General features: G+C 36.2%; 3 protein-coding genes and 2 long non-coding RNA genes across 11 annotated transcripts; 2 read left to right on the top strand and 3 right to left on the bottom strand.

Moving 5' to 3' along the window:
* Positions 1-2364: 2364 nt before the first annotated feature.
* Positions 2365-7388, bottom strand: LOC114388996 (probable serine/threonine-protein kinase PIX13). The gene is made up of 6 exons (XM_028349558.1): positions 7111-7388; positions 6650-7017; positions 4295-4430; positions 4061-4203; positions 3525-3648; positions 2365-2979 (listed from the first exon to the last, which is right to left on the bottom strand). The coding sequence occupies exons 1-6, from the start codon at positions 7181-7183 to the stop codon at positions 2603-2605; spliced, it is 1221 nt and encodes a 406-aa protein (XP_028205359.1). The 5' UTR covers positions 7184-7388; the 3' UTR covers positions 2365-2602.
* A 7379-nt stretch (positions 7389-14767) lies between these two features.
* Positions 14768-25458, bottom strand: LOC114390178. Of its 6 annotated transcripts, none has more exons than XR_003661833.1 (14): positions 25075-25458; positions 23673-23792; positions 22646-22874; positions 22487-22534; positions 20773-21998; positions 20490-20527; positions 20253-20388; positions 17271-17434; positions 16473-17193; positions 16306-16396; positions 15748-16206; positions 15556-15676; positions 15383-15454; positions 14768-15063 (listed from the first exon to the last, which is right to left on the bottom strand). It is a non-coding gene; the product is annotated as an uncharacterized LOC114390178 (long non-coding RNA). The 6 variants fall into 6 exon arrangements; XR_003661836.1 differs by having other exon boundaries at positions 15556-16206; positions 16473-16600; positions 16752-17193; XR_003661835.1 differs by having other exon boundaries at positions 15556-16206; positions 16473-16836; positions 16926-17193.
* A 12093-nt stretch (positions 25459-37551) lies between these two features.
* LOC114390720 lies at positions 37552-37768 on the top strand. Its single transcript, XR_003661999.1, has 2 exons — positions 37552-37584; positions 37732-37768. It is a non-coding gene; the product is annotated as an uncharacterized LOC114390720 (long non-coding RNA).
* Positions 37769-43026: 5258 nt separating this feature from the next.
* LOC114390685 (heterogeneous nuclear ribonucleoprotein F-like) lies at positions 43027-45220 on the bottom strand. Of its 2 annotated transcripts, none has more exons than XM_028351514.1 (2): positions 44947-45220; positions 43027-44133 (listed from the first exon to the last, which is right to left on the bottom strand). In XM_028351514.1, the coding sequence occupies exons 1-2, from the start codon at positions 45042-45044 to the stop codon at positions 43356-43358; spliced, it is 876 nt and encodes a 291-aa protein (XP_028207315.1). In that variant the 5' UTR covers positions 45045-45220; the 3' UTR covers positions 43027-43355. The 2 variants fall into 2 exon arrangements, with proteins under 2 accessions (XP_028207315.1, XP_028207316.1); XM_028351515.1 differs by having other exon boundaries at positions 43027-44044; positions 44947-45083.
* Positions 45221-53135: 7915 nt separating this feature from the next.
* On the top strand, positions 53136-54955 carry LOC114389898. Its single transcript, XM_028350608.1, has 3 exons — positions 53136-54096; positions 54178-54386; positions 54470-54955. The coding sequence occupies exons 1-3, from the start codon at positions 53136-53138 to the stop codon at positions 54953-54955; spliced, it is 1656 nt and encodes a 551-aa protein (XP_028206409.1).
* Positions 54956-72089: the final 17134 nt, after the last annotated feature.

Below are 72089 nucleotides of genomic sequence, written 5' to 3'. Positions count from 1 at the left end.
TGAGATGGTAAAGCTCTTAGAGAGCTTGCCTTGACCAAAAGTGGTCATCAATGTCCATGTAGCCTCTGGTCTCAACTCTCTCGCCTACAAAGTCGAGGAGTGGATCGGCGTGAGGGTGGATAGTGTTGGGTGAGACTTCGAGTCTCTGGAAGGTTTTCCAGTACAGGATATCAACGGAACTGCCTTGGTCGATGAGGACTCTAGACACTATGAAGTTCAGAATGATGATGGAGACAACCACATGGTTGTCTTGGTTGACGAGGTTGATGCCCTTGAAGTCCCTGTCCGTAAAGGTGATAAGAGGGAGACTTCACTATAAGGGTGCATCAACAAAGCTAATGTGGATGTCATAAATGGCGTGTAAATGTCATTTTCAAAAATGGCTAGACTATCCTCCATAGGAAAAACTCTCAGCGATGGTGTTGATTACACCTCTTATGTGTTGGGCGGGTTCCTGTTCTGGTGGAGGTTGTCGCCCACGCCACTGTTGTTGGTGTCTTTGTCTGCCTCGATCTTCTGCTCTTCTTCTGTTTGCTTCATGGTTCCTATGCTACTCTTTTGGATGTCCTCTGAGTCTTGGTCCTACTTGGTGGTTGTCTAGTCTTTTAACAAACTGAGTTAAGTACCCAACTTGTATAATTTCTTTTATCTTGTCCTTTAGGGCCCAACAGTGTTCGATATTATGACCAATACCACGGTGATATCTGTAGTATTTGGTTGCATCTAACCCCAACCTGGGAGGTTTCGTCTGGGGTAGCCAGATGGGTACCTTCAGGTTCAATGCTTCCTTGAGAATCGTAGTATGATTAGTCATTAAGGGTGTGTAATGCTTGTATTTGGGGCCTTTAGTGTGTGCTTTGCGCTTGTCGCATTTCTGTCTAGCTTGCCAGACTTCATTTTGGAATCTGGTCATTTCTTCTATTTGTATGTAGCTCTTGGCTCATTCGCGCAGTTCGTCCATTCTACCAGGTGGTTTTTTGCACAAATTGTCTACGAACTTGTCAGGGCGTAAGATGAGGAGTATGGAATGCAACGATATCTCGGGATTGAGATTTCGAATTTGGACAGTTGTGAGCCCAAATCCGTCCATGAATTTTCTGAGGGACTCGTTGTCTACTTGTCGCAGATTGGCCAAGGCGGTCGAGCTCATGCGATGAGACTTGCTAGTGGCATACTGTGCACAGAATTGTTCGATGAGGGTGTGGAAGTTGTCTATGGGCCTAGGTGGAAGTCCACCATAGCAGGTCAGTGCTACCCCCTTGAAGGAGGTAGGGAAGACACGACATAGAATCGCATTGTCATTGGTGTAGAGGTTTACTTATGTCAGGAAAACGTCCAGATGCTCGTCTGGATCTGTTGTCCCATCGTACCACTTGAGGTTGAGTGGTTTCCACCCCCAAGGGTATGTCTCCCTCCATAATGCAATTGATAAATAGATGTCGACGCACAGTTTGCACTCGACGAAGCATGTGCGTCGAGGGTGTGATTTCCCTTGAGTCCGTTTAGCCAAGGTGTGGGCGGATTGCTCGTCGTCGTGGGGGTGTCTGACACAAGCCTTTAGGTAGTCATGGTTAGCCTTTAGCTTTGTCAACTCTTTCTCGTGGTGTCGCTCCATCTCTGCGATGTGGTTTTGGAGTTGTTGTACAATGTTTGTGTCGGTCATAGCCGCCAGAGGAGGATGGGAGTATGTGAGGGGGGTCTCACGTCTGAGACCAGACCAAGTGCTAACCATGGATGAATGTGAGAGGATTGACGAGAGGCCACGGGGAATGTTTTACTGCGGCCCCACGGTGGGCGCCAAATGTTCTTACTAAAATCTGAAATCGTGACATGTCAAGATGGATGTGGTTGAGTGGGGTCCTGAACTTCAGATGTCATCTTGGAGAGGTGCCTTTAACAGGAGGAGAGATCTGCAAAACAAAGGACTCTGACGCTCAAGTAAGAATATGTGTGAGAAAAGCAAAGCAAGTATATGCTGAAGTAAGCTCGTATGAGCGAGAAAGAGAAGGGAGCACAGGCTTGTTGTTGTGTGCTGAGTGTGTGAGCAAGTCATGTATAGGAGTTCGATGGAACCTATATTTATATTAGTTGAGCGAGGATATTGGTCCTTGTTTGTAGGGGTTGTTATACCCTTGTAGATAATTTTCAGCTTGTAGATAATAACCGGAAGCTTATAGATAATGTTAGAGATAAACATTTGCTTATAGATAAAAGATAGAAGATAATTGTACCTTATAGATAATGTGTGATATTATAGATGATTAATTACCTGCCAATGGATAAGATATTCAAATACATTTGAATATTAGTTAGGTTAATCAACTTTCCATTGATGAAAGAAAAAGTCTTGATAAAAAAGTGACATATTGGCATCAAAATTATGTTACTTTATTGCACTTACAAAATATTTTCCCATTTTATAAAAATGTGAATAATTCACAAAAAAATCATACATGTAAAAGCCCAGTAAAATTCTCCCCTTCCAAGCAACACAAGAAAAAAGAAAGAAAGAAATCACATCTATTAGGTGAGTGATCCAACATTCAATGGACCATATGGCTATTCTCACTCTCTAGTGGTCTTCTTTTGTATACAAATTTACTTATACTCTCACAACTCTCTGCCGAGGAGATTGATAAGAATTGCGGGTTTTGGATTCCTTGGATTTTTCATGGATAGCTTCAATGGCTTCCATTCCCTCAAGCACTTCTTTCATGGAAGGACGTTGTTTGGGGTCATGTTCTAGACATTTTACAGTAAGTTGTGCTGCTTGAAACGCTGCCTTGGGTGAATATTGACCCACTATCTTAGCATCCATTATTGTTTTCAACTTTTTCTTGGAAGAGAGAAGAGGCTTGGTCCATTCAACTAGGTTCTGCTGCCCTGTTGGCCGTTTTGTGTCCAGTGCCCGCATGCCTGTCAGTATTTCAAGTAGCACTACGCCAAATCCGTAGACATCACTCTTCACATACAAGTGGCCTGTTGAAATATAAATACAATTCAAAGTCATGTTAATTTGTGGTTGAAATATTGATACAAGTGACCTGTTGAAATATTCCTTATTTTTAGTCTACCTTCCCCTACTTCATCTTCCACAAACCATGGATTGCTTTAGAATATTACATTAAGGTCAATTTGGTTTAAGGAAGCTTTGCCTTTGTCTGTTTTCATTTCTTGTTTTTACTTATAGTTACAAAAATGCTAATATGCTGACTTATTTTTAGTTTATTTCTTATTCTTATAAATAGTGAAAACAGCACAATTCCTTCTTTTCACGTACAAATCTTTGAAATCAAGAAGTCAAGGAGCATTTTAGTAATTAGATATGAAAATAGGAAATATAAACAAAAAATGAAATTCTCAAACCAGATAAACCATTCATTTTGTCCTAGATTTTGCTTCCATTTCCTACTTATATTGCATGGCATGTAATTCTTGGGTCATATTATGCCTCGTGAGTCATTAATAGTCAAAACATACATTTCAAGTTGCTTTAATTGTCAATTATGTCAAGATATAGTTACCTGTTGCTATGTATTCTGGAGCAGCATAACCATACGTACCCATGACCCTGGTAGTTACATGTGATTGTCCCCCAGAAGGCCCCAATTTCGCCAAGCCAAAATCTGAGATTTTTGCATTGAAATTCTGTAGGACACAAAACAATCGGTTATCTAAATGATCTGAGGAATTTAACAATAAATAAATATCAATTCTCTTACTTTAAAATTATAATTATGCAGTATGCACACATAACATCATGTAATATTCTTCAACTACATCCAGTATTCGGGTCTATAATATATATTGACAGCACTAAAAAAACAAGAGAAAATGAGAACGAAGATACTGCATTTTTCAGTTGATATTCTCTTAACAGATTAAGTTAACCTTTTCCGCATGAGGTTGGTAGTAAAACAACAATGGTGTCCAAATTTGTAAGCTGTCTGTTCATCCCTATTTGATACTACATTTCCTTTAGCTTCCATCTCTAAGAGAAAAAGGGAAAAGGTAGACTAACAAACAACATAAGAAAATCAACTACGAAAAAATAACTGACCAAATCGAGAAGTATATTTGAGGCCTTGAAGTCTCGGTATATGACTTGCTTTTCGGAGGCGTGCAAGAAAGCTAATCCCCGAGCTGCACCAATAGCTATTTTAAGCCGGGTGTTCCAAGAAAGTGGTTCTATGTTAGGATTTCCTGCTCAGAAAAATGACAGAGAATGAATTAAACTCAAATTCATGAGGATGAGTTTTCTTATATTCATTTTAATGGTCTTCAATTTACATACTTCTGAAAAGATGATTCTCCAAGCTTCCCTTTGGCAAGAATTCATACACAAGAAGAAGCTCATCATCGTCCCAACAATAACCCAACAACTTGACCAGGTTGGGGTGAGAAAGCCTTCCTAAAAAGTTCACTTCTGACTGCATTTTCCAATCAACAGAAAAACATGTTAGATAATTAAATAGCTAGACTGAATTTAACTTGGAAGGTACTATATTGTGTTGATAGTAAAACTGTAAAATTAAATGCAATACGCCGACTGAAATCACATGATAGAATGGCAAACATTTTGATTTAGTATGTCCTTTAGAATAGAACGAGTTCATCTAATTTTACATTGTCATGAAAAGCTTGTATTAAGTATTTCAATAATTCATCTTCGTTCCGAACTAGGCTCAAGTTCCAATCCATATAACGGATTACCTCAACTGAAAAGTTGGATCAACCTAGATTAATAATCAAGAGTAAGATTTTCAAGATGAAATCATGACAAGAGAATATTGCCCTTGAGAGGCCTTACTCCATATCAAGGAATCCAACTCGTGTTAGGCTCTTGTAAATACAACTAGCATCATTGTATGAGCGGCACATTTATTACACATCATCACTCTGGTTGAATATTTAATAACTTGATCATCAAATTTGCTAAGAGTTCACCATCACTAGAAGACTTCGGACAAATCATCTTAGTCCATTTTGGATACCTCAACAACAGTCCACAGATTCATTAGCATTGTCCAATTAATACCAAAAACAATCTTTAACAAAAATCCCAATTCACATCTCAAAGCAAACATACTATTATTAACTAGTTTTCATAAGAAATTGTTAGGCTGGATCACCACGTGTACAAGAACTTAAAAAGTAGTTCCCTTTGCGAAATGGTAATGTGATGGCATCATACTTTTCAAACATGATGTACGGAACATGAATAATTTAGTTTCCCCTTATGTGAAGGAAAAAGTCAAGGGAAAAATAGCTAGCACAAACAGCCAAAACGATCCAATTTAAAAAGTGAAAGGTAAACGCCCATTTTGAGTAGTACTATATCATACCATGAGTCAAGCATTCAATGGTGCGGAATTTAAGGCACCGTATTTTAATAACCCATCTTCACTTGTGGATATCCAATGAATGGAAGAAAAACAGGTCATGTAAGTGGGCCCCACAACAAAATTTCCAACCACATTCTTGCAGACTCGATTATTTAATACTATAGTTCCTGTGGAATTTCAAACCCCCCAGCATCAACCACAGGTGTGACTCCACATTGCAGAATCAAATCAAGATCACCATCACCACCACCACCATATTAACACTCTAATTCTAAACTATCTTCAAAACTAACTCTTCAGTCAACAACAAAAAAGACACAGACCAGCAGATAATGATGTAAGGACATAGCATTGCTAACTGTACAATATTGAACAGCATTAATTACTACAAAAACTTGAATTGGAAATTCTTATTAATTTTTCTCAATTCTTCTTCAACCACTAACAAAATAGAAAAATAAAGTACTGCCAATTAATTAACTAGGCGATTAGAAAAACAGAAAGAAAGACCCACAGATAATTATGTAAAAGATCATAGCATCACTAACAGTGCAATATTTATTAATAAATAATGATAACCCAGTTAATTATTAACTAGATAAACTTCAATTGAAAAAAAAATTAAAAAGTACTATCAATTACAAGAAAAAATAAGACTTTAATTAGAATATATCCATAAACTTTCATGAACTTTTTCACTTTTAATCAATTAAAACTTATAACTTTTGAGATATACTTATTATAATTAAAAAACAATAAATTTATTATATATATGTAATAATTTGTAGCGAAATGACTGACTGTGTAATTTTTACAAGATTGATGTACATATTATTTATTCATTTTCTATTAATTTAAATGTAAAAATTAGTGCGTTCAGAATTAAAGTAAGAAAAGTAAATGAAAGAAACTTAGGAAAGTTTGGTTCAGTGGCTAAAAATTTGAGTAATTTCCCGTGCGACAGATTCACACCTCTTACAACTAACACACTCCTTTGTTCTTGGGGACGAAAGCAATTTGTTTAGGTGTACATCTGTCTCAGGTTTCATTTCTAATACATTTGTTGGACGGCTCGAACACATAGAATACATCCAACACACATGTAACATAATTAAATTTTGCTGGATGTGATGAAAATATTCAAACTATTGGAAATCTTGTATTTTACGTACCCATACAATTGAGTCCTCGGATTTCTAAAGTAGAGTAAAGTGCTTCAAATTTTTGGTTAAGAGATAGTAGTATGTTCAATCTTTACTCTTGAAAAAAAAAGTCAATGAAAGAGATGAAAATAAAGTTATTACCTGCCACTCTTGGAAGCCTTGCGTGCTTTCGGGGTTCAACTTTTTGATGGCAACGACCATTCCGGAGCCAGCTTTGGCCGGGGAGAGGGTCTTCTCATCCAACCATCCCTTGTAAACTCTTCCGAACCCGCCTTCACCGAGCAATGTATCGGACTTGAAACTCTTGGTGGCAGATTTCAGGTCTCCGAAGCTGAACACCTTCAGGTTCGGCCTTTCTAGAATCTGGCCATCGGGAGAAGGAAGAGGAAGAGGAAGAGAGCCTTGGCTGCTGTTGATGCTCCCACTCGCGATCTCCGAGAATTGGCTCTTCCCGGCGCTGCTCGTGGTGGCGGAGAATCCCACGTTCTTGGTGTCAGTGCTCGCTGAGCCTGAAAAAAATCGAACCAAACCGAACCGAAGTGGTTATAAAAGAAAAAGGAGAATCAGCAGGAACATGTGACGTGTGCTTGGGGAAGACTTGCCTGAGTACTGCTGAGGGCGGTTGAGGGAAGAGGAGTGAGGTGTGGATGAAGAGGAGGAGAAGCAGAGACCCATGTAAGGAAGCTCTTCTGTTTGGCGTGGTTGCCACTTGCTTGACCAAGGAAATTTGTGAGAGAGAAAAGATGGGTTGGTGTTTGAGGGGATTGGTTTTGTGTTGTATTGGTGGGTTGAATAGTTAGAAACTAAAGAGAGAAGACAAATGAATAATGAGATATTATGTTTTATGTTAGAGAGAGAGAGAGAAGTGTCTTTGTCAATTTCGTTGTGTTCTTGATCGGGGCTATGATTTTCTGTGCTCAACTTCAACCACATGGCGTAATTGAGTATTTTTCTTTTTGGCTATTTACTTGTATTTCTATTGAAACTTCAATGTTATGGCATTCAAAAGATCTGGTTTGGTATTTTTAATTTGAGATTGGTCATTCTTAATTATTATTTTATAAGAAAGTTATTCTTATATCATATACAAGGTCAGCCTAAGCATAAGGTAGTTAAAATCCTTGCTTTAAGTTATTGAAAAAAATTATTTAATATTGTTATATTTATATAACCTTTTATTAAGTATAGTGGTAACTAAATTATTTTTTCCTTAGTAAATGGGGTCTGAATACTCTGCCTGAGGAAAATTTATTTTTAATTTTTGTAAGGCCTTTAATTAATTTATTAGTTTTATTAATTTTAAAAAGACCTTACCTCAGAGTTTGTTTTACGTCTAAGAATATACTGAGTCGACTCTAACAATACATTTTCGTATGTGAGAATATAAATGTGATCATATAATCATATATGAATCATCAATATTAAAAGTGAGGCTAAAGGGCATCTTTTATTTTTTTATATTTTAGTGTTTTTTAATTTTAATACATTAAATTTTAAAAAAATTATTTCATTTTTTAATTTTCATTAGAAATATTATTGTTTTATTAATTTTTAAGTTTTAAAATAATTAATTTAAAATAATAACAACTAAAAATCATCATTGAGTCTTTTAAAAACAAATTACTTAATTCATCACTCAAATAAATGCAATCTAATCCAACATCACAAATATGTTTCTTACATAATTTACTTTTAAAAGACACATTAACAATTTTTAATCGACACTATTTAAATTAATTATTTTAAAATTTAAAATTTAACAAGACACTAATATTTTTAAAAAATAAAAAATAAACAAAATAAAATTTTAAAAAACATAAAAGATAAATAAAAAAATACTACTTTGAAAAATTATGTGCATTTATTTATAGTTATCATTTCTTACTGCAAAAAGTGTTTGATAGATGAAAAATTATATATATATATATATATATATATATATATATATATATATATATATATATATATATATATATATATATATATATCATTTACCCATGCTTGTCATTCTGCCGCCATTACAACGGTGAGGAAGTTTCACACTGATGAGTTCACATCACAAGTCAACAACCGCGTAAGGAGAGTTGGCCTAAACTCACCTTCGACCACCTTCCTCATTCCATGCAATGAATGAACAAAACCAATACATTAGTGTGGTCATCAATTCTACTATTTTGTGCAACAAAATTATCATTAACTAGAATGTATAATGTATAAGATAAATGTTTTTCTTTTATTTAATTAAAATTTATAATAAATAAATATTGTTAACATGTGAATTAACTTGTATTATGATTCAATATTATTTTTAATTTAGCGATAATTTTTAAAAAAAATATTGAATTTCAATTTAGAAATAAAAGATGAAAATTGAAAAGAGTGTAGTAAATTAGTAATGATAAGTAATTAAAGAAATTAAGTATGCAAATAAAGATGCAAGGAGGGTTTTTAGAACGGTTGAGAGAAAAGATTTTGAACTAGTTATTAAATCAAACTAAATTTGAATATATAATTAAGAACTATATTTTTTAAAATATATATATATATATCAAATTTAAAATCTAAAACTAAATACTCAATCTATAAGATTGGAATAATTTCTAAAAATTTTATCATTGAAGAACAACTCTTAAAAATATTCTCATTTAAAAATAGTCACTAAAAATGCTTTCATTCAAGATGAGGTTAAATTATTAGTATACGATTAAGAGTTAAATTAATTTGACCTTTTAAAAAGATAAAATTCGTGTTCATTTTTTTAATAGAGGTTAATTTTTATAGATTATTAACGTAAATTAGTAAACTACAATGTTAATCAATCAAAAAGTATGGTAGCATTACTTTATGATAGTTTTATTATAAAAGTCAATAAATTTAATATATAAGATGATTTGTCATTAAATAATATTATAAATTTCTTAATATTATAAGTAAATATATTTACGACCCATTTTCTTATTAGTAAATATTACTTGTTGGTTTGTTAATTTTTTTAGTCAAGAATTTAAATTCACAACCTATTTTTTTTAGTATGTTAACCTAATAGCTCTACTTATTGCTCTTTCTAATAAATGAAGAATTAATGTGCTATGCATGTGTATATTAAAGTGGTCAAAATTGAGATTCACGCAAAAAAAAATATTAAAATTTTATTCCCTAAGACATGTATTATGAATTTAAAATTTAAAAAAATATAAAATTAAGTATTTAACATTTCTTTTGGTTCTCCATAAATATTCTCTTTTCAAGGTATTGAGGTAGCCCTATTCAAAATATGCTTCAACATTAAATATGAACACTTTTTAAACCAGAATTTGAACCTTGTGTAAGATATTGGCCCCTTCCACAAAGCCCAACTCTAGTTGATTAAGTATTTAATGTTTTAAAATGTTAAGAATGTACTAAATACTTTTAAGTAAATATAGTAATTTAATGAAAAATAATAAATAATTATTAATATAAGATTTTTTTATCTAAATCAAAGATGACCAATTTTTCTCAATCCATTAAATCAAAAATTAATTTTATTCGAGATGTGTGTTTACTATTGATCTAAGGAAATTTTGTATATAGGACAAAATAAAACATAAATTTTTTTACTGAATAGATTATTTCATGTATCTAAAAACAACGAAACCTTAGGCCGTTACTTCCATACTTTTTCATTTTTCTCGTTTTTAGTTTTGTTTGGATTAGTGATCAAATTCAATAGATTCAAGTGTCCATGGCTTTGTTTTGCATTATATATATATACTCTGTTTGGAGTACGGGATTGCTGTTAAAGTGACTAAAATAGCTAGCCACCGCACGTTAATTCCGATGGCAACATGAGTGGGAAAGGTGACATGGACAGAGTCCTTCACATGCTCACAAGTGCATGCTTATTTGTAAGTATATATAAAGATGCAATGCAAAGAGAGAGGCCCCTAAATAAAGCCATTATCTTGCAATCAAAATAATCTTTTCTTTCTTTTGTGGAGACATAAAAAAAAGAAAAAAAAAAAAGAGAGCCTGCTTTTGCAAAGATAATAACGTTAACTACAACAATTGTGGACTACCAAAGGTCATAAACTTGAAATTTGAACCACTCATGATTCACCCATCATAATTGATATTTTTTTCATAAGTCTACCATCTTCTTCCGAAACAATTTTGTTTGAGACACTCAAACATTAAATATAAACACTCCTTTCAACAAGAATTCAAATCTTTATTTTCTACATTGTAAGAAATTAATCTCTTCACTAGACTCAATTCCCGTTAATACCAAATTATAATTGATAAGTGAATTATTATAGTACGTATAGTTAATACTTTAACATATACTAGTCTCTAACCCGTGTATATGCACGGATCACTTGGTTAATAAAATTGCAATCACAGGAGTATAATTGAATATTAAATAGATATATAATTATAATGTTGATGAAATAGAGTGTCCGTGCTATAAATATTATCTGACAGGATGCTGTTTATATCATGAGACTGTAAGTGAAAAAAATAATATTTGTCAGGGTGTTGTTTGTATATTTTTACTGTAAGTGATATAAATACTATCTGTTAAGATGTAACATAAAGATAATTTGCATGAAGACTTGATTATCTTGAAAATATTTTAGAGTTGATTTAAATTATATAAAAGAAACATGGGAAATAAATAAAAAATATTTTGTTTTTCTAGAAAGAAATTATTTTAGATGTATTTAATTGTGAAGAGGGAGTAAATTTTAAAAATAATTTTGTAAAAATGTTTAGTGAGCATATGAAAATAATATTTAGATTATAAAAGATAATTTAGACTCATAAAAAACTATGTTTTAGTCTTTATTCAAAAAAAAGTTTCAGTGTATACAAATAATTTGTTGTGATGTTAAATAATTTTGTTATCTCTAAATAATAGTATTTAATTCTGATCCAAAATAAAATCTAATTTAATTCAGCAAAAAAAATTCAAATTTGTAGTTATGTGTTACAGGTGGTGGCAGCTGTATTAAGCTATGTGGGTTTTTTTGGATAAAGTCGAAAACGGACTGCACACAGACGTGGGTAAAAAAAATATGATAGAAACAGTAGTGTGTATGAGAACGAAATCAGAGACAAACCTGACACATGTTTTTAGTATTTCAGTGCCAAGGAAACCGAAAAAGGTAAAGATACAACGAATGGCAACAGCATACAAATAGGTTTAATCCTGCGGCTACACTTTTGATCAAAACAGTTTTACTAATTGCAACCATTTATTTGAAACAGAAATTTGAACCATCATATTATTATGGAATAATATAATAATCTAACTTAAATGTTCATTTGATTTCATTATTTAATCTAATTTAGAAGTCAATATTGACCTATCTCTATTTTCGTTTAAATACCAACAATATTGACCTATCGCTTGAACGTAGTTCGCAAAATCAATATAAAAATCAAACGACAAACAAAGCGCTGAGAAAATTTAACGGAACGTAAATATTTGTAATATTGAAGCGAGCAAATTGTCTGGTGGTGGTGGCAGGAAACATAAAATATTAAACTTAAAAAAAAAAGATGAATATGAAAAAACTTAATCATCAGAGTCGGGGTCGGTGTTGCTGTTGTTCCATTCGATGGCTTTCCTTATCAGCAGCTCCCATGCATGGTCATGAAAACGGTAGTAAAAGACTACCTCATCTCCGGCTTTTAAATTTTTTTCATGAATCAGGTTGAACCATGGTTGTGTAATGGCAGGGACGTCATGGTGGATGGTGAGTGGCCATTTGGTGGATTTTGAAAGTCCATGGTGGATGGTAATACTTTTTTTGGAGCCATACACAAATTTGGAAGCCGATGCAGGAAGTGTCTGTATCATCAAAAGAAAGAATGGTTAAATAAAATGATGAGGAAACCACAAAGTATGATAGACTGAAAAAAGTGTAGTATAACGCACTAAAGGTAGGTTCTGCTGTAGCATATCATCTGTGATATCAACAGTAAAGGTGTATCTCCTTCTATAAATGATGGGTTTTAGGTTAGAGTGGTGGTGTGCAGGTCCGTCAATATGAACTGTGAAAGTCGTGTTTTTATCACCTGCGACCAAACGTAGAATCACGCTTTCGTGGAGGTTGTGTGCCCGTCTAAAATCATTCAAGCCATCAGCAAAAAAGCATTTAGTACCAAGCGTTCTTACCCTAATGAAATGTATCTCGCCATCGTAGTGGAATAAAACGTATTTGGGGCAGTTGCGCAGCCATTGCCTATGATAGGTAAAAGGAACTTGGAGAAGGTTCTACAGGCAAAGAAAGTAAGGCGAGGCAGTTGAAAAAAAATGGAAATGCAGTTAAGTAGAAAACATTTTTTTATGTGAAATGTTACCTTTTGAACTCTGAAAGGTGCGGTGAATCTTATGCTGTCCATTGTATCGCGTGGGAACTATACGAATAATGTGAAAATGTTAAGTAACCAAAGGAATAGAGGAAACAGATATAAGAAAGATGAAAGTGAGAAGAAGAAGAAATAAATTATAATAGTGGAGCGTGATGCAGAAGTGGCCATAAGAATGCAAAGAAGATGAATAGGGAGTCTACTTTAATTTGGCAGGATGCGAAGAGGATGAATAAGAAGTGCAGTATAGGTATATATATCTGTATAGAAGTGTTTTAAGTGTTATATCAATATAATGACTGATTTAATTAACAAATTAAATGGTGACTCTTGGATGCAAAGAAGATGAATAGGGAGTTTAATTTGGTTTGCCAGAATGTGAAGAAGATGAAGAGATGTGTACTATACGTAGATATATCTCTATAGAAGTGTTGTAAGTGGCGGTGGTGTTATATTGATATAATGATTGATTTAGATAAGAAATTAAATTAAATGGTGACTCTTTGTTGTGGAACGATGCAAAAAAGAGTTGTGAAGAGTCACAACCCTATACAGCGCTGACGTCTCTTGATAATGATTACATCTGATGTAGTATAGGGAGATACAACTGCAGTAATTGTCTTAGTGCATTTATTACGATAGTGCCTTAGTGGTGTAAGTTTTATGTGGGATGAGAAAGCGGTTTTTGGAAGTTCAGAAGACAATCTGATAGCAGAGCAAGCGGCGATATGAAGCATGCAGGAGGTGTGTAGGTATCGGGAAAAGTAAGGGTTAAGCAGCAGTTGTGCAGTGTATTTATTAGCGATAGGGATTGGTTGGTGTAATTATAATTTGGCAGTGAATATAAGTTGAATTTATTTGTAGAGTAAGTGGATGTTCAAAAGTTTATGGTATAGGACTGAAAGCATGAATACAAACTGTGGATGGCTGGTCGAGCACCCCAAGGACTTCGAAAACATTTCCATTAAATTAAATCATATGATATCTCATATCATTCATATTCATCATATCATATCATCTTATTAAATATTAAAGGATTGAATATGGATTTATTTGTAGACTAAGTGGAAGTGTAAAAACCAATTGTACAGGAGTTTAAGCTCGAATACAAAAATGTGCAGGGGTGGCCCAGGTACCTTGAAAACATTTTCGTTAAATCACATTAAATAAAAAATGATTTCAATTTAATTAACCATAATATGGAATTGTATGTGTATTTCGTAAATTATTGTATGATTTGTAGTTATATAAATAAATTACCATGAAATAACAATTTGATATTGATCATGTAATATAAATTTTCAGATAACATTTGCAGCATTTAATAAATTTGTTGAAGTTGGATTGAATTCCCCGAAGTCAGTATAGGAATTTTGGAATGCAACAACATGCATGATATATGTGTCATATGTTAAACTGAACAAAAGGAGTAAAAGAGAATATAATGTAGAATTAAATAAATTAGTTTATAGTCATAGCATAAGAAACTATGAATGAAAACTGCCTCCTTATAAGTTTGAATGACCATGCAGATTCAGAAGGAGACATATTTATTCTGGATATGTATGTCCTATTTCCTGAATTAGGCCCAGTAATTACTTCAGCCTCAATCACATTAGATCCGAGTTTGGTGATAATGAGCCTAGTTCCATTGCACAGGCCATCAGTCTGGCAAGATTTCGTAATAGCATGATTGGAGTTCCAACCTTAAGTTTTAATTTATGATTAGGTATACCTGATTTTTGCAATGAATATAGGAATTCAGGTGGCAATAATGCAAAAACAGGATTGAGCAATTCATCTGATTTATCAATACTATCTGCGCTGCAATACTCTTTTTCGTGATTGGGTATAAGTGATAGGACATAATCAAAAAGCATGAATTTAGAACGTCTAAAAGCATGAATCCAAAAAACCCGATTTTCAAATATACAAATGCAGTGATAACAAAAACTACATAATTGTCTGTTCAATATGCCAATATTTTAATAGCAGCGTGAAAACACAACAATAAGAATCTGGAATCATCTAAATTAGCTCCTATGAGAATGTCTTGTTAATTTGTTAGACGATAGCTGGGCTGGCGAAATTTGAGAGCCCCCTAAGTCATCATCGGCTTCATCAGATGACATCCGCTATTTGGGTGTTAAAGGAAACCCCTCAACAGGATCATGGTCAACTGTGGCAGACAGAAATTGCTGCATAAAACATAAACTGGTAAATAAAAAACAGATAAGATATCAATGTTCATGACAGCAACATTAACTCACACATTCAGCATGCGTAGCATCATTGCAATCAACATTGGAAGCATCTATTTTGGAACATGCTTGCACCATATATAAGTTGATGATAGTCAAACTCATGAATCATATCATCATGACAACAACGACTAAAATAGATATCAGAAAAGAACACCTCACTATCAGGCAGCATCTCCAGAACAACATTGATCAAATCCAGGTCTTTTGAGTATTTAAGTACAACTACATTTTTGAATCTTGATTGAATCCTGACCTTAAAAGCAAGCACATGACCCAACAGTTTGTCGAGTGCTTGAGGGGAAGCATTCAAATCAAGATCACCATCCTGCTAGAAACAACACATATTCACCAGCTGCCAGTTACAACTCGAAGAACAAAATATAATACATAAAATGAGAAGCAACATATCATAAAGCATGAACATACTTCAATCTTGACCCTATTCACACCATAAGCTGTTTGGCCAATCAATTCAGCACATTCACGGTCCTAGAGCAAAAATTTGCCACTCTCATTGTTTTGTGTAACCATGACCTCAACTCTATACCTACCAATTTAGATGCCAGTAACAAACAAAACACTGAATAAAACATGTTAATGGACTAAAACTCCAATTACCTTAGAACAGGCTGATCATTATCCTTGCCACATCCACATGTGAATGGTCCTATTTGGATGTCAGTTTTCCTATGACATTGAGCACAGGCTGGATAACACCATGAATGGTTATCCATGACTATTTTGCTAATAGTCCCCACGGTAACACAAACAGCGTACTTTTAAAAAACCATAACAATCAAATTGCCAACAATAAAATGTCATCGTTAGACACATTAGCTATAATATATCAATGCGAACAAATCTAGCCAAATTCGACTTCCAACTGCAATGAATATAAAATAAACACAAATAACAGGTCCACCTCAGAAATGGCATTGATTTCTAAAATAGTTTTGGCTTCATCCTTTGAAAGAAATGAATCCTTTGATGATAGCTGACTCCCCCCCTGAAACTTGTGAGCTTGCTTGATCGCCAGGTAGCAAAACTCGACTCACCTCAACGCCTTAATCTAAAAGCCTAAGCCAATCGAATAAATATAATAAAACAACAGAAAACAGTCAAGACGATTGTCACACAAATTTAACAACTACATAGCAAAGATGATAAACAAAATACCTCTCTTTAAATTCCTGAATTTCTAATATAGGATCATTAATCAATAGTTTTGACGCCTTGAAGGAATTGCTCACTAAAGCTGGATAACTTCCTGTAAATGCCAACAACAGCAACAACAAAACTCAGCTATTGAGTATCCAAATCAACAAATAAAATATCATACTTACCCTGTGCATCTTTTATTCTGGCATTCGTCAATATAATAACCATCGGCCCATCATCCCCACGTTCATTCAAATAGGATAGGAACTGAGCACAATAATTCTCTCAAAGTGTGCAAGACAAAATTTCACCACTACAGCAAAGAAACAACATTACATCCATCACCTCATAAGGATAAGATAGACATAAGCACCATGCAAAATGAAAAATACAATTCTCGACAATATAAACTCTAAATAACCAAATATACACAGAAGATAGCAAAAACTGTGATTAACCATAACCTCAAATCCTTCATTCTAAAAACAACCCTGGTATTTTTCGATGAAACATGTTGAAAGACCACCTGATCAACGACCCCAATAATATCTTAAACCACCACAAATGAAAATAAGTCATCGGAAAAACCCCAAAGAAGTTATGATCAAAATGAAAGCACAAATTGTGACTATACTCACCAACCAGCAGGCCAGACACAAAATTGCCAGCAACAACATTTGCAAATTCAACAAATCTAAATTCCTTAAAAGGCAGTTCATGCAAATCAGCTTCTCTAACAACCGTCACTCCAATAAAAAATAACTTGTACTCATGTTCGCACACTCTAAATTGACCATCATTCTTAACAACTTTGAAATTATGCATAACATAAGTGCAATTCTCTTTCAAATCAGCTTTCCAAGACTTGAGGTGGTCCGATTTACAAATAGCATGAATTTGATCACCCTGAAACATGCAAACTATATAATCAATAAATGACATCAACAACAATCCAATAATCAAATAAAGAGCACAAAATATACCTCAGAATCAACAAAAACCATTTCCGCTTGCTCAGACTTGTTAGGAGTCCCAACGAACCAAAGATCGGTGATCCTAACAGCAAGCTTAAGCGTTTCTTTTGATCCATCAATAGACCTAATCTTGTCAGGAATCCTCGCCATAAAATTACATAGACCTGCCAATTCTAAATAAAAAATGTACTAAATCAAAAACCATGCAAATGTTATGTAAAGAATGATTGTCAATTTAGAATATAAAATAATGCTAACAAAAAATAGAACAGCAACACAGACTCAAATGACACATGCAATAACATTTCAATCAATGACAAAATACCATAAAAATTATGATACTATTCGTTGAACTACTAAGCCAATACATGCAACAACCTGAATAAAAAAAAACCAAATCAGCAAATAGCAGAGAAGTAGAAACAAAAATTATATCTCTGAACAAATAATATTGCAACCATCAACAAACAAATAGAAAGGTCGAAAACAAACAGAACAAAGTTCAGCTTTTGGAAAACAGAATACCAACTCATCCTTAAACCACACATGCAATAAGATTTCCATCAATGCCAACATACCACAAAAAGTATTACATTATCAATCAATCCAACAAACAATAACAGACAAATGGAAGCCAACAAAAAAAAAAACTAAGAGTTTGTAAATAATGAAAAATAGAACAGAACACGTGCCAGAGCAACATAAACATGCAGAAACCAAAATCACCAAACAACAAAAACCTGACAAAATCACACATGCAGAACACATAAACAATAATATGGTTAATAAAAAAACACACATGCACAACAGACGAACAATAATATGATTAACGAAAAACCATGTAAATACAATCCAACCATCGAAGCCAATGATAAGAGACAAAAAACAAAAAAGGAAACTCAGCAAAAAAGCAAAAAAACAGAACCAAACAATTATAGCTCTAAAGGAATAATACGATCAATCCAAAACCATGTACATGCAATCCAAAGAACAACTGACAAATGCAGGCCAACGAAAAGAAAAGCAAGAATTTGTGAATAATAAAGAATAGAACAGAACACGTGTTTGAAGAACATAAACATGCACTCGAACCTTCAACCACAGAAGAACGGAAATCACGAACTGGAAACCACGGCCTCACGCCAAAATCCTAAACAATAGAACAACTAAAAAACAAATGAAAAAAGTTAAACAAATGCAATGAGCAGCTTGCAACTTGCTAGTGAAAGAAGTAAAAAACGCTACAAAGAAGCCACGTACACCACCAACCACCAAAACTGTAAACGGCAATCTAATCACTCAACAACACACCAAGTTACGTGGCTTAAAACCATAATCATAAAACCATAAAATAACACATGGCAGCAAGGTGGCAGAAAACCAACCCAACCTAGAAGAGCATAAATGACCAAAAAACAAAAAACTTGGACAGGTGTCAAGCTCTCAGCCATGGGCATTTTGATCAAAAAACCAAAATTTTGAACAGCTGTCAACCTCTCAGAATGGGTATTTCAATATTTTCAATTTCCTTCTCTTTTATATATAAATATAGATTACAATACCAAGTATTTCCTAATAATAGTAACCACTTTGTCCTTCGGAGATGACCCAAATGACTCCAAAAAGCATCATCCACTGAGGACCCGCTTAAACAGGAACCTTTCCACCGCACAACACTTTTATAATATATGAAAAAGAGATTATACAAAAAATAACATATATACTCCTATCATTCCAACTGTATAGATAGATTAGCATTCTCATAGGATACGCAGTACAAACACTTCAAACCAAAAGAAGCAACGATGTTCATACATGAGAGACAATTTTAGCAAAAGTTTATGCAAGGGAACTTTGTAGCATTGTTCCACAGCTAGATAATTGTCAACTTGTGGAAGAGTATTTTGTCTTCTCTATTTTTATGTTTGAGAAACAAATTCAAAAAGAGGGGAAACCAAGGCAGTACTTGACTAAAATTTGACCGCAGTAGTGAGAAATTAATTTTATTTGTCAAAGCTAGAGTGGAGTTACACATCAATTGAAGCACTCACATTACTAAATCTTCAACTATGAAATTATTATGAATGGTAGGCCTTTTTGACTCTAATGGACACAAGGAAGCAATTGGATTATTGAATATATATATATATATATATATATATATATATATATATATATATATATATATAAGAGAGAGAGAGAGAAAAAAAAACTCTTTTTTTAGATGTCCCGTAGGAGAGAGAGAAATTCTTGATCCCATAAGTCCGTCACTATACTGGAACTCTCTAATAAAGAGAGAGGAACCGGATCCATATGAGAGGACTCAATGAAACGGAAAATTGTAAGAATTGAATTTTTATAGAAGTGGTGATGATGTAAAAAAAAGTATACGTTTAAATAATTAGAAACTATTTTAAATATGATTTTAAAAGTAATTATTTTAAAAATTAATAACTTTTAATCATTTCATAATTTATGATTAAATTATAATATAAAATAATCTTCACACTAATTATTAATCTAATTAAATTCAAAGTTTTATAATTATATATTTATTTGCACATTGCACTATTGAAAAAAGGTTTTTTTCCGATGATTTTTTTTTTTTACATTTAAAGATAATTTCGTTTCTTAAAAATTATCTTAAAATGTTGTTTTTTAAATATGATTCTTAGTAACTATCTTAAAATATAACTCTTCTAAGACAATTTTTAATTAAGAACTGTCTTAGAAAGATTTAATTAATATCACCACCTTTTTGTTTAAAAACATCAATAGATCATATTTTCTGTTTCGTATGAATATTATAGACAATATGCCACTTTTTCAACGTAAGTCCCTCATTTGTTGTAATAGTGTTGATAAAATTCAAACAAGGATCAATATGAAATATTAATAAATTAATATGAAAAATTGTATTAAGAGAACAAGATCCTACTTTTTATATTACAGCTATAGAAGTGCACATAGGACTTATACATTTACACGTACCTTCCTTTGCCTAGCTTTTGATAAAGCTATTTCAAGCTGCTCCTCAAGAATTAGCAACTCTTTTATGCTCAGTGGTCCAATATGCAATCAAATTGCATAGACAATATAATCCTTATCTCCATTACTGGATTACCTCCTAGCATATTTTGTGATTGAAAAACATGTATGTCAATTTCTGTGTGAAATTGTGAATGAGAACAATAATATAGAAAGTGTATAATTTATAACATTTGTGACCTTTGAAGAGAATCACACTTTTCATTAAGCTTTGACACCTGCAATACACATGATAATAAAAATCCACCAAATTTTGATGTATATAAGGTCAACTTAGAAGGAAAAACATGAAATTCAAATAACCGGAAAAGTTTGGGTGGTAAGGGAAAGGGAACAAAGGAAAAACAAGAGCATCAAAATTCTAAATAGGCATTTATGAACATACTAATGACATTGTTCTAAATCTAAATTATAGAAAGTTGTCAGATAAAAGATAAATGCATTTATGAGCATTGCATTCTACCTGCATAGACCATTAAGTCTAGTAAGCATGGTTTCTCCTCCTAGAAACATAACTCTGACTTGAAAACCTGGAAACATGTACTAAATATCAGAATTGATGAATTCAGGAATACTCATAACAAATTGTCAGTAAGAGTGGCCTCTTTAGAAACAAAAAAGAATAAAGAAACTAGGAATGTAAGGTAACTTGATTATGGAAAATGGCATTTTAGAAAACACTTCAAAATAAGCAAGAAATGAGAGTAAATTAAACATATTGAAATTGAACTAATCTTAGCATTTATTGTCTATATGGGACCCTTATCTACAAGTTTAACATAAATTAGGAGAATAAGTTAAACCTCATTAGTGTCACACCTCACACATCACAAGCATAACGGTATCACAAAAAGAAGTTACTAATTTTACAATATCACCTTATTTAGAATAACTACAGGTGCAAGTTTCTTAGATGCCAGTAGCACTTCGACATCAATTCTGCTTGGTGCTTCACTCCCATTAGTAATACACAGAGTTTATGACAAAACACAGGAAATGCACAACAACTTCTAAACGAGGTCAATTACATATTGAAATATATTAGCTCCATGAATCATGAAACACTCAATGATAACAACAGCTTTAGAGAAAGAGTTAATTTAGAAATCTGGCAGTCGGTTGAAAACCTTCATAGAATTTACAGATCCTCAAAGGTACTCAACAAAAGTCAACACCAGGTAGATAATCGCTTTCAATGGAAAATTCCTGGGTAAGGATGCATATTATAGGTACTACTACCACGCAAATTGCCACCCCCCAGAGGGGCTTGTGGGTTCCTAATTATCAAAATCTGAACATAATGCCTATGTAAGCACTGTCAACAAAAGAACTTCTCCACCTTACAACCCAAAACGTGCAATGTAAGGTGCAGTAGAGAAAATAAGTGACATTATTTACAGTATTTACACCTATGTAGTATATAGTTGAAGAGCCCAACATAAGTGAGATAAAGAAAATAAATGACATTATTTACAATAAGTTTTCGGTCTTCCTGATTATGGACACTTACATCATGGAAGGCTAGCAAATTGAGCTAGACATTTGTACCACTCATAAGAGATACTTGTCGTTCTGATGTGTTACCTCCAAAAATGACAGACACTTTTCGAGTTCCTTCATGGCGAGAAAATGACTTGTTATGTGGCAAGGATTTTGACCTGCTTGGAAGCTAACCTGATATACCACTAACTGAAGCAAGATTTAGAAATCGCAAGCAAGCATGGTGAATAATGCTTCTAAGGATGTTTGTATGAGAAAAACCAACCTGAATAACATATATAGCATTTTTCAAGTAGTGAATGATAAGAATTATCCATGCATAAATAAGAAAAACAAAAATAATCAACTTTTATCATGTGGAAGTGATTTAACTGGTTGGTGTCATGTTTGTAGAACATCATGCTTTCAACATATAAGATAGCTTTACAGAACAACGACACTTGGCAGTCATCATCTAATAAGAACGTGATAGTCAACAACTCAACATCACTTGTTAACGGTCAACGTCCAATTGTGACCTGGGTGATCAATATTGCACGATTTTACAAAATAGGAGGACCCAATTCGTGAATTAAATTACTAGGGGACCAAATTCGAAACTGAAGATAAATTGGAGGACCAAAAATACAATTTTGCCTAAGATAAAAAGGTCAATTTAAAAGAAAATAAGAAATTACCTTAGAAGCTTGCTGAAATAGAAAACCAATTTGTTCCATACTACTTATCTGAAACAAGCAATGACTTTAACATTCAGCACACTAGTGAACAAGCAACATTAGTAGTAAAACTACTAAAGATATCATATGTATTATTTCCAAGGAAGAAAGTCATCTCACCAAGTTAGTGTCAGTGAATATTATGACACCAGATTCAGTCCTTCCAAACTCACTTTTTGATGATGACAACAATTTGGAACTTGAATTTGGCAAAAGCCATCCATCAATTCGTTCAAAATCTTGCGCGCAAAGCCATTGAAATAACATAGATTGGAAGGTACTTCCTGTGGTAATTAAATATTGTGTCATTTTCTTTCACATCATTTGCACCACGGAATTGAAGCTCCACCTGTTCATCAAAATTAATCTATCACTACTGAGTATGAAATATTTATTGGGCAAAAGGAAATCGCAATTGTCAGGTACAAATTGTTTGAGTAATTTCACATTCACATTGGCAACCACAGAATTTGTAAATACAACCAATCCCAACTATTGTCACTGAATTTTATGTCATGAATCATGTCTAATTTATGGCCTTGAATTGCATCCAATAATACATCATATGTGCACAGTTAAAAATTCCTTTCATTTTATGTTTTTGAAATAGGAATTTAGTAGGGTCTAGTTTGATTCACCGGAATGAGAAGGACAAGACTGGAAAAGTCATTATCTTTTGCATGTGTTATTCAGTCTAGAAAAGAATGACTAGGTAACAGATACATGAAATTAGATAAGAATAGGAAAAAATATTGTTACTCAGAAAAATTACAATTCAGTAAGCATGGTGGTTGTGGCGGAAGTGGAGGCAGGGTTGAGACATAGTATATTTTATCATTTTAGAAAAGACAATATATAAAAGAAATTAATCCAATTTGAATGGAATGGCCATTCCATTCAATTTTAGAGGGAATATAGAATTTCACATTCCCTAACAAATGATTCAAGAGTTTTTCAAACACGGATTTAGTCCATTCTTGATCCCTTTTTCATTCTCAGTTTCTCATTCCATTGAATCAAACAGCAACTAATACTTTCTTTTGTCTCATTATAGATACTCGGTCTCCTCCAAATTGATGTAAACAAGTAGATTTTAGCATTGCAGTGAATAAACAAGAAATGTTAAAGGAGAAAAGGTAAAACATACCTCAGTTAAAAGTAGTACAACAAGAAAACTATTTGAATCAAATCCAACATCAAGGACAATGGTTGCAAGCTCACTCCCTCCTTCAAGAAATATTTCTATTAGCAGTTTATTGTCGATTCCCTATCACATAAGAAAAAATGATCAATACCAAAAGTTAACATACTCCATTCCAAAACTATTGATGATTAAGAATAATACACACAACTAGTCAAAATGGAGAACTATTTATGGAGAAGTTTATTGAAACAGGACCTTAATATACTTCTAGTCAAAATGTATTCCTTCTTAGTTTCCTCCATAATCATTCTCCTTGATTTTTCGATATATTCACATTATATACAATAATAAATGCGTCTGCATCTAAAATGAAAGTAGTCACATTGTAAAAGTTTTTGGTCCCATTCAAGTGACAAATATATTGAAAATACCTCATACATAATTTCATTGGCTTTTACAAGAGAATCATTCACACCATATGCAACTCTAACTCCAATGCTTGACCTTCCTCTTGTTGGTTTTACTTGAAGCATCAAATTTTATAACATCATTAAGCATAAAAAACTCCCTCACAATGAATTAACATCGAAAGTCTAATGACTAAACTAAATCAAGTTCCTTACAACAATTTTCCCTAAGTCAGGGTCCTGCTGGTGCTTTTTAAACCATTATGATACTTCTGATTTTTTTGTTTCATACCCCTAATTGACATCATATTACAATATAGTGCATAAATAAGAACATCTAGATGTATAGATTTTAATGACATAAAACACTTCAAAAAAAATTGGGATGACATCTAACACAAAAATATAGATGAACATTAAGAATGCAACATCCACTTATCTAACATTAGCCCATACAAACTTTTGTAACGCATAATTAGACACCATTACAAGGTGAATCAATAGCCTGCCTAGAACAATTTATAATACATGAACTAATGAATTGGGTACTGTTATGAATTCATGCTTCCTGAGCTCTAATGATGCTTTATGTTGACAATTATTTTAAGGAAAAAAACCAGTGCCAAGGGGACAGTCAAAGTCAAACCTAAGTAACAAAAGATTACTAGAGAAGGAAAAGGTGATAATCTTGTTGTATGTAAAGTAAACTGAGGAAGTCTCAATTTTTAAAGTCTCCAGAAAGTTTTTCCCACAAACTTTATCATATACCATAATTAGCACCAAGATTTTGCATCCCAACTGGTATTAAGTTTTAATAATCTAAATCCTAAATAAGGCTTTCAAATCATTTAATTCTTAGTGTATGATGGTCATTAAAAGTATAGAATTAGAACTTAATCTAACTATGTTTGGCAAGAAAATGTAAACCAATCTTAGATCTCAAATGTGTGCCTGCATTCCAATTATGTTAAAGAGAACACAATACATATGTCATGTACCTTGTCAAATGCTTGGCAAGACTCCTTTGATCCTGTGCCAACAAATGGAACATTATACTTTTCCAGCAATTCCTATTAATATTTATCACAGAGAAATACAATTCATAAATACACAAGTTCATTATATCCAAGAAGGATTCCTTGTATATATACTGGACCTGAATGTCAGCATCTTCACCAAATTGACCGTGTATAATTAGAAATACTATTTCCACTGTTGTAGCTAGATGCTTTGCTAAATCAGACAAAGTCTAGAAACTTTGGGCAAGGCTGCAAATTCAACAAGTTATAATCACTACTAGAAAAAGTGTATTTTACGACAACTCTTGGAGGCATTCTAAGATGATTTTAAACCGTTTTAGAAGTCAACGTTGTAAAAAGTTATAATTTCTAAGATTTTCAAAAGTTTTCTACGACGATTCCTAAAAATCGTCTTAGAATGATATAATTTCTAAGACAATTTTATCTCGAAACTGCCTTAAAATATCTTTTTTAAAAGAAATTAAAAAAGATTGAGAATTTTAAGATAGTTATCATTTAAAAAAATTAAAAAAATTGATAATTCTAAGATGATTTTTCCAATAATCGTCTTAGAAAGTTTCAAAGATAATTTTTCAAAAACCCGTTTTACAAATGTATTTTTTATAAAAAAAAATAAAATTATGAAAATATTATTATTAAAAAATTATATAAATAAAGTTATTGAAGCGACTAAGTGGGCATTAAGATGCCAAATTGACAAATGAAAGATGAACTCCATAATATTATTATAAACGACTTCAGAATTTTAAATGGCATGCATTTTAATCTACCAAACATCGTGCAAGAAAAACATGTAGACTAATTATATATCGTATTCAGTATATGATGATAAAAGTATTTGACATTTTAATGTGTGAAGATACTGAAAATTGATGAGGAAATAATATAAAAACATTTGAATAGCATCTAAAGGCAGCACAGTTTTTGAGAATTTGTAACTAACAGAGATCATATTTGATTTTACACTTGTATCATGGATTTTTAACCTAGTCCCGGTGGTATTTCACCTCCCAAAGAATTAGAACTCAAATTCCTGTAAAATTATAGAGAAGTTACTAACAATGGAAAACAATATGAACATGAGCAGCATTAATCTAGGAAAACACACATTGAATGCAACAAAAGATGTATACAAAATTGTTGCCTAAGTTCAAACAAAGAGCAAAACTTAATTATTAAAAAAGAATGTGGATATAAGACTGATTCCCGCACTAGAATTTGTAAGGAAATCCAATGCCAATATCAAGGACAAACAACACATTTGAAAATAGCCTAAGTAACATTGAAATCCCTGCACTTGCAGAGGCCATAGTCTTCATTGATGAGGTAGAAAGCAAAACAGGTGCCGCTTACACTAGAACATGATACTATCTAGATGGTTTAACATATCATAACATAAATGTTGTATAGCCAGTAGCCACCAAAATGACATAATAAGCAGGAAAGAAAATAATACAAGACACACGGTGCGCAACAGTTTTTACCCAATGCAAGGAGGAGCAGTGCTTTTGTCATGACACCTTCCACTACCTTACCTAGTGTATAAATAGCAAAAATAATATCAGCAAATTTTTTGAGGAAAAAAAACTATTTAATAAGAAATCCCCACTACCATGTAGGCATGAGAACACATAAATTGACAATATAAATAATAGGGCTAAATTTTGTGCAGTAAGTTTTTCCACACTATATTGTGAAATATAGCCTGCAAAAACACAAAAATAACAAGAAATATCAAAAGCATACAGAAATAACAAGAAATATTACAACGCAGGTTAGTGGTCACCACTCGCCCACTCACCACCCTTCTCCTTCACCTACTAATTGTTATATGATTATTTTTTAATTACATACATTTTTTAAAATTGTACTATTATAAATTATAAAAGCATATACTAGTATTAATTATCTACGGATTCCGCTTCAAATGTATACTGAAGTAATGTTACCACAAGATACTTTATACAATAAAAATAAATGTATAAAAAGCTAATTGCACTTTGTTATGCATTTATGGTAGGCGAATATATAAGAAATTGAAAAGTAAAATAAAAAAGATCATGGTCCAAATTAGAAAATAGAAATATAGGTGGAATATCATTAATTTAAAAATAGAAAATATTTTTTAATCAATTTTTTATAATCCAATTTTTTATAATCAATTTAAAAAATGTATTAGAAAAGAGAAAAATATTTGTAATATCATTAAGTAGTAACTAAGTAGTAATATCATTAATTCAAAAAATAGAAAATATTTTTTTAATCAATTTTTTATAATCCAATTACGTCTTAACGATTATGAATTCCACGTACATTTGTTAAATGTACATGGTTTTTTAATCTAGAAGATACAAATACTTTGAAGCTAGCAACCATACCTTGTAACGATGATAAGCATCAATGGTCACATCTACATTGCTTTTGTCCTGTATCTTTTATGCATATCATCAATTCAAGATGGTACATACATATTAGCCAAACAATATATAAAAGATAACAAGTCAAGCATTCCCTTTGACCCTTTCCCATCTTTTTCACTGCTCCCTTATACATATATATCTTGGAAAGAAAATATATATAGCTGGATATTTATGGGTGAAGGTATCCCATATACTTGGTCCCCTAGCACCCTCATTTGCTGCACCTTCAAACTATATATGCATATGTTTCACAATTAATTAAGCACAACACGTAATTAATCAAGATCATGCATGTCTAATAAGTAAAATGGGTACATATACACTATTAATTAATTACCATTATAAGGTCTCGTGAGACTGAATTTAGAATTGGTGCATGTGTTGAACTCGATGTACTAAAGCGCTTTTTATGCATTGGAAATACTTTTTAAGTTTTAAGGAGCAAATTATTAAGTTCACCTATTTTCGCTTACAATGAAGCCAGAAATGCTAACATAACCAGAACTAAATAGAAAGAATTACCTTGGCATGTGAACATGAAAATGATTCTGCCCCTCAGCCCCACGATAAAAGTGGAAGTAAGGAAGTACTTTAACATTCAGCCTTTTACACATTGGCTTATTCTCATCAAAATTTACTTAGAGGAAAAAAATTTCATGGTGTTCTTCAGCTGTTCTGCATAGCTGCCAAATCCACATCAAGAATCAGAATATCTGTGATATAATTTCAGCAGCATGCAAACAAAATTGTAAAATAATTTTACAAATATGGCCTAACTTAAATTTTACAAATAGGCATGTCATATATGTATCAGTATTGGTTTTGCGTATGACACCAATATCTTTGACATTTTGGGAATACCTAAGCTTCATAGCTGCCAAGTGCTAAGAATTTTTCACACAAATGTATAGGTAAGAAAAGAACTAGTGCAAAATCAATCACTTTAAATGGGAACATTAAAATTGCCTGCTTACTCACAGGATAAAGGGTGTGTTTCTCCCTCTGGTTAATAGGATGCCGTTCTCTCTCTTCACGCTTTAGTTCTGCTTCATATACTGCACTCTTTGCCCTGCAGAAATATATGAGAAGTACTAATATATATAGAGGAGAACGTACTTGAGTGAGGGGGTTGAAACCATGTTTTTTTTGTAGGACAAGGAGATGAATTAATCTCAAGTTTGTGAAACTTAGTTTTTCTTAAAGGCTCTGATTTATAGGTAGAGACAAGTAGTAAGTGAGTGGTGTTGGATTGGATTCAGAATTAAGTTTTCAACACATGGCATGCACAACTCAGAGATAAGAGTGGTTGGTGATTTGTTTTCTATGGTCTCGTGACTGTATTATTGTCATTAATTTAATTTATTCTTTCCTAGAACTTTTTATATATGCCGTATTACAAACTTTAATGCATTGCAACTATACAATTTTTACAACCAATACGCTGAAAGTCTTACTAATATTGTTTCAAAATTTATCATTATATTAGTAATAATATTGTAAAGAAAAGAAAAGGCAGAGTGCCAATAACAATATTACATGTCAAAACTTGCAAATGGTTGATAACAATACCTATAAATAACCTCTTCCCAACTTATGTTCAAAGAAATTGTACCTAATAATAGGTAACAAGAAATGGTGTTTAATTGTATAAAATAGGATGTTGAAATAAAAAAATAAAAAAACATCATTATGAAGAAATAAAAAGACAACATGTATCAATGTTCCATAAACCTGCACAGAATCAAGGCACGTAAACATGTCTAGATGTAGCATTCACAACACTAGAGACAACATACTGGGGGAGCTCTACTTTGCGGGATATATGTGTAAGCAGAGTGAAGAAGCCTGGCCTTTGATAACACCCTATCTTGATGGGGGACAACCAAGACCTCAAAAGGAGCATGGCACCAATAACATTCGTCTAACTGATCTCACTTTTTCTTTCTCAAGGTAACTACATTCTGGTGGGAAGAAAAAGTAATATTTATTACAGGCACCATCTTGGTTGGAAGAAAAAATAACTTCACACAATTGAATTACAACAATCTTTATTTCAAAAATGAACCAATCAATACAAAATTTGCGCTACTAAAATTAAGAACAAAGAGAAAAGAAAGCCTGAATACTATGGATTTTCTACCTTCCTTACTTGAATAACAATGTTCATTAAATTCAAAATTCACTTCTCATTGAGCTGCCCACGATTACTATCAAACAACTCAGCAAGAGATATATTGTTCTTAATTGCTTGATAGAAAGTCTGCTGCCGAGAACTCAGCTTGCATGCAGAAGCTTATTTTACAAAAGACACCAGTTTGAAACTCACATTCCCCTGCTACTTAGAAGCTTAGGACATCATAATGTATTCAACTAGTAAATTAGAAAATTAGTAAATCATTAATAATAATGCTTAATGAAATCAATCTATGCATACATGCATACATACCTAAAGAATAAAACATTGATTGACATGCCAATAACTAACACTAGAGTATTAAAACATACACCCAAGTTTTTCCTTAGCCTCTTTGTGCTCGAGAAGGCTTCTTGTTTCGAGCCAGTGCATAAATTTAAGCATTGAAACTACAGACTGTGTCTCACTTTTCCAATCACCATGATACCTACATCACACACAAAAAGAAAAAAAAAGTTGCATACACACACAAAAAAAAAAAAAGATAAACAGTTTCTCTTTAGTGAACTTAATCACCTATAGTATTGCCCAAGGCATCCTCCAACAACTTTAGCAAGTTTCTTATTCTGCTTCTTTAACAAATTAACCTGAGACTTGGCCTTCTCTAAAAGCTCTGTTCAAACCCAAAAAACCAGATACACATGAGATAATGAGAAAACATGTTTCCTTAGCACATTATACACTTCACCCCTCAACATTCATCACAGGCATGCAATGGCTAAAAAATTATCTAAACATAAAAATGGGGAACACAAGTTTGGATTTTGATCCTTTCTATTTAACACTCAAGGCTTGCAAAACAAACCCATTTACACACCACAAGTAACACGACAGAGAAACCCAAAATTGGCCCAAGAGAGCATAAGAAAAGGAAACTAGTGTAATTAGGGTTAAGTGAAGAAAGAGGAGCATAGTGTGCTTGGTAGTACCTGGAGCGCGACGCCAATGTTGGAGGTACGCTTGGTGGATTTGACGCCGAGCTGGGGTTCTAAAGGGGGCAAAATGAGTCCAATCAAGGGTGGTGTGGTGAGGCTTAATGGAGGGGAACGTGGTAGATGTCAGGGATTGTGACCACCAGCGATTTGCCATTGTAGGATTTGGTCTCGACGGCATAGAGGGCGAGGAGAACGGATTCGAAGATCGCAAGGGACAATGGCTCCGAGGAGTGGATGCAAGAGAGGTAGAGGCCGGTGAGGAGGGGGACGAAGGAGAGGACTACCAGGCGAAGGTGGGGGTCAGAGGAGAGGAAGGTGATTAGGGTTTTCAAAACATAGCATCGAATAAGAGTGAGAGTGAGAAGGATAAAGTAAGAAGCCCGAGAGTAATTAAGGGCACTTACTTCTAAGATGGTTTTTACAACCTTCTAAGACGTTATTCATACAACCGTCTTCGTTGAAAAATTCTGTACTTACAAATTGTCATCACCTAATATATTAAGACAGTTCTTGGGGAACCGTTGTCATTTAGCTGTTGTAGAAAACACCTTATCTAGTAGTCAATCTTTACTCGCATAATTTCAAATGTAAATTATTCTATATATGATATTGTTATGAGTATTTATTCCAACCTTGGAAGGGAAAATTACGAAGAAGGAATTATTATTAAAAATATTTCCATTTCGGGAACATTTAACCACACAAATGATTTATTAAATCAATGAGTGGTTATTCATTAACCTCTCGTTGAAAATCACTAACCAGATACATGGTTGATTATTCCAAAGTTCAAAATACTTTCACCATAACTTTATTTTACTTTTCCATAATTTGATAGGGTACATTAACCTTTCAAGTTTAAAATCAAAATCAACAGGGGTGATGAAATATACCTGGAAAAGAATATGAAAATAAGAATGGCTTGGATGGGACAAAAACCTTTTCCTTTTCTTTTTAATTGTTTTTATTGTTTCCATTTCACTTTAAACAAAGTTATTGAAGGCATAGCCCTAGATGTTATTGCCAATTAGTTTTAAATCAAGAATGTAATTAGTTCAGTAATAGATAGCTGAAACTTGAAACAACACCTTGATGAAAAAATGCAAAGATAAAAGGTTATGCACCCAAAACTTGATAACTAGAACTAGAAAAAGAAAACAACTTGCACATTTATAAGAGAACGAGTTTATATCACCTCCCAACCCAAACACACTGATTACTCCTGAATAAGAGACATTTATATTTCTAATCCAGTGAAAGTGCACAACAGATCCAGTTATGGTGTCTTCAACAATAACATCTTCAACCCGACATATCAGCAATAGAAACCTGAGACAAATTATTTTCTTGTAAAAAATAGATCTAACCAATATAAGGATTTAAATTTTTATTGAGCTAAAGGAAAACCTGAAGAGTGAAAAATAATGATGAATTCACATTACAATCTTCATGTGGATGAAGCAATTCCACAAGACAATTTTCAACTTCATAGTAGAGTTGTGGAGTCCTACCATTTTTAAGATGTTTCATGAAAACCTTTGTTACACAGTCTTTCAAACTCGTTAGCGGCGATGCTGGAGCTCAGCCAACCAGTTTTTGTGGAAGTAATTGGCACAGTCTTGTAGCCGATAATGATGAGGATGGAGACGACAGTGTTGACCATGACGTCAAAGAGGTTTCGATATCGAACCCCGATGGTGAAGTCATTGCGGAAGTTAAACGGATGTTCTTAAAAAGGCACGATTCCAAGAGGAATCTCGAGGTTGAGGCAATAAAGATTGTAAGGGTAGAGGTTGATGAAGAAGAAGGAGTCAGTGTCGTGAAGGAATTAGAGGAGTGGACCAAATAGGGTTGCCCCATTGGGTTCTTGAAACTATGTGTTTGAGGGAGAGAAAGGGGAGGTGAGTGCGGTGATGAATGAGAATGAGGTGGAGACCTTCATGTTGTGGATGTCGAGGTCGCGGATGCAGTAGGGGTAGGGCTGGGGGAGGAGGGAGAGAGATTAAAAAGAAGATGAAAATAAGGATAAGTGAGAGAGAGTTGGAATTCTCGCATTCCCTTCGAAGATGGTTTTCTAAAACTAACATTGTATTCTCGCATTCTACATCGGTTCTTGAAGAACTGATGTCGTAATGTGTTTCCAAAGACGGTTTTCATAAAATCATTTTTAAAAAATTTGTAGTTATTTACAAAAATGTCACCGCTTTATGATGCAATCCTACTCCGTAAGGGCATTGGGTAGAAGACTCCAAGTAGATTGGGCTAGAGATCCAAGGGAAGGCCCTAGGGTTCTCATGAGTCTTAGGGTAGATTTCGAGCCCATGGGCTAAGTATGAGCCCGCTTATCTTTGTAAATATTAGAATAGGTTTTTCCTTCGTCTGGGCCTTGTATTTTGGTCATTCTAGTAGTATAGGGTTTTAGCCTTGTATTTCGGGGCATTTTGAGTAGTCTTTGTAGTAAGGACTTTTTTTTGTATTTTCATATTTTTTGTCATGGGGGTGAGCTTAGCTATTATAGGGTGTGTATAGCTAAGCTCTAGCTTCTCATCTCAAGGAGGTGAGCTTAGCTATTAGAGAGGTATGTGTAGCTAAGCTCTAGCTTCTTTAGGAATCTTCTTAAGGAAGTTTCTCAAGGAGGTGAGCTTAGTTATGAAAGGGGTGTGTGTAGCTAAGCTCTAGCTTCTCAAGGAAGTTTTCTCAAAGAAGCTTCTCAAGGAAGTTTTCTCAAGAAAGCTTCTCAAGGAAGCTACCTAGTCTATAAATAGAAGCATGTGTAACACTTGTTGTAACTTTGATGAATGAGAGTCTTGTGAGACACAACACAAAGCTCAACTTCTCTCCTTTTTTCTTCCTTCAATTTCGTGCTCCCCCCTCTCTCTTTCTCTCCCTCTTTCTTTTCCTCCATTGAAGCATCCTCTCCAAGCTTCTTATCCAAGGCTCATCTTGGTGGTGAAGCTCCTTCTTCCAAGGCTTATTCCCTAGTGGATGGCACCTCCTCTCTCCTCTTCTCCTTTGTCTTCCGCTGCATCTCCATGGTGGAAAATCACCATTAAAGGACCTCATTGAAGCTCAAAGATCCAGCCTCCATAGAAGCCCCACAAGCAAGCTTCCATCACTTTACTTACGACATTTGTTTTTGTAGAACTGTCGTAAAAGACCATTTTTGTAGTAGTGTTACCTAGGGAGGTACTATTAGCTAGGAAATGCTTTCATAAATTACAACACCAATTAGTTGTTGGTTTTATTATATTTTCTAATTACATCTATTCCAACATGACTACCATTGTGATTGTCTCCCGGTTAATACAAAGAAGTCTTTAAGTCTAAATTAAAGCATACTAAAAATTTGCCTAAGGCTGGTCTAGTGGTAGTAAATGAGTGAAAGGAGAAGGGAGGGGGAGAGCACAAAAAACTGATGTTAACGTAAGTTCGTTAACATCGGTTTTCTGCATAACCGATGTTAACGTATGATAAGTTAACAACGGTTTTTTTAATAAAATCGATGTTAACATTTACATTGCTTTGTTAACATCAAATTTTTTTTATTGAAAATTGATGTTGAAGGTACATTTAAAAATATTAGAACACGAGCCCTATTTTACTCGCGCTCTCTTCTTCTCCGTCTAAGCTTCATCTTCACGACTCTATCTCCCTCTCCTCGCAACCGTGACAGCTCGCCACCGTACCCAGGTATTTTGCTGCATCTTTTTTGCGACTATATCTTCTTCTTTGCATCTTTTTGTATTCAATACCATAGTTTAGTTGGGCTCACCTCGCATAGTTGAGTTGGGCTCACCTCGCATAGCTGAGTTTTAACTTCTTTTTTTATCCCCACATTGCCTCACTTCGCACCGGTTTGCTTCTTCTTCCTCTTTTTGTTTTCTTTTTTAAGTGCTTTAGATATAATTGTTGTTGTGTGGTAACAATAGATAGGAAATGATTTTTGGGTCACTAGCACTACCTTCCTTTAAAATGAATTTAGAAGCCAAGTTTTATATGTGTCTTAGAACCAATGGGACACTGAGAATATATAAAAGGGTAGCGAAAAGATGAATAGAATTTGCAGCTGCAGTCCCTCATAAAAAAACAGTTTGAATCCTTGTATGAAATTATGTTATTATGGCCTACCACTGAAAATATTTCATTCATCCATTTTCCTACTATTGCCATTTAGCTCCTTTTATCTTGTCTTGGTACCCTGGCCAAAACATCATACTCCAATAGCATATCTTTTTAGTGTTGTTTAACATGCACCTTCTCTGTTCTATCTCAATTGTTAGATGAGGGTGATATTTCCATAAGTGTAAAAAGGTATATATAATCAATGATTATAAGAGCTTCTAAATCCATGCTCTGGTTTTGAAGGGTGCATTGTAGAAGCCATCACCTATCTTCTCTGATCTTGTCTTTATTTAGTACCAATTTAGAGTCACATCGATCATTTTCTTTCCTTGTTTGTGCCACATTATCTTATACGCAAAGTGTAAACTCATTCTTCACTTGCTTGCAACATTGTTTCAAGAAATAAAGGAACACTGCTTGAACCAATATTGTGGTAGTTGAAGTATACAACTTCATCCATTAGTGATTTTGATTGATCAGATTAGCAGTTAGGATATTGAGTCAAAGTAATACAAGGGGTTATGTTAGAAAGAAGGGGAATGGGCCAGCAATTGATTAGGCCCATTAAGGGTGGGTTTATGCTAGTAGATCAATAGTTGTGTATGAATAGAAAGAGGGGTTGAGAAGGGTTTTATCTTGTCATTTGAGAAAGAAACCAGGTTTATGCTAACAAGATACCAGGTTTCTTTCAGATTTGAACAAAACAACAAAAGAAACATGCTAACATTAGGTTAGAATATTGTAATTCTTTATTTGAGAAAATTTGGGGGATATTGAGGATTTTTTTTATTACTTGAAAAGCTTTGTAACATTAAGAAAATATTTCATGATCTAACATAGGTTAAGATTTAGGATTTTTTATTTATTATAATAATTCCTTTGCTTGTGTGTTTTGAATCTTTCTTAACGTGATTATTGACTAATTTTAGTTTAGGAACTGTTGCACCATAATTTATGTTCATTTTCAGACTAGCAATGCCCATGTTTTCAATTTTTGTGCAGTTTACTTTCTGGTTTTAAGAAATTGTGCAAGCAATTTATAGCTGGTGTAATCTTTTGGAGGAAGGCCAATGGAAATAATAAGTATTATTAATTCATAGTAATATATAAATAATGAGTATGCAGAATGTGCTAACTAAAATTATTATGACTTAGAGCTCTTTCATTGTCACCCTAGATTCTAGTGAGTAGTGTAGTGACATTATTGTTTTGACCCAAAGTTTACGTAGGCATGTGTTGTGCCCATGCTTTAAACTCATGATTTTCATGTGAGGAGTATATTAGAAACATTGAGTTTTAACAGGCCAGTGCCTAAAAGTATGTGGTTTTAATAGGACTTGCTTATTGGTAAACACAAATAGTGAAATAGTTTGTGTTACATTGGATGAGATAGGCATTTTGAAGTCCTGATTAATTGAAGAAGGAAATTCTAAAGGATAAAAAATTTAGTCATCTCTTCAAAATATGATAAAATATACCTATAGAAATTCCAATGCCCTCTTCGAATAACCTCAAGTGCAGCTAATAAAAAGTCTAGTAGTCGTGATTGAACAGGCCCTACCTTGAAGTGCATGATAGTCACCACCCACGTCACTCTTAAGACAATATTTAAGACCTTCAATCCAACATTACTTTGTTATATAAAATGCTTATGATTGTGATATTCATATTAGGAGGTAAAGAAAACTTACAATAGACATATAGTATATGTTTTTATTCTTTAGAATTAGATCATCTCTGAGCCATGGATTTTGGATTAAGAAATCCCCAGTCCTTGATAAAATCCCAGTACAATTGATACATTGTGGCCACCATGAAAGTGATTAAGACTATAGCAAACCATATATTGTCATTTTGCCTGTTGTATGTTATTCTAACCCTTGTTGCCACCATTGTTGAGACATACTTTTCCATGTTAGCCAAATGGTTCACATCACCATCATCAAACCACCGTCTTGCACACTTGTAAGATCATTCAATAAGCACGTGTTAGTTTTTGAAATAATGGGGAATACACAATATAAAAGAAATTCAATTAGCAATGTAGCATGTCTCCAATTGTTAAAGTAGTTAATAATTAGTTTCCTAGGTTGCAATGTCAAAAGAGAAGTGCAATTACTAATCTGCATTCTAGGCTTACTTGCAAAGCACGTCAATAATATGGTAAAAATGAGATGATGTAAGTTATTTCCATTTATAATCTTCCAGAATGGCAGGTATCAGGGTGGTGTGTTTTGAATGCTCTAGCAAAAATGTGATAACCTGGACTTTCCAAATGCCTAAGCAATGGAATTTGTAAACACAACCATCACATAAAAAAATTAATTTTACTTAAGATGCACAATAATAAGTAGAAGTGAAAAAACCTCAATAATAAAATCAACTTGTAAGCTATAATAAGATCACCTGGCTAGTTAGTTGGTCAGCCATAAAAAAGTCTACTAGAAGAACCTGTAGAAATGATAAATTAAAATGAAAAAAAAATGCCAAGTTCAGTTTTCTACATATATGGTATTAAATGTATTCTATGAAGAATGAAAGAGTATTATTAATTGTGTAGCCTGTAGGTGCCATGCATATCTCTTTGGTTTCCACTTCTAATTTTTATCAAGTTATATTTTTTATGATAGATATCAAGTTATATTTTTAGTACAATGTTTTTAATAAAAAATATTTTAACAATATAATGTTTCTTTAGTATATAGCTTGGTTATGCATTATTGGTCAAACTTGTGTAGAACTGTCGTATCAATCATGTATTGTAGTTATTGGCCTGAGAGTTAGGTCCATGGCTGAGGTACTGGATCACAACACAAATTTCAATTCTCATAGAATACATGCATAGTGTTTTTGTTACACGTAGAAATATTATTTGGTATGTTTCCTCAAACATTTAGGAACAATCTTTGGTAACCATTGTTCTTGTTTTTTTATTTCTTTGCAGGAAGAACAACCAAGTGAGCCTGCAACCCCAGTTACACCGCCATCATCAATAGAAGGCAAGCCACAACCAGTCTCTACTCCTTCGGCAAAATGTAAGCCTTGTGTTAAACTTAAATATAAATCAAAATATATAACCTGAAACCCCAATTACACCACCACCATCAGTAGAGTAATGATTGTAACCTTCACTTTTTTCTTCCATTGGCTACGTGCCAATTTAATTTGAACTGCTACACAGCTATAAATGTAAAATTTGAACTATGATATGTGTTGTATCAATTAGCTATCATAAATTCAGATGTTGTGTATTTACTTATCTGTTGTTTTCATAATTGTCAACTTTGTTTATAATCAAAGGACATTGATTTTCTTACCTGGTAGTGGTACTGGATACTTTAGCTGATGATAAGAGCAGTGCTATATGGTGCTGACTAAAATTGACCACAAGTTCACTGCAATTAACTAAAATCTAATGATGCTAATCTAATTAGATAAGCTAGATTAGAGGGATAGCTAGGGGAAAATATGTGTGTATCTATGTATGTATGTGTGTGTGTGTGTGTGTATTACACATGTGAAGTTTTATTGAGGATTCTTCATGGAAAAGTAAGAGAGGTGCAATTAATCTTTGGTTCAAAAGGGACGTTTGTTCATGGAAATGATTAGTGCAGTTAATCTTTGAAATGCTAGTTTATGACTTTTCCGTTGGGATTTTATTTTATTATGTCTAAAGTAAACCATGTAGGATGAATTTTGTCCTATTCCCCGCATTGATGTTGGCCTTTACAAACAATTTTGTTCAACTAATTTAGTCCACACATTTTTTCTTGTAATTCAATCCATTCATTAATCTCCTCTTAGGTTTGTGTTGTGGTTCTAATGTTACTTCCCAAGTGAACAAATAAAGGGGTAGATAAATGTCTTCCATTCATGTCTCAAATGGAGAACAATTATACCCCCCCCCCTTTTTTTCTGGCTTTGCTATCCAGTAATATATGAACACTGATTATTTAATTTAAACATTGATATTGTGTTCCTCACAGTTGACATAGTTAAGGCAAGAGACACCACGTGCACATCACTTTCTACCCTGGTGTTGGTTTGCCGAAGGAAAGACCCACCAATATCATCATCTTTATATTCTTCCACCACAACTTGTTGGGTTCCTCTTGATAAAATTCCATAGTTCCACCTCCACCTCTCCCTTCTTCAAAAGCAAAGTCGCCTTCAACATAACATGTTCATCTCTTAACAACTAGCTCTGCCAACTAACCTTCTCATAACAACTACTTGTTCCTCTCTCAGTTACAACAAATGACCATATGCAATATAGAAGAAAAATTGTAAGTCACTTAGAGGAGAAAAACTACATTCATCCTTAATGATCCCATCTTGATTCAAAGATGTACATCTCACTACATTAAGTGACTTAGAATTAGCACCATGTTGCTCTTGTAACTCCTGAACAACTACATTTGAGACCAACATAAAAAATTGTAAAAATGCATACATAAAACATGAAAAATAGACAAATATCACATTGCCTGCAAGATGTTAATCATGAAAATTAACCATTACCTTTCCTTAGAATTTTAAGACCTGCATCCTTCTCATGCAGTATTACTGGGCTTCTAAAATTTTTAAACAATATGTAGCATGCACCTTTCTCTATCTACACATATCAAAAGAATTACATTAAATAAATGTGCATGCCAACATCAAATATATATTTGTAAACAAGTAAAAGATAGGGCAGTTGGTCAATATACACAAAAATCATCAAAGGACCAAACCAACTCAGCTAGAAGCTTAAGTTATTAGTTGAAGATTAATGCCTAGTTTATATCAGGAAGCTTGTTACTGGAGCAATACTAGAAAAGTAAGTAATGCAATGACTAGCAACAAATTTTGTTAGCCAGAGGGAATGATTATTTATGCCAATAACGAATTGTCTAGTTTGTATGCATTGAACTTGGCTTATTCACTTGTTTATTCCATTCTAGTTCATAGGTTCCTATGATTGGAAAATTTGATGTTTTTGTCTTATCTATATGTGAGTCATTTCTATAGAAACATACTGAACCCTTATTTGCTACAGCATAAGCTTGGAGACCCTTATCATTTTGTTGTTTGCCTCATCGTTGACGGTATTCATTGTTGGAGACTATTGATATTGAGCATTATCACAAGTACAAATGCAAAACATACTTTTCTTGGCCTAGTTTATGCTAGAGTCCTTTTTTACGTTGTTTTATGTTATTAATGACTATTGTTGTGCGTATAATTAATGTTTATCATGAGTGAACCTTGGATTCCCATTTGAGATTCAATACAATGATTCTTGCAGATAGTTTGCATTAATCGTTGTATTGAATCTTGAATTGTCCATTTGGACAGTTTGGGGAGACTCATATTTTTATGGTAGATTCATGCATTAAGGTTAAGATTTTTTTGTTAAATTTGATGAAATTTCGATACAATGCATTTCTAGTTGTTCTCTGAATGCATACTTGATTATCGGGGAATTAATCTCACCGATTTCATGTCATGTACTTGGAGACCAATGCGAAATACTGCCGAAATTTTGTCAAATTTAACACAAGAGACTTAACCTTGATGTATGAAGTTACCATAAAAAAATGTCTTCCTGAATGGGATAAGGTCACACCTATAATGAAAAAGTGAGATTTTGATGCATGGAATAGCTTTGTGAGTATCACAAAATTATTATTTAGATGGATCGAAGTTGGATGAACAAAAGTTGCATTAGCCCTGCATATGAGGAAGGCGTTTATCAGTTCTTGCAATTTGCTTCTGAAAGAAGTTGACCGGATGATGACGAAAAATATTTTTGTCATTGCATCAATTGTTTGAACATGAGATGACAAATGTTGGACGACATACGAGATCATCTGATGTGTGATGGGATTAAGAAGAATTATACCAAATGGATATGACATGGTTAATTGACAGACATGTAGAGGGGGTCTCAATATGAACCATTTGATGTAGAAATGAGAGATCGCTTAGAGAATATGATTCGTGATCTTGGGTAAAAGTCTTTTCAGCAAGCACATGCCCTATGGATGATACACTGCAAACTGATTCAAAGAAGCCTTTGTATCCGGGGTGCAAGAATTCATTGACGCTATTGTTGGCGGTGTTAAGTCTGGTTAATGTGAAGGCCAGATATGGGTGGAATGACAAAAGTTTTAGTTCACTGCTTCAAGTTTTGCACGATATGCTTTCAGAGGAAAATATGTTGCCTAAAAGTTACTATCAGACCAAGAAGATACTGTGTCCAATGAGTTTGGAGTATCAGAATATTCATGTTTGCCCAAATGATTGCATACTGTACAGACATGAATTTCAAAAAATTCCTAAAAATAACATCGATTTTTTTAAAAAAATCGATGTAAACTGTCACTAACAACAACAGTTTTTTAAAAAACCGATGTTGCTTGTAATAAGTTAACATCAGTTTTTTAAAAAACTGATGTTAACTGTTACTAACAACATTGATTTTTAAAAAAAATTGATGTTGCTAGTAATAATTCAAAAACCGATGTTAGCTGCTATAACAACATCAATTTTGGATAAACTTTGAATATCTGAATATCCTATTCAATTTAGTGTAATACCTAAAAAGGAAGCACAAAGTGTGATACTACGTAATGCATGGGATGTCAGCGATAGTCCAAGAGGTTTCAAGGATAATTGAAAAATGATAATTGTTTACTTATAAACTAACTTAATTTTTTATAATTGTTATTATTTATACTTATTAGCATATGCTTTATACTGGGATTCAAGACCATTGGAACTAGAGAGAAGGAAGACAATTCGCATTTAGTGGGCAACATATTATCTAAAATTTAAAAGTAAAACACTAGGTGTTTAAATAATTTTAGAATTATAAAGTTGTGTTAATTTAGATTACATTACAATTGATTTTATGTATAAACTTTCTTTACTTTAAATATTTTTTATAGTTAATACTAAATATTCAATTAGTATGGAGAAAATTTGAACGAACAGGTATTGCTGCCTTGTTAGCCACTTGACGTCAATTGACCGAGCAAGCCTTTTTTCATCACTACGCCAAAAAGGAGTGTTGCTAGGTGCACCCAATATTTTTTAAAAATACCAAAATTGTTCCTATGCTTTCTTTGCATTTGTGATGGGTGTGCTGGTCTATAAATTGTACGGATCAACTTGATCCGTAAGCCTTTTACAGATCAAGTTGATCCGTAAAAGACTTACAGATCAAGGATATTTCAATTTTTTCCCCCTTAAGTGCTGGGTGCACTAGCAATAATACTGGGTGCACCTAGCAACACCCACCAAAAAGCCTTAGGCACCACTCTCTAGTCTTTATGTGACCTGTTGAATAATAATGACAAAAATGAAAGGGATTTTAGTTTGTGGTGAATCAAGGGATTAGACTACACTATAGTCATGACCTTCCCCAACTTTCCACGAAGTAGTGACTACATAGGTCAAGGGTCAGTATTTTCTTATGAATTCAACCCTTTGAAAATGGGCTATCAAGCTTTTCAAATTCAAATAATTGGACTATTTCTCTAATCCCGCAAACTACGTGTTGAACAATAGGTTAAGAATAAGGTAAAAAAAATTATTGATTAAAATTTATTTAAAATTATAAAATCAGAAGAAAAAATAATTAAATGTAAACGTATATCGTGAGTTCCACTAAATTTTATCGTTTCTAATCAATTTTAGCCAATAAGAATATGTTAAGAGAGTGTATTTCTAGCATTTCTCTAATCAACTATATTGAACTTCTTCGTGAACATGATCCTAGAAGCAACTATTAGTCTTTTTTATAAGTCAATATATTATTAATAGAAAACCAAGACCTGTGACAGCATAACGAATGCTACCCGCAGGTATCATAATTCAAAATACACATAGATATATGCTAAAGTGCCCCAGAACACTCCCCAACAAGCGAAACCATACAAACACCACTACCCTATCCGTAAAAATTAGCGCGAGATTCAACAAACAAGAAGCAACAAATAGTTACTATAGCGTTGTTTGGTAACATGTTGCTTGCAGCGAGATGTGGAGCCTAGAAACAACTAATAATTGCCTATGCATTGTTTTTTTATGTGATTTTGCCTTGAACGTGGATCTCTAATGCTCAACCAAACACATACACTCGTGTACAGTACTTTGCAAGACAGGATAGACACCCAAATCGAGTTCTTTGATCCCAAAATAAAGTCGGGGGTCCAAAAATACCCCAAAACCGATCCATTAAACATACCAATTAATCAAACTTTTGGAAATGGCGCATTGTCATTAAGGGTCAGTATCCATGACCAGCACAGCTGAAACAATACTAAAATCGAGACAAGCCGGCCATGACTGAAAGGAAGGAACTTTGAAATATTACACATTTTCACCTTTCACAGCACCGAGCCATATATTCAAAGGCCCTTTCTATTAATCAATTAATGCATCCATTTCAGACATGCAAATATAACAGCAAGTCGAACTAGTAAAAGTAAAGTACATAATCTAAAATTCAAAAACATTATAGTAGGCACCAGAAGGAACAAGGTGAAGACCTAAAACAAACAAGGAAAAATGCCACGATTACTGCCTTGATCTTGACTCTGCCCGTCTAGCTTCATCTGGTGTAGAAGGAAACAGCTCTACATACCTTGATCCTATGGTCATTTTATCCTTGGACATTGCCCTCTTAGCCTCCTCAGCAGAAACAAACTCCACATATGCCTCTCCAGTAGATTTCCCATCAGGGCGACATGCAATGTGTACCCTATCTTCTATCAGCTTGAAATCTTTAAAGAATTCAACAATTTGAGATTTGGTCACTTGGAATGGAAGGCCGCGCATCTTCAATATTTCAGTGCACTCCATTTGGTCTTTATCATTGAACCTCTTCGACCGGGAGGGTGGAGGGCTACTACCTTGGTAGTCATTATCATATATTCCTTCGTACTTGATCTCAGCAGCAACAGCATTATAATAATCCTGCTTCTTACACCTGAACACTTCCACATATCGGCGACCCATGTTCTGGCGATCTCTTTGTAACGCAAACTCAACCTGCATTGCTCCTGCAAAGACTACGAAGGCCTCGCCCGAGAACCGTCCACTCTTGTTGACCAGCAAGACATCCACAATGGTCAGTCCAGCAAAGAACTTCAAGATGTCAATGTCAGTGCAGTTGAATGGAAGCCCCCTGAGACGAACCACGGGAAAGGGAGGGGGCTGGAAGCCACCAGCATACCCATAAGGTAAGTTGCCTGTTCCGCTGCTCACTGCGAAGTATGGATTGGATTCCATCATTCTTTGTCTCTTTGAGCCAACCTCGTACCCGTCCGAAACCCCCCCGCTTCCCAACATTGCCCTTCAAATTTCCATACCCAAAAAAACAAAACATCCCCCACTCAACATACGTTAATAAAGCCAAACCCAACCTTGTTTTCCCCTGACACTTAATTTTAATTCCTATTCTCATAGATCTATCATATTCATCACAACTCCCACAACCAAACAATATGAAAAAAAAAAATAACAACATATCAACCAGACCACCTATAACAACAGAAAGTATCACAGATGGACCACAACCATATAATCTATCCAAGACACAATCCATCAAGCTGAACATATATAAACAAAATAAAACACACAAAAAAATCATACAAATTACAAACGATGCAGCTCAAGGTCAATAATAGTGGAGTAACATAACTAATGCATCACTGGCACAACTCAAAAGATTAATTAATTAAAGAATAAAAAATAAAGTAAAAGCTTATGCGTGTGCGTAACAACACAGTACAACCCTACTTTCTCAGCCATATTCATTGGAAATAGCTGAGAAAATATGTAAAAACCTCATCAAGACATAGGATATAATCAATAAATTATTCAAAATACACACAAACTTAAAAGGGGGAAAAGATCAGAAAGCATTTTCCATGCCCAAATGACTCAAATGAAAAAATTAAACACAAATTCATACAATACTCAACCCCAATTTGTTACACACGAACCTAATTAAATGCTAATTTTAAACAAATTTAGACGGACACGCGATTTCTAATTACAAGCATCACCGCACAGAAACCAAACCCCAGAAATTGAGAAAATGGAAAAGAAACAATTGGATGGAAAAGGAATAAAGAAGGAGAAAGATGAAGATGCGTTGACATACCCTCGGGGACCGTACATGCTTCCGAGATCGGCGAAGGATCGAGCAAAAGGCGCTTCCGTAGACGGAGGAACACGGTACGGATCCAGCGCTGCGATCATGCGAAAGGCGAATCCCAAATCGGCTTGCAAACCCTAATTAGGGTTACACGCGCTTGCGCTTCTGCTTCTGCTTCTGCGTGCGTGTGGGTGGAACACTGCAAACCCCTTTTTCCTTTTCACGTTTCGTTTTTTTTTTTTTCTTGTTTTACTCGATTTCGAATTTATTCACGTTTTTTTTCTCGTCCTGGATTACTAGCTACTAGTTAGTAGAGAATAGGTGCTGGATTTGAGGTTAATGACGAATTTGTTCCGTTGTGAGGATCCCTGACCGTTCGATGAAAGGGTAGTTTAGGAAACACGTATACAGCTTCTTCCTTTTTTGTCAGAATAAATAAATATTCTTTTCTGGTATCACCTAGTAGGCTAGTTCCAGAAACAAAAAGAAAACAAAAACCTAGCAGGCTAGTTGAGAGATATTAAAGAAACTGTTGCTAGGTACACCCAGCATTTTATAAAAATGGCGAAAATGTCCTTGTTTAGTTTTCCTCTTACAGATCAAGTTGATCTGTAAGAGGAAAAATAATAATTTATTAATTACATATTTAAAGATATTGTTTAAGGTTATTTTATACATATTAATAAAAATCAATAAATACATAAAAGATAATAATAATTTTAAAAAATTAATATTATCATCATTAAATTATTTTTTATTTTTACAATTAATCATATCATTATTAATATTATAAATAATATAAAAAAAATAATTAGTATTATATTAAAAATTAAAATACTAACTACTTTATAATACATTTTTTTACATGATCATTAGTATAAATGGGAAAATAGTAATTATAAGAGAATTTAAAAATATTAGTACGTTATATAAAATAAGGATCTTAGATAACGAATGATGTCCATTTTTTGTTTAATTTTTTTTTACATCCTTTTCAACTTCTTTATTATTTCAATTATATTTAAATTTATATTTTAAATTATTTTTTATTAGTTGGTAAACTAAGTTAACTAGACCATTTATAATAATTTACATATACTATAACTAAGTTAACTAGACCATTTTAATAACACGCGTGTATATAGACACAAATGGAATACACAATCAATGAAAATAAATAAACTAACATTAGTAATGAAAATAAATAAAATCAACAATACTCATGAAATGAGTTCATGTACAATATCTGTATATACAAGGAATATCAATATAAAATATGTACTAAACTATGTCTGATCAGTGCGCCGTCTGCGTCTACACCTAATGTATACTAGATGGTCCTGTGTCACACTCCTGGCCAATCTGAGGCATTCTTCGATCACCTCAGGTGTCGATGAGCCAGACGTGACTACCCCTAGACTCAGTTGGCGCTTCAACCTCTCAGCAATGTTATCACAAACTTCCTGTTACATACAAAACAAACTAATTACACAAATTATTATGCAAATATTGAGGTAAATGACGTAAATTATTAGTATTACTTACCACTGCATGTCTGGGATCCTCCACAGATGTCGACAATGCTCCTGGCTCCGGCACGCGAGGGATATCCGTCTGCGGGGCCTGAGGGACGACTCGGGGATGCAGGGCATGACCATGAGGCAAAGGATCTAATGTGTGGCCTGGTGTCATGAAAGGATGGGAGATGCGGAAGAACCAGTCGATGTAGTCACTGGAACACGCCACTGACACAACGCACACCTCACCTACTGGTACCATATGATCCTCGTAGTGCATCCACCTGTCGTGTATATCATCATACGAGACCCATGAATCGACAGGAGGAGCAGGAATGGTCTGCGTGTAGCCAAACTGCCGCACGACCCTCTCCGGTCAATAATAAACAGCAACAGACCCTCAGCGCAAGAGACCGGAATAGCATGATCTGACGTGGAAGTCCCGGACCTCCCGATGCTCCCCATAAGGGATCCAACAGACATTCGAAATCCGGAGTCAGTCTAGGCGCTCCCTGTAGGACGTCGTGCGAATGCTCTTCACGGTCTTCTTCGTCGCAATCCACCTGCACGCACGCAGAGAAGCCTCGTTGTAGTCCTGATCAGCGGTGGACTTCGCGACCGAGGGAAAGTGCTCGTAAATCCAACACTACAGATGTAACATTAAAATTATAAACATTAATAATGAAAGTGTAACAAATTGTTTAGCCTGAATGAATGAAAAACATTTGTTACCTGCAGCAGTGTGATGTGACCGCCAAGCTGTCGACTGTGGCTCTTAGATGCATCGTTCAGCTGGTCCTACATATGAACCAGAGCAGCCACTCCCCAGGCGTACCTCTCTGTCATACTGAGGTCACGAAGGGCCTCCAAGTAGACAACATGGACATTGGTTGCACTCTTGTTAGCAAACAGAGTGTAACCCAGTAGGTGAAGAAGATATGCGTGAGCCGCAGCTGTCCAATGACCTGCCTGGCATCGGCGCTCATATATATCATGTACCCATTGCAGGCGTACGTATGGTCCGCGACACTGGACTGTCTCAGCCCTAGCAGACTCTGGAGAAACCATCAACAAGTTGACCAGCTTCCTGGTTCTTCTTCTTCCTACGTCTTCTTCTTCATTGCTTGCGCATCTTCTTTGTGCCTCTTCTTCTTTTTTGTTGAGGAGGTTGCCGAGGTAGCTTTCGGTGGTGCTGCGAGGAAGCTTCCGCGAAGAGCAACGGTCGTTGAGGAGGTTAGCGCGTCCACCGTCGAGGTAAGCATCGTGAACCTTACCTTTTTTTGCTGCAGTGTTGTCGGCGATGGCGAAAAGCGCTGTCGAAAATCGCTGGGAGCTTTACGGATCAAGTGATCCGTAAGCATCTTCTGGATCAACTTGATTCGAAAAATGTTTACGGATCACTTGATCCGTAAAACTCACAGTTTGATTTTAATTCAAAAATTGCCAAATATTATTTGATACCTCTGAATGCATGTTAAATATTTGATAAATAGTGTCATGAATATCTACTGTTTCATACAAATTGCCATGAATGTATGCTAATTATTTGCTAAATACTTTATTTGATTTAATGCCAATATGTAATTGCCTTTTATGTGATTACATACAAATTCATTCCTTTAACTAAGTTATGACTAATATGATTGATATCCCTATAAGCTAACTTCCATGTGCTTCCATATAAGCCAACTTCCATGTACTTCCTTTAACTAAGTTATGACCAATATGATTGATGCAAATACTAGTGAGTAACAATTTGCAGCTTCTTGTACCTAAATTAGAGGAAAACAACAATGAATAACAATGTGCAGCTTCTTGTACCTAAATCCAAATTAGAGGAGAACAACAATGAATAACAATCTGCAGCTTCTTGTACCTAAATCCAAATTAGAGGAGAACAACAATGAATAACAATCTGCAGCTTCTTGTACCTAAATTCATACCTTAGATAGATGCAAATACTTGCAATTAATGGATTAAACTAGGAAATAGGAATTTGACATGATAGAACTGGGAATTTGGCATGATGGTAGTTTGCTTAGAACCTCTGAGCCTGTATGTGAAGAAATGCATTTGGAAGCATGAACCAACTATCCCAAAACCTTAAGTTATTTAGAACTCTAAGCCACATGGTCGGCTATAATATAATATCACAAATGATGAACCAACTATTCCATACAAATGGTTTTATATCAAACTTTAGAGCAATAAGCATTTTGGTCATCAATTAAGCAGCCATTCTATCACCTAATGCTAATACTAATTCAATTCCCAAAACCCTATAATAATCATCAATAAAATTTCAAAAACTGAAAACATAAAAGGTAGAGAAACAAAACACAAATTCTCAATTAATAAAAGGGACTTTAAATTTAATCACAACCTCGAGATCCTTGAATTGACTTTGGGCTACACAACATTATTTTATCACAACTTGCATGAGATATTAGAATGAATCATAAAAATACTTGGCAAACTACTTAGTAGTTAATATTTCAATTAATATTGCTTGGGGCTCATAGGAATGCACTTCACTGCCAGTATAGGTTGAACCAAATGAGTAGTTGCTTCCATTTCTTCCTTTAACTAAGTTATGACCATAAAGGATAAAGTATCCTTATAAAAGAAATAGCTCATAAAGGATATAGTATCCTTTAACTAAGTTATGACCATGTACTTCCTTTATAGGTTGAACCAAATGAATAAGCATAAAGCTTGACCAGTCCACATAAGGTTGATTTCTTCTTTCTTTGGCTTTGTTCATCTAATATCAAGAAGATTGATTTCTTCTTTCTTTGGCTTTGTTCATCTAATATCAATAATATTAGGATCCATAATCAATTTCCATTCAATCATATAGTGTACTGAATAAAAACTAACCCGATAAAAGCATAAAGCGCGACTTTCAGTCAATGAAATTTGCGTTAGACCAATGAAATTTGAGTGAATGAAATGGGTGATTGAATTTGCGTCACTCATTTGCAGATCATGGTTAGGACCAGAGGACTAGATCGTGCCTTAGGTCAGGTTACTGACAGAGGTGTAGGCAAAGGAGATCATGATGATTCCGATGATGCTCCGCAGCATCGACGGCCTACTACATCCGCACGGAGGCAGCGAGTTGCTGTGACTGCGGATCACGTCGATGAGCCAGTCATCCCTGTGCCAGATGTTCATGATGACCTGATGGAGGCACCTGCTGCTGTAGAGGACATTCCTGCGGACATTCCTGCGGACACAGGCGCAGAGCCTGCTGAGGACGCGCATGAGGGATTTCCGGGTGGTCCGAGCGACCCATCCGTGTTGACCCTGTATGCGGATCACGTTGCTTGCAGCGTATGGACGGGAGATGTATTTATACTATTTAATTTTAGTTACTTGTAATTAGTTTTCCTTTAAATGATGATTTTAACGAATTTTGCGTTCCTTTATACTTCAATTTAGGAGTGTCCTGAATTGAAGCTATCCTATCATGGGAGGAAGGTCCACAGTTTAGGCAGGCCTGTCCCTGCCATTGAGGGACTTGTTGCTGGTACAGGACTAAGTCCTCTGCTGCAGGTAACAAATATGTTTTTCATTCATTCAGGCTAAACAATTTGTTACACTTTCATTATTAATGTTTATAATTTTAATGTTACATCTGTAGTGCTGGATTTACGAGCACTTTCCCTCGTTCGCGGAGTCCACCGCTAATCAGGACTACGACGAGGTTTCTCCGCGTGGGTGCAGGTGGATTGCGACGAAGAAGACCGTGAAGAACATTCACACGACGTCGTACAAGGAGCGCCTAGACTGACTCCGGATTTCGGATGTCTGTTGGATCCCTTATGGGGAGCATTGGGAGGTCCGGGACTTCCACGTCAGATCATGCTATTCCGGTCTCTTGCGTTGGGGGCCTGTTGTTGTTTATTACCGACCGGAGAGGGTCGTGCGGCAGTTTGACTACACGCAGACCATTCCTGCTCCTCCTGTCGATTCATGGGTCTCGTATGATGATATACACGATAAATGGATGCACTACGAGGATCATATGGTACCAGTAGGTGAGGTGTGCATTGTTCCAGGGGCGTGTTCTAGTGACTACATCGACTGGTTCTTCTGCATCTCCCATCCTTTCATGACACCAGGCCACGTATTAGATCCTCTACCTCATGGTCACGCCCCACAACCCCGAGTCGTCTCTCAGGCCCCGCAGACGGATATCCCTCGCGTGCCGGAGCCAGGAGCATCGTCGACATCTGCGGAGGATCCCAGACATGCAGTGGTAAGTAATACTAATAATTTACGTCATTTACCTCAATATTTGCATAATAATTTGTGTAATTAGTTTGTTTTGTATGTAACAGGAAGTTTGTGATGACATTGCTGAGAGGTTGGAGCGCCATCTGAGTCTAGGGGTGGCACGCCTGGCTCATCGACACCTGAGGTGATCGAAGAATGCCTCATATTGGCCAGGAGTGTGACACAGGACCATCTAGTATACATTAGGTGTAGACGCAGACGGCGCACTGATCAGACATAGTTTAGTACATATTTTATATTGATATTCCTTGTATATACAGATATTGTACATGAACTCATTTCATAAGTATTGTTGGTTTTATTTATTTTCATTACTAATGTTAGTTTTATTGATTTTCATTGATTGTGTATTCCATTTGTGTCTATATACACGCGTGTTATTAAAATGGTCTAGTTAACTTAGTTATAGTATATGTAAATTATTATAAATGGTCTAGTTAACTTAGTTTACCAACTAATAAAAAATAATTTAAAATATAACTTTAAATATAATTGAAATAATAAAGAAGTTGAAAAGGGTGTAAAAAAAATTAAACAAAAAATGGACATCATTCGTTATCTAAGATCCTTATTCTATATAACGCACTAATATTTTTAAATTCTCTTATAATTACTATTTTCCCACTTATTCTAATGATCATGTAAAAAAATGTATTATAAAGTAGTTAATATTTTAATTTTTAATATAATACTAATTATTTTTTTATATTCTTTATAATATTAATAATGATATGATTAATTATAAAAATAAAAAATAAATTAATGATGATAATATTAATTTTATAAAATTATTATTATCTTTTATGTATTTATTGATTTTTATTAATATGTATAAAATAACCTTAAACAATATCTTTAAATATGTAGTTAATAAATTATTATTTTTCCTCTTACGGATCAAGTTGATCCGTAAGTCACTTCCGGATCAAGTTATGGATCAACTTGATCCGTAAGAGGAAAACTAAGCAAGGGCAATTTCGCCATTTTTATAGAATGCTGGGTGCACCAGCAATAATGTTGGGTGCACCTAGCAACACTCAAAACAAAATCCTAGTAGGCTAGTTGAGAGATACTAAAGATATGAGCCTAGCCCAAAGGAATAGGTCCAACCAAACATTACTGAATTCTGCAATGATGTAGGCAATTGCTTCTTGCACCTAGTTCTGTAAAATATGGAAAAACAGAAGAAAAATAAAATAACTAAGATGAACAGAGATGGTTTGAGAGAAAGAAAAGGAGTGAATAGACAATTTAGTCCCTGAGATTGTAACCAGTTTGCATACTAGTCCCTGACTTAAATTTTAATTCATAATAGTCCCTAACTTTACCTCCGTTATGCAAATAAGTCCCTGCTGTTAAAATCTAATTTCCTCCGTTAGTCAAATGTCTATTTGGCAAACCTCAGTCCACTTAAGCATCCCAATGTGGCAAGTTTGAGTCCAAGTCAGCAATCCTATGTGGCAAGGCAAGGACTGAATTGAAAAATTAGGTTAAAAAGAAATAAAAAATGAAGTAAACCCATTTTCCCTTTCACTGTCTTACTATTTGTAAGGTTTTTTAACTGTTTGCGGTTTGCTCTTCCCTCCCCTGCATTCTCGTGATTGTGAGGGTTCGCGCTTTTTGTCAGGTTGGTGGTTTTTTTGCGTTCAATATGTTTGCATTGTTTTGGTGGTTTGATTTGGGGTTTTATATGTTCAAGGGGTTTCATTTGCATTGTCTTCGCGCTTCGTAGGGAGGTTTATGATCCTTTATTATTTTCGTTTATGATGCTCTATTTTTATAGATGACATTGCATGTTGTTGTGTGATGTGCCTATGTTTGAGTTTGAGGTAGGTTTTTTATTTCCTAATATATGACAATGTTTGTGGTTTCTGATTGTGTAGAATGAATGACAATATAACTTTAGTATTGCACCATGGAGGAAGATTCACTCCACGTGCCAGTGATGGAAAGGTTGAATATATAGGCGGAGAATTTGACGTTTGGGAGGATATATCTGCAGATTGCCTAAATGCATTTATCTTATATGATCTGGTGAAAGCTTGTAAGAAGTATAGCAATATAGGAGAATGTTTTTGGTTGATTGATAAAGACTTAGTTTTAATCATGGGTTAAGGAGTTGTACAACTGATGGAGATATATTACACTTAGTTAGGGATGCTTTTAAAAATGAGAATGAGATAAATGTTTATTTTCATCATGAAGTAGATCCAATTTTAGAAGAAGTCCCACAGATGTTGTACTTGGAATGTGATCCAATTCCAAAAGCTGTTGAGAATGATGATGATTTAGATGATGTACCTATTGTTGGCCATGAGGAAGGTAAGTTTTAATTCATCTGTACTTGGTCCGACATGGTTACCATGATTAATGAATATGATTAATTTTTACTTGATCACCATTGATGCAAATGTTGGTGCTGGTGAGCATGTTGGTGCTGGAGAGCAGAGAGATGCTGGTGAGCAGAGGGATGCTGGTGAGCAGAGGAATGCTGATGCTAGTGAGCAGAGAGATGGTGGTGAGCATAGGGATACTGATGCTGGTGAGCAAAGAAATGGTAGTGAGCAGAGGGATGCTGATGCTGGTGAGCAGAGAGATGCTGGTGGTGAAGAGAGAGATGTTGCTGATAGTGAGGAGGAAAAGGAAGTTGACAGTGATGAGTGGTTTATAAATTTCTCTTGTATGATGAATGAAGTTGAAGCTGAAGTTGAGACAGATGGTTATCATTCAGAGGAGCTTAATATCCCCATTAGTAGTGATGATGAAGATGAGGATGTTGAAGTTTATCCTCAATATAGTCAAAGTAATGGAGTTGGTGAACAGAAGTTGGAATTAGGGATGGAGTTTGGTACTCTAGATGAATTTAAATCTGCCTTGAGGGAGTATAGCATATTGATGGGCAGGGAGTTCAAGTGGAAGAAGAATGATAAACAGAGGGCTAGAGCAAAATGCAACAAGGCATTTTGTGATTGGGAAATCTACTGTGCAAAGAATGAAGTTAGAAACTCTTTTCAGATAAAGACATTTAAGCATAACCATAATTGCTGCAGAGAAGTGAGCAACAAGCAAGCAGATAGACAGTGGGTGGTCAGTAAACTTGAGGGCAAACTCAGAATGCAACCAACCCTTAAATGTGTTGAAGCTTTGGAATATTTCAAGCAAGAGTTTGGAGTGCACATTGAAGTTACAAAGATGTGGAGAGCCATGAAAGAAGCAAAACAACTAGTGGAAGGGAATGAGAGGAAACAATATGCCAAAGTATTTGATTATGCACATGAATTATTGAGGAGCAATCCTGGATCAACAGTTAAGATCAACACAGTGCCAAGTCCTGAAGGTCCACCACAATTTTAGAGGCTATATATTTGTCTTGCTGGCTGTAAGAAGGGGTTTGTTGCTGGATGTAGACCATTCATAGGTCTAGATGGATGTTTCCTAAAGAGTGCATTTGAAGGAAACTTGCTCTCTGCTGTTGGGCTTGATGGCAATAACCACATCTTTGTTATTGCTTATGCTGTTGTGGACATTGAGAACAAAGACAATTGGAAATGGTTTTTAACTTTGTTGCATGAAGATCTTGGGGATTACATACAAAATGAGTGGAATTTCATGTCAGATATGCAAAAGGTATGACATGGTGTGATTTGCAATTGTTATCATAAGTTAGGAACTAGTCCAGAAGTATTTACTACTTTGCTGCAATTTTTCAGGGACTTATTCCAGCTTTACAGGAAGTCATGCCTGGTGCACCTCATAGATTCTGTGTCTTGCATCTTTGGAAAAATTTTACAAAGCAATGGAAAAGCAAAGAACTTAAAGGAATTGTGTGGCAATGTGCAAAATCCACTACTGTTGCTGAGTTTGAAGGCCATATGGCCCATTTGAAGACAATCAACTGCCAGGCTTGGGAGTATTTGAATAAATGGCCCAAACAAGCATGGACAAAAGCCCACTTCAGTACAGTACCCAAGGTGGACAATATATGCAACAACACTTGTGAGGTATTCAATTCCAGAATTCTGCAGTATAGATGCAAGCCTATTATCACAATGCTTGAAGAAATTAGAAGTTATATCATGAGAACCATGGCTGCCCGCAAGATTAAACTTTCTGGAAAGCCTGGACCATTATGTCCAGTGCAGTATAAAAGACTAGAAAAAGAATTTCATTTTGCTAATCAATGGACTCCCATTTAGTGTGGTGATAACATGGGCCTGAGATATGAGGTCCACATGTGGGGGAATAAGGTTGAGGTCAATTTAGCTGAATGGACATGCACTTGTGGAGTACGGCAACTAACATGTTGTGTTCTTTATAGTTTTTTTTTTCATTCCTAACCTACATGTGTGCTGATTTTACAACTTTGATGTAGGGATGCCATGCCGACATGCCATTGCAACAATAACTCACAAAGGAGGGAAGCCTGAGGACATGTGTCATGAGTGGCTGTCAATAGAAGCTTATAATAAGACATACCAGCATTTTATTGAACCAGTCCAAGGACCACAATATTGGGCCCAGACACAATATACGCACCCTGTCCCACCACATAAAAGGGTCCAAAGAGGAAGGCCAAAGAAAAATAGAAGGAGATCTGTAGATGAGGACAATGTCACAGGACATAAGCTAAAGAGGAAATTGGCTGAGTTTACATGTGGAAGGTGTGGCCAAACCAATCATAACATTAGAAGCTGTAAAAATAGTGGAGTTCCTGTTAGGCCAAAGAAATATGTTGCACCATCAACTTCAAATGAGGATGACCACCTATTATCTCAAGATGAACAAGCTTTGAATGAGGCTAAAGAAGCTGCTGCTCATGTTCAACAAGATCCGGTGGAGATTAATTTATCTCAGCCTCATTTGTCACAAGATAGTGACATGGAGTTGATGGTAAATATTTGTCACAACAAAGTAGTTTTATCTCAACCTAATTTGTTGCAGCACTCTATTTTTATATATTACAATTATTCATGTTTGGCATTTGCATGTAGGTCCCTGCAACTATTGTTCCACCAATAGCAAGGAATAAGCTAACCATAACAAGAGCCAAACAAAGGAAGGTTGCTGATAAAGATGATGCACTATAAAGAAAACTGAAGACCCATTTTTTGTTGCATTTTGAAAGTTGCTGAGTTAGAAGGTTGCTGATAAAGAAAACCGAAGAAGCATTTTTTGTTGCATTTTGATATTAGGATATGTAGTTGTATATTTTGAAAGCTTCACTGGCATGTGAAATGATGTAAACATTATGGCCTACTAAACAATTGCTTTTAACTACCATGCTTTGGGATGTCAAACATTATGTGAAATTGATTTAATGTCATGTTTCTTCTCTTTCTTTTATAAATTATACACTGTGTTGGATTTGGAGTTGGAGTAGTACCACCTAGTTTAGTGCTACTTCAATAACTTCAAAAAGTTATACAACAACAAATTATATTTAATAAACTGCAAATTTCAGCAACAAATTTCACCAACAAATTATATTTAATTGAAATGGGTAATTGACAGTAGCAACAAATTACTTCCTACTACAAATTCTTCAGCAAAACAACAATTACAATATCAGCCACTACCATATCAGCCACTTCCTACTACAAAAGTTGCTATTACAAAAGTTGCTATTACAAAAGCAAAACAACAATTACAATATCAGCCACTTCCTACTACAAAAGCTGTTATTACACATTTTACCTAAAATACATTCCCCCTAAAACTAACATTACAATTAAAAATGAAAAACCTAGCAACACAATGTTTGTTAAATTTCTCATTTTCTTCTGCAAAGCTTCAATTTGTAGCCTCAAATCAGCCATTACCATTGTTTCTCTTGAGACAGAAGACGAATTAGAAAGTTGGTTTTCTTCTTCAACCCATTGAAAAAATTGACAGTTATCTGGGTCTATTTGGGGTAATGCACAAGTATAGAATAACCTTCCTGGGTTCCTCCTTGTTCTTGCAGTTCGAATAGCTGCACGTCTTCCATGGTGGCATTGCCGAATGAAACTACCAGAAAATGCACAACAACTGCCACTTGCAGACATGGAGAAATCAAGTGAACAAGCAACAGCGACTAAGCCTCAAAGTAGAAGAAGAAGAAGCGACTCAGCGTGGGAAACCAGCAGCTTCGTAAACCCTAATTTATTTGGGGAAGAAGAAGAAGCAACCTTGCGTGAGAGAGAATTTATACATGCAGACCTCAGTGCCACATTGGACAGTCTACGTGGCACTGAATTGCCACCTATACACCTCACTAACGCCGTCACCTGAGAATTTAACGACATGGACTATTTTGCAAAACTTATGTAAAGTTAGGGACTATTATGAATTAAAATTTAAGTCAGGGACTAATATGCAAACTGGTTACAATCTCAGGGACTAAATTGCCTATTCACTCAAAGAGAAAAATGAGAAGACGTAGAGAGGGGCAGATAGAAAAGGGAGAGGTAGAGATGAGAGAGGAGGGTGAAAAGGAGGGATGAGAGGGGGAGAGGGAGAATGGTTTTTAATTTTAAATGCATGGGTGCGAAGAGACTAAAGTATTTTGGTATTATTACAAAAGATAAAAACTGGTCTAGATAGAAAATGGAGGTGCGAAAAGAAACCTTGTAAAAATATGTAAAGCACACAAACACCTTTTTCGGCCACGGAATGTAAAGGGAGGCGGTGATGCAAAAGTAAGTGAACACTTATAGTAGTTACCAAGGTTTACTACCATTTTGATTGTTAAAGGTTTTCGTATTTTTACTTTTAATCCATCAACTTTTTTACCTATCAAAGTTTTTGAACTTTTTCTTCATCACCATTGTAATTCATCACTTCGTATTGTCAAGTAACAACAGTAACAACATTAATTTATGAAGTTGGTTATCCAGAAACTTGCCATATCAAGTCTAATAGGATAGTCACCAGGGATTTTTTTTTAAAAGTGTATATTTAATCCTTCATCAACTAATTTAGTGTCATCATTTGTTCTAGACAGGTGAAAGATTAAAAAATATGTGGTTATGTCATTAGATTCATAGATTATATAGAAAGTCATTCAATAGTCAGAATTATTATTATATCATCAATTAAAGTTATTACTTAAAAGTAAGAACTAAAAATGGTCATGAAAAAATGTTTAGAAACTTTAGCCGATCAAAATTTTGATTAGAAACTAAAAACATAAAATAAAATAAAATAAAAGACAAAAACAAATAAACGTTGGCTTTTGCCTAAGAACATTTAAAGTGTGTCGCAACGTGCCCTTTTGCGGGCGAGCGAAGACGAGGCTCACGGGTGCGCTTTCCAAAGGAGGAAAGATGCGCGGAGTCGCCACCAACGTTTATTTGTGGAAAACGTCAGAAAAACTGAAGGAAACCGGTCGAAATGAAAATTCTAAGTTCGGGAGTTGTATTTACGTTTGAGGAAGGTATTAGCACCTCTCACGTTTGTCTCAAAGGACAACAACCTATTTTTTAGAATTGTGGAATTGTGTTATCTTAACTTTTATTTCTTTTTATTTTTTGAGGTCGACAAAAGCGGGACTCTTGCTCCTACGTACCCTTCATCGAAGAGGAAATCAGACCTACGTAGTTCTTCTTTATGCGTGAATCAAGTGATTCTTTTTACTTGAAAGGTGATCATTTTAAGGCGTTGAACCTTAAAAATGATCCATTTTACTTGGTAAGAAACTGAAATGATAAACTTTCAAAATCCTATTTTTTGTGGACGAGCTTGACTAGGCGAGTTGATTTTAGCCTTAGTTTCACTTAGTTATTAGTCAATTCAATTAAGAATGAGAAATCCCAAAGAGAAAACGTCCGATTGATTTTTCGCTTTATTTTACTAAAAGGTATTTTTTTATTATTATATTATTATTTTACCTCTTTTTTGATTTCCAACGTGGTTACGGCACGACCGAACGGTCGGAATTCTCTTTAACAGAAATTAACGGATGATACAATTCAAATGATCGGTGGAAATTTATTTTATTTTTAGATTAGGCGAGAAACAACTTAAATAAATGACTGAAGCACGTCAAAAGGGGGTATAGAAAGCGAATGAAAACGAGAATAAAAATACATGGAAAAAAATGCGAACCACCACGGGTACATAGAATGAATTGAAAAGCTTGGTTAGAGGTACTTACCCGTTGAAGAACGAAGAACGGATGAAGAACGGTGAATAACGGAGGAAAAACCTTCACGGATTTGCTTACGGAAACATCTCGGAAGCGTTACGGAAGCACCTCGGCTTGGATTTTCTTCACGGAAACAATTTTTTTCACACAAAACAGCTGAAATACCTCACCAGGGGCATCCGGGATCCTTAGAACAACCCCCTTCAACCTATTTATAGGAAAAAGGGGGAGGAGGTTGCCGCCCAGCTCGCCTGGGCGAGCTGGGTTACTTCCTCCAGAAGCAATCCAGCTTCAAAAAACATTTCGGAAGGCCAATTCAAATTTTCAAAATTGCTATTTGCACCCCCCAATTTTGATAAGTTCACCCCCTTCTTTCGTAGTTTATGGAAAAGTTACGGAAGCCTTAAGGAAGCATATAGGACTTGATTTTCTTCTTTTTTTCTCTTCCCTCTCACCCTTATTAAGTTAAATATTCTTATTTAGGGTTATGAGAATTTTACGGAAGCATTACGGGTGTCCCAGAAGCCCCGGAATCCTATTTTTCAACAAAATGGGGGGTGTGGTGGCCACCTAGCTCGCCCAGGCGAGCTACGTTGCTTTAACCTTAAGCAAGGAATTTCCCAGAAACCTCTAGAAGGGCCCAGATTCAAAAATTACTATTTTGCACCCCCATTTTACTAAATACACCCCCTTTTACCTTTGTTTGGTAATTCTTTTCCGTAACATTACGAAACTTTACGAATTTTGTAACGATACTTATTTTCCTTCCGCAAGGTTACGAATCTTAGCGGATTATGTATTTACTCTTTTTTAGCTTTCGAAGAAGTTACGAAAACTCACGGATTGCGAAAAACACCTCCTTTCGATTTTCGTCACATTACGGAATTTTCACGGATCGCGTAAGCCTGCTTCCTTTTGATTTTCGGCACGTCTCGGGACTTCACATATTGTGCAACAAAGGGTGCCAAGTATCTCGAAGCGGCCAATCAAAGGTTGTATATCATCAAATAATAATCCCCGGACGAAATTAGGGTATGACAGTTGCCCCTCTTTACTTACCTCTCATCGGAGATAAGAGGAAAGCCAAGATAGGACACTGATTTCGTCCGTCCTGCCCTTTCTGTGATGACGACTCTCGTCTCTACTCCTTTTTTCTTCTGCACAAAACAAAATACAAACAACAACAAGAACAACGAATATAATATACATATACACATATTTGGCGAAGGAACCGATCCGGAAAATAACTGAAAAATATATTTCCCAGTCACCAGAGGCTCCGCGCTTGATAATAGAGGACACATGAACAACGTTAGGCAATGACATTCATGGGGCTCCGAAAAAAGTGGAGAATGGAGGATTGCACTAGAAGGTCCACACTTAGGCAATCATGAAGCATAGCTCCAAACTCGAAGGTGGAGGACACATGAACAGTGCTAGGCAATGACATTCATGGGGCTCCGAAAAAAGTGGAGAATGGAGGATTGCACTTGAGGGTCCACACTTAGGCAATCATGAAGCAAAGCTCCAAATTCGAAGGTAGAGGACACATGAACAACACTAGGCAATGACATTCATGGGGCTCCGAAAAAAGAGGAGAATGGAGGATTGCACTTGAGGGTCCACACTTAGACAATCATGAAGCATAGCTCCAAACTCGAAGGTGGAGGACACATGAACAGCGCTAAGCAATGACATTCATGGGGCTCCGAAAAAAAAAAGGGAGAATGGAGGATTGCACTTGAGGGTCCACACTTAGGCAATCATGAAGCATAGCTCCAAACTCGACGGTGGAGGACACATGAACAGCGCTAGGCAATGACATTCATAGGGCTCCGAAAAAAAAAAAGGGAGAATGGAGGATTGCACTTGAGGGTCCACACTTAGGAAATCATGAAGCATAGCTCCAAACTCGACGGTGGAGGACACATGAACAACGATAGGCAATGACATTCATGGGGCTCCGAAAAAAGGGGAGAATGGAGGATTGCACTTGAGGGTCCAAACTTAGGCAATCATGAAGCATAGCTCCAAACTCGAAGGTGGAGGACACATGAACAGCGCTAGGCAATGACATTCATGGGGCTCCGAAAAAAAAAGGGGAGAATGGAGGATTGCACTTGAGGGTCCACACTTAGGCAATCATGAAGCATAGCTCGAAACTCGAAGGTGGAGGACACATGAACAGTGCTAGGCAATGACATTCATGGAGCTCCGAAAAAAAAAGGGAGAATGGAGGATTGCACTTGAGGGTCCACACTTAGGCAATCATGAAGCATAGCTCCAAACTCGAAGGTGGAGGACACATGAACAGCGCTAGGCAATGACATTCATGGGGCTCCGAAAAAAAAAGGGAGAATGGAGGATTGCACTTGAGGGTCCACACTTAGGCAATCATGAAGCATAGCTCCAAACTCGAAGGTGGAGGACACATGAACAACACTAAGCAATGACATTCATGGGGCTCCGAAAAAAGGGGAGAATGGACGATTGCACTTGAGGGTCCCCACTTAGGCAATCATGAAGCATAGCTCCAAACTCGAAGGTGGAGGACACATGAACAGTGCTAGGCAATGACATTAATGGTGCTCCGAAAAAAAGGGGAGAATGGAGGATTGCACTTGAGGGTCCACACTTAGGCAATCATGAAGCATAGCTCCAAACTCGACGGTGGAGGACACATGAACAACGATAGGCAATGGCATTCATGGGGCTCCGAAAAAAGGGGAGAATGGAGGATTGCACTTGAGGGTCCACACCTAGGCAATCATGAAGCATAGCTCCAAACTCGAAGGTGGAGGACACATGAACAGCGCTAGGCAATGACATTCATGGGGCTCCAAAAAAAAAAGGGGAGAATGGAGGATTGCACTTGAGGGTCCACACTTAGGCAATCATGAAGCATAGCTCCAAACACGAAGGTGGAGGACACATGAACAGCGCTAGGCAATGACATTCATGGGGCTCCGAAAAAAAAAGGGAGAATGGAGGATTGCACTTGAGGGTCCACACTTAGGCAATCATGAAGTATAGCTCCAAACTCGAAGGTGGAGGACACATGAATAGCGCTAAGCAATGACATTCATGGGGCTTCGAAAAAAAAAGGGAGAATGGAGGATTGCACTTGAGGGTCCACACTTAGGTAATCATGAAGCATAGCTCCAAACTCGACGTTGGAGGACACATGAACAGCGCTAGGCAATGACATTCATGGGGCTCCGAAAAAAGGGGAGAATGGACGATTGCACTTGAGGGTCCACACTTAGGCAATCATGAAGCATAGCTCTAAATTCGAAGGTGGAGGACACATGAACAGTGCTAGGCAATGACATTAATGGTGCTCCGAAAAAAAGGGGAGAATGGAGGATTGCACTTGAGGGTCCACACTTAGGCAATCATGAAGCATAGCTCCAAACTCGAAGGTGGAGAACACATGAACAGCACTAGGCAATGACATTCATGGGGCTCCGAAAAAAGAGGAGAATGGAGGATTGCACTTGAGGGTCCACACTTAGGCAATCATGAAGCATAGCTCCAAACTCGAAGGTGGAGGACACATGAACAACGCTAAGCAATGACATTCATGGGGCTCCGAAAAAAAAAAGGGAGAATGGAGGATTGCACTTGAGGGTCCACACTTAGGCAATCATGAAGCATAGCTCCAAACTCGACGGTGGAGGACACATGAACAGCGCTAGGCAATGACATTCATAGGGCTCCGAAAAAAAAAGGGAGAATGGAGGATTGCACTTGAGGGTCCACACTTAGGCAATCATGAAGCATAGCTCCAAACTCGACGGTGGAGGACACATGAACAACGATAGGCAATGACATTCATGGGGCTCCGAAAAAAGGGGAGAATGGAGGATTGCACTTGAGGGTCCACACTTAGGCAATCATGAAGCATAGCTCCAAACTCGAAGGTGGAGGACACATGAACAGTGCTAGGCAATGACATTCATGGGGCTCCGAAAAAAAAAGGGGAGAATGGAGGATTGCACTTGAGGGTCCACACTTAGGCAATCATGAAGCATAGCTCCAAACTCGAAGGTGGAGGACACTTGAACAGTGCTAGGCAATGACATTCATGGAGCTCCGAAAAAAAAGGGGAGAATGGAGGATTGCACTTGAGGGTCCACACTTAGGCAATCATGAAGCATAGCTCCAAACTCGAAGGTGGAGGACACATGAACAGCGCTAGGCAATGACATTCATGGGGCTCCGAAAAAAAAGGGAGAATGGAGGATTGCACTTGAGGGTCCACACTTAGGCAATCATGAAGCATAGCTCCAAACTCGAAGGTGGAGGACACATGAACAGCGCTAGGAAATGACATTCATGGGGCTCCGAAAAAAGGGGAGAATGGAGGATTGCACTTGAGGGTCCACACTTAGGCAATCATGAAGCATAGCTCCAAACTCGACGGTGGAGGACACATGAACAGCGCTAGGCAATGACATTCATGGGGCTCCGAAAAAAAAAGGGAGAATGGAGGATTGCACTTGAGGGTCCACACTTAGGCAATCATGAAGCATAGCTCCAAACTCGAAGGTGGAGGACACATGAACAGCGCTAGGCAATGACATTCATGGGGCTCCGAAAAAAGGAGAGAATGGAGGATTGCACTTGAGGGTCCACACTTAGGCAATCATGAAGCATAGCTCCAAACTCGACGGTGGAGGACACATGAACAGCGCTTGGCAATGACATTCATAGGGCTCCGAAAAAAAAAAGGGAGAATGGAGGATTGTACTTGAGGGTCCACACTTAGGCAATCATGAAGCATAGCTCCAAACTCGAAGGTGGAGGACACATGAACAGCGCTTGGCAATGACATTCATGGGGCTCCGAAAAAAAGGGGAGAATGGAGGATTGCACTTGAGGGTCCACACTTAGGCAATCATGAAGCATAGCTCTAAATTCGAAGGTGGAGGACACATGAACAGTGCTAGGCAATGACATTAATGGTGCTCCGAAAAAAAGGGGAGAATGGAGGATTGCACTTGAGGGTCCACACTTAGGCAATCATGAAGCATAGCTCCAAACTCGAAGGTGGAGAACACATGAACAGCACTAGGCAATGACATTCATGGGGCTCCGAAAAAAGAGGAGAATGGAGGATTGCACTTGAGGGTCCACACTTAGGCAATCATGAAGCATAGCTCCAAACTCGAAGGTGGAGGACACATGAACAGCGCTAAGCAATGACATTCATGGGGCTCCGAAAAAAAAAAGGGAGAATGGAGGATTGCACTTGAGGGTCCACACTTAGGCAATCATGAAGCATAGCTCCAAACTCGACGGTGGAGGACACATGAACAGCGCTAGGCAATGACATTCATAGGGCTCCGAAAAAAAAAGGGAGAATGGAGGATTGCACTTAAGGGTCCACACTGAGGCAATCATGAAGCATAGCTCCAAACTCGACGGTGGAGGACACATGAACAACGATAGGCAATGACATTCATGGGGCTCCGAAAAAAAAGGGGAGAATGGAGGATTGCACTTGAGGGTCCACACTTAGGCAATCATGAAGCATAGCTCCAAACTCGAAGGTGGAGGACACATGAACAGCGCTAGGCAATGACATTCATGGGGCTCCGAAAAAAAAAGGGAGAATGGAGGATTGCACTTGAGGGTCCACACTTAGGCAATCATGAAGCATAGCTCCAAACTCGAAGGTGGAGGACACATGAACAGCGCTAGGCAATGACATTCATGGGGCTCCGAAAAAAGGGGAGAATGGAGGATTGCACTTGAGGGTCCACACTTAGGCAATCATGAAGCATAGCTCCAAACTCGACGGTGGAGGACACATGAACAGCGCTAGGCAATGACATTCATAGGGCTCCGAAAAAAAAAAGGGAGAATGGAGGATTGTACTTGAGGGTCCACACTTAGGCAATCATGAAGCATAGCTCCAAACTCGAAGGTGGAGGACACATGAACAGCGCTTGGCAATGACATTCATGGGGCTCCGAAAAAAAAAAGGGGAGAATGGAGGATTGCACTTGAGGGTCCACACTTAGGCAATCATGAAGCATAGCTCCAAACTCGAAGGTGGAGGATACATGAACAGCGCTAGGCAATGACATTCATGGGGCTCCGAAAAAAAAAGGGAGAATGGAGGATTGCACTTGAGTGTCCACACTTAGGCAATCATGAAGCATATCTCCAAACTCGAAGGTGGAGGACACATGAACAGTGCTAGGCAATGACATTCATGGGGCTCCGAAAAAAGGGGAGAATGGAGGATTGCACTTGAGGGTCCACACTTAGGCAATCATGAAGCATAGCTCCAAACTCGAAGCTGGAGGACACATGAACTACGCTAGGCAATGGCATTCATGGGTCTCCGAAAAAAGGGGAGAATGGAGGATTGCACTTGAGGGTCCACACTTAGGCAATCATGAAGCATAGCTCCAAACTCGAAGGTGGAGGACACATGAACAGCGCTAGGCAATGACATTCATGGGGCTCCGAAAAAAGTGGTTGGCAAGACCGAACGGTCCACCGGGTTTTTCCACCTGAAAGGCAAACATGCTTTTTGCAAAGAAAAATAAATCATTCGCGAGGGCACCATATCTTAGAGAAATAATATACTTGTGCCAAGGGTAATCTTCTTTGTAACCGAGAATTAAGGGCAGGATGTCAACTTTTTGCTTTTAAATGAACATGCAGGGGAAACATCGGGCTAAGCTGAAAATAAATCACTCATAGTGTATAAAACTCACAAGGCAAGTGCTTTATCCTATTCCCAAACCATAACTGCACCATGACTCTATTTTGCACACGACTTCTTATCGAATCAAAGATCAAACGTACGATCACAGACCAATAGGATTTTCTCGAGGGTAGTGTTTTTGGAGAGGAAGCTGGGTGTTTCGGTCTTTTCCTCTTTGTTCAAGTGGGGTGGGATATCGCCGGTCGAGAACAACCTTGAATGGCAATCTGAAGGGAAGAGACACCAAAAATGGGTTTTCCTTTGCCGGCAGTCACTTACCTTGCCGAAAATTTATCTGGTCTGAAGATCTTCTGTTTTCTTTCTTTCATAGATCGAGAATTACTTCTTTTCCATTTTTACTTCCTTTCGATCTTTGATCGGGAATCCTTCCTTTTCTTTCTTTTGTTCTTTTATTTATTTTCATTTTTTCGCTTTTTCTTTCTTTCCATTTCTTCCTTTTCTTTCTTTTCACTTCTCCTTCCCCATCCCTTTCTTTGGGAAATCGGGTTTTTGCATTCTATTCGCTCTCCCTTGAGGAGATTCCGCTGTCCCTTGCTTCGGGGAAGGAATGAGGATTCTTTTTTGTAGGCCAAGGTTCAAAAAGTCTAAAGTTGTGTTTCAATGGGGTCTTTTATCGTGGGAACCCAATCTTGATATCTGGGGCGAAACAAATTTGGGTGTCAAGGTGTCGATTTCGGGCCGAACTTCCATATTATTCCATAAGGCACGCGTGACAATGATGATTTGAAAACAACGTGCAAAATTAGTCATGGCTACAACCAGGTGGGCACTCAAGCATCCCGTTTATGGCATTGTGATACTACGGTTGGGAATTTACACAAACAGACCCAATGTTTCCAAATTATGTTCTTTCATCAGTTCAATGAATTCATCCATTCTTATCTCGGTTTATTCCGGAAAATAAACTCTTAGCATCAGTCCCTTGTTTCTAGAAGATACGTTTGCTCTTTACGAATGATTTATACTTCTTAACTATAACATGTCGACCTTCGCGGTCTTTCTTTCTTTTTCCTTTTTGTTTCATTTTTATATATTCACAAAATTATACACCTGTGGTCCTTTATGAAGAAATTTTCTTTTATATATCTACACTCTTATACATGACAAACTTTTTCTGTACACGCATTGGAACTCTTTCTCTTTACGTCACACGGTCTATATACAAACCCTATTTACATTCAAAGATCTTTTTCGTTTTTCTCCAACGCATACCTATGGCTCATACAAAAGTTTCTTTATATACATTCGTTGCTCACACACACAAGAATTTCTCTCCACGCATCACTTACACACACAAAAACCTTCTATACACATTTTCCTTTTACATACATGTATATATACAAAAACATTTTTTCTTTTCCTTTATATATGTAGACATTTTATTCACAACACTTCTTTCCTTTTTTATCATGATTTTGGTTCATTTTATTTTTAGGACGACGTTCCTAAATGGAAAACTCCACACGACTCCGGAATTTCAAAAAACACTATTGACAACAACAAAGTAAATACTAACGTAACAGTTCAAACGACATGTATGCACAAAACAAAAGTCAATCAAAACGAAACAAACGTTAGTCCCTCAGTTAAACAAAAGATAGCATACAAATGATAAATGATGGAACATACGAATTTAGGGATCCCACGGTCATGTGGCTCCGCATGCCACCGGGCTCTTGGGTCACGGTAACAAAAAGTGGGGTGGTCGAAAAAAGCAGGGCTTTTGCTCCTACGTATCCTCAATTTGTGATGAGGAACTCAGACCTACGTAGTTCTTGACAACTGTGAGTCTAAAAATAGTCTCGGTGTTTTCTTCACCAAAATGCGAACATGCTTTAGTAAAGAGACAAAACTTCCAACTGATTAGAGCAACATATGCTTTTTGGATGAAAAACAATGTGTCTATCGGGGAAGGAGAGTATGCTGATGAAATTTTCTCATAACCGTAAATGAGATTTTGGATGTTAGCATTTCATTTCTAAACGACCATTCAGAGGAAACACTGGGTCCAACAAAGATAGGAAAAAATCACTCAAAGTGTATCAATCTCACACAGGTAAGTGTTTTATCCTAATTCCGAACCAGGTAACAGCTACCCCAGTAAGACTTTCTTGGAAGGAATGTATCAGCAATTCCTCATTTTTTGCGTATGCCCCCATCTTCCGACAATACATCTTTAGATGGTTCTTGGGGCAAGTAGTCCCCTTGTACTTGTGAAAGTCCAGCACCTTGAACTTGGGAGGGGTGATGATATTGGGTATTAGGAATAACTCTTCTAGGTTAGCAAAGGCATAATCTTCACCTCTTTCAATGGCCCTGAGCCTTTCCTCTAGATGATCCAACTTTCCCATTTCTGCTATAGCATGAGGGTTTTTACTTGTTGTGGAATGCAAGAGGTGTAGTTGTGGGTGATACTGAGGACCTTCCAAAGGGTTTTGTAGGGGTATACCACCAACTGCTTGCCCTTCCGTGGCATATCCGAGGCAAGGCTCGAAGTCGGCTATATTGTGGTGGGGAATTTCATGTGTCTCCCCCACGGTTTAAGAGACATGTGCATGATCAGTTTGAGGTTGTTGGCTCTCAATGGGTATATGAGTGGAATTATTGACATTCTTATTGGGAGTGTATGCCACATTGGGTGGTGTATAGTTGAGAGGCAAGCCATATGGCGGGAAGGCGTGCTCGTTTTGAATTTGCACATCATGGGGGCCGCCCGTACTTCCCAAATCTTGCCTACCATAGCTGAGGTTGGATGATTCATTTGGTTGAGGTCAAATGGGGGCATCGGGTTCACCTTAGCAACAGTGCTGGTAGAGGCAATTATAACCGCATTGGCTTCCATTATCTTCTTCATGCTCATCATGGCCTCCATCATTGTGGCCATTTTCTCTTTCATGGCCTCCATGTCGGCCTTCACCTTCTCTTGCACCTCCTCTGCTTTACCCATTACTCTAGCTCTAGCACAAGTTCAGTAAGGGCACCGTAAAACGGGTTCTTTTCTTTTTTATAACAATGATTAAGTTCTTTCTCTTTCTTTTTTTTTTTAAGGAAAGAATGCAATGAACAATGCAACCAATAAAAAGCATGGATGTATGTGAATGATGCACAGTTGAAGTATTATGAATTTTTACACAGGATATGGGGTTGAATCAATTTAGATTTTCAACTTGGTCCATGACATCTTCGTCAAGGTGAAACTGGAAGTAATAGGGACATCGACAGCCCTAAATGTGTTTGGCAGTAGACGAAGCAGCGATGTAACACGATCCATCTTTTGCCCCAATTTTTTGCAAGATGGTTACTTCCATACTTCAACTTGACTCGATGAACCTTTTCGTAAAAGCGCGAGCTTGGTTCAACCCCATAATCCAGGGAATGGCAATTTTGATCGCCAATACTTCAACAACATTTCATAAGGATGAAAGACTCGAGAATACGCATGCAGTGCATGGAAAATGTAATTATGAGATGGAGATGCCCGAAGAAACATCCTTTCTTAGTTAACCATGCATTAGGTACCATGTTCAATCATTTTGTTTTTAAGTGAAATGGGTTTATGATCCCAACACGGTTGGCTCATGGTACCGAATATATGCAACTAAGAATGCAGCGTGAATTTTCGCGCTTTCTTTTCTTGTTTTTGTCTTGCAGGGGAAAACGCAAGGGTCACGCATGAGCAAACATGAAAACAAGTAGTATGCAATTTGTAGATCAAAAAGTTTGTTGAACACATATGCATGATGACACAATGACTCATAAAATGTGACGCTGGAATATGATAACGAACAAATGTAGGAACGATATGTTCATTATGATGCCATGAAGAGATGCTTATGCGATGCATGATATGAATGCATTTACGGACACGAGATCCCAGAAAATCATCTCTCCTTACTGCGCATTTGGAAGCGCAGTGCCCCATGTGTGTAGTTAAGAAGACGATATAGATCTTTCGACTTCCCACGACAAAAGACGAGACCCACATACAATGCATGTGTGACGGCATGATGCAGATGCGCAAAAGCGCAACAGGGGGATGCACAGAGTACGACAATATCCATAAATAATTACAAGCAAAGGCGTACATGACATTTAGGACTACATGCATGGCAGTGTTTAAAACGGTACGCAGCGTGTTTGCTCCGTGCCCTTATTTTAGGGACCTACAGGATAGTATCTAGGGGTCTCTAATAACTATTCCCAATGATTCATAACTCACACGGCTGTTTTCTAGAGGTATCATCACTCAAGATAATAATATTGTGGCGGTATGGAATACCAGCGACAACATATTATAAAGAGAGAAATCTCTAGACGAGGTTTCACTATTATCAAGCAAGTCGGAGACCTAGCATGATCATAGATTCACCTCCACTCCTTAAGTTCCCATGAACCCGGGTATAGGGTCCCTTTTTTACTCAAACCCGTGGGTGCTTAGTGAAAAAATGTGAAAAAAGACAGCAGTTATTACACTTTACACAGTTCAATAAATGCACACACGAAGTTTCACAATTCCACAATTCCTTAGAATAGGCCTAACTCACAAAAAATCCCCTGTGGAGTTGCCAACTGTCGCAACGTGCCCTTTTGCGGGCGAGCGAAGGCGAGGCTCACGGGTGCGCTTTCCAAAGGAGGAAAGATGCGCGGAGTCGCCACCAACGTTTATTTGTGGAAAACGTCGGAAGAATTGAAGGAAACCGGTCAAAATGAAAATTCTAAGTTCGGGAGTTGTATTTACGTTTGAGGAAGGTATTAGCACCTCTCACGTTTGTCTCAAAGGACAACAACCTATTTTTTAGAATTGTGGAATTGTGTTATCTTAACTTTTATTTCTTTTTATTTTTTGAGGTCGACAAAAGCGGGGCTCTTGCTCCTACGTACCCTCCATCGAAGAGGAAATCAGACCTACGTAGTTCTTCCTTATGCGTGAATCAAGTGATTCTTTTTACTTGAAAGGTGATCATTTTAAGGCGTTGGACCTTAAAAATGATCCATTTTACTTGGTAAGAAACTGAAATGATAAACTTTCAAAACCATATTTTTTGTGGACGAGCTTGACTAGGCGAGTTGATTTTAGCCTTAGTTTCACTTAGTTATTAGTCAATTCAATTAAGAATGAGAAATCCCAAAGAGAAAACGTCTGATTGATTTTTCGCTTTATTTTACTAAAAGGTATTTTTTTATTATTATATTATTATTTTACCTCTTTTTTTATTTCCAACGTGGTTACGGCACGACCGAACGGTCGGAATTCTCTTTAACAGAAATTAACGGATGATACAATTCAAATGATAGGTGGAAATTTATTTTATTTTTAGATTAGGCGAGAAACAACTTAAATAAATGACTGAAGCACGTCAAAAGGGGGTATAGAAAGCGAATGAAAACGAGAATAAAAATACATGAAACAAAATGTGGACCACCACGGGTACATAGAATGAATTGAAAAGCTCGGTTAGAGGTATTTACCCGTTGAAGAACGAAGAACGGATGAAGAACGGTGAATAACGGAGGAAAAACCTTCACGGATTTGCTTACGGAAACATCTCGGAAGCGTTACGGAAGCACCTCGGCTTGGATTTTCTTCACGAAAACAATTTTTTTCACCCAAAACAGCTGAAATACCTCACCAGGGGCATCCGGGATCCTTAGAACAGCCCCCTTCAGCCTATTTATAGGAAAAAGGGGGAGGAGGATGCCGCCCAGCTCGCCCAGGCAATGGGTTGCTTCCAGAAGCAATCCAGCTTCAAAAAAATTTCTGGAAGGCCAATTCAAATTTTTGAAATTGTTATTTGCACCCCCCCAATTTTGATAAGTTCACACCCCTTCTTTCGTAATTTATGGAAAAGTTACGGAAGCCTTACGGAAGCATATAGGACTTGATTTTCTTCTTTTTTTCTCTTCACTCTCACCCTTATTAAGTTAAATATTCTTATTTAGGGTTATGGGAATTTTACGGAAGCATTACGGGTGTCCCGGAAGCCCCGGAATCCTATTTTTCAACAAAATGGGGGGTGTGGTGGCCACCTAGCTCGCCCAGGTGAGCTAGGTTGCTTCAACCTTAAGCAAGAAATTGCCAAGAAACCTCTAGAAGGGCCCAGATTCAAAAATTACTATTTGCACCCCCATTTTACTAAATACACCCCCTTTTACCTTTTTTTGGTAATTCTTTTTCCGTAACGTTACGAAACTTTACGAATTTCGTAACGATACTTATTTTCCTTCCGCAAGGTTACGAATCTTAACGGATTATGTATTTACTCTTTTTTAGCTTTCGAAGAAGTTACGAAAACTCACGAATTGCGAAAAACACCTCCTTTCGATTTCCGTCACATTACGGAATTTTCACGGATCGCGTAAGCCTGCTTCCTTTTGATTTTCGGCATGTCTCGGGACTTCACATATTGTACAACAAAGGGTGCCAAGTATCTCGAAGCGGGCAATCAAAGGTTGTATATCA

The sequence above is a fragment of the Glycine soja genome, chromosome 16 (assembly GCF_004193775.1).
Source record: "Glycine soja cultivar W05 chromosome 16, ASM419377v2, whole genome shotgun sequence".
NCBI lineage: Eukaryota > Viridiplantae > Streptophyta > Magnoliopsida > Fabales > Fabaceae > Glycine > Glycine soja.
Note: the sequence above shows the minus strand (reverse complement) of the source record. Positions and strands in the feature narration are given on the sequence as shown.

Excerpts from the sequence above, each read along its gene's own strand:
- LOC114388996 (XM_028349558.1), bottom strand. The coding sequence starts at position 7,183 with ATGGGTCTCTGCTTCTCCTCCTCTTCATCCACACCTCACTCCTCTTCC. Across the intron at positions 4,431-6,649 it reads AAGGCTTCCAAGAGTGGCAG|TCAGAAGTGAACTTTTTAGG; the intron begins GTAATAACTTTA and ends TGGAAAATGCAG. Across the intron at positions 3,649-4,060 it reads CAAATATACTTCTCGATTTG|AATTTCAATGCAAAAATCTC; the intron begins GTCAGTTATTTT and ends TGTGTCCTACAG.
- LOC114390685 (XM_028351514.1), bottom strand. The coding sequence starts at position 45,044 with ATGATCGCAGCGCTGGATCCGTACCGTGTTCCTCCGTCTACGGAAGCG. Across the intron at positions 44,134-44,946 it reads AGCATGTACGGTCCCCGAGG|GGCAATGTTGGGAAGCGGGG; the intron begins GTATGTCAACGC and ends GGAAATTTGAAG.
- LOC114389898 (XM_028350608.1), top strand. The coding sequence starts at position 53,136 with ATGATTAATTTTTACTTGATCACCATTGATGCAAATGTTGGTGCTGGT. Across the intron at positions 54,097-54,177 it reads CACAGTGCCAAGTCCTGAAG|GTCTAGATGGATGTTTCCTA; the intron begins GTCCACCACAAT and ends GACCATTCATAG. Across the intron at positions 54,387-54,469 it reads TCATGTCAGATATGCAAAAG|GGACTTATTCCAGCTTTACA; the intron begins GTATGACATGGT and ends GCAATTTTTCAG.